This window comes from Electrona antarctica (assembly GCF_951216825.1).
Source record: "Electrona antarctica genome assembly, chromosome: 7".
Classification (NCBI taxonomy): Eukaryota; Metazoa; Chordata; class Actinopteri; order Myctophiformes; family Myctophidae; genus Electrona; species Electrona antarctica.
This window is the reverse complement of record NC_136812.1, coordinates 28,699,692-28,764,294: the sequence shown is the minus strand read 5'-3', so window position 1 is coordinate 28,764,294 and position 64,603 is coordinate 28,699,692. Positions and strand designations below refer to the sequence as shown.

At 42.7% G+C, this 64,603-nt stretch overlaps 2 protein-coding genes across 2 annotated transcripts; one reads left to right on the top strand and one right to left on the bottom strand.

Moving 5' to 3' along the window:
• The first annotated feature begins 12,142 nt into the window (after window positions 1–12,142).
• ebna1bp2 (EBNA1 binding protein 2) lies at window positions 12,143–16,843 on the top strand. Its single transcript, XM_079506067.1, has 9 exons — window positions 12,143–12,408; window positions 12,600–12,683; window positions 12,842–13,014; window positions 13,681–13,804; window positions 14,014–14,103; window positions 14,885–14,960; window positions 15,537–15,630; window positions 15,725–15,887; window positions 16,047–16,843. The coding sequence occupies exons 1-9, from the start codon at window positions 12,301–12,303 to the stop codon at window positions 16,092–16,094; spliced, it is 960 nt and encodes a 319-aa protein (XP_079362193.1). The 5' UTR covers window positions 12,143–12,300; the 3' UTR covers window positions 16,095–16,843.
• Window positions 16,317–29,043, bottom strand: cfap144 (cilia and flagella associated protein 144; the record flags this gene model as incomplete). Its single annotated transcript, XM_079506068.1, has 4 exons — window positions 16,317–17,246; window positions 28,347–28,450; window positions 28,669–28,728; window positions 28,911–29,043. The coding sequence occupies 4 exons, from the start codon at window positions 29,041–29,043 to the stop codon at window positions 17,133–17,135; spliced, it is 411 nt and encodes a 136-aa protein (XP_079362194.1). The 3' UTR covers window positions 16,317–17,132.
• Window positions 29,044–64,603: the final 35,560 nt, after the last annotated feature.

The window sequence follows — 64,603 nt, the reverse complement described above, 5'->3', positions numbered from 1 at the left end:
TTGTATTTTTCCATTGAAAATACTGTCTGCATGCCTTTAATGACAGCAGGTGGTCGGTCGGTCGGTTTGTGCAACATTTGTCTTCCAAGACTCTCCGGATGTATGAGATGAGTTCCCATGAAGATAAAACAACATAGCAGTGTTTGCAGGAGGATATACACCTGGCCAAGTGACTGAGTCATTACACTGCAGGGCACAGAGCGAGAGAGAGGGAACGAGATAGAGAGAGATAAAGGGATTGTAAGGAACAATGGACAGGTAGATGGATGGAAGGGGAAACGGGCAGAAAGGCAGATGGACACTGATTAAACGAGAAGGGCAGTTATTTAGGGCAGGTACATAATCAGAGACAGCGGGATGAGGTGGAGGTAAAGAGAAACCGGGATAGAGGGAACAGCATCTGGAATGGGTAGGAGGAAAAGAGATGGATGCATGATGAGGGGATGGACAGAGGGATGGATGGATGGAAAGAATGACATAACAGTGTACAGGATGAGAATGTCATCAGTGCCCCATAACTCACTGTGTCAGTGCACTTATTGCACCACATATCAGTTGTGTATTTCATTTCGGCCTTTACAACAGCATCTGGTATTCTACATCACGCTCAGACACTCTAACCACATCGCACACACAGGCTGATGCAAAGTGACGGGAACAGAAGTGATATGAAATGTAATACATTCTTGATTCTACCAAATGTGAAAGGTAAATTTGGAAACGAAAGCAGATTAGAAGTGTAGCATGTAATGCATCCGGTAGGAGTGTAATGCAATTACCTCTGAACCTGGACAAAACATGAGCACACGTGCGTGCGTGCGTGCGTGCGTGCGTGCGTGCGCACATGTGTGTGTGTGTGTGTGTGTGTATGTCTGGGTGTATAGTAGCCTATGTGTGTGAACTTGGCGAGACACATCACTCCTTGTAAATGAAACTGATCTATTGGCCTTTGAGAGAGCGCAAGAGACAGAATGAGAGAGAGATAGAGAGAGAGAGAGAGAGAGAGAGAGAGAGAGAGAGAGAGAGAGAGAGAGAGAGAGAGAGAGAGAGAGAGAGAGAGAGAGAGTTAGCAGAGCGCATAAAGCCAAACTATGGCCAGATGGACAGACTGGCTGGCTGTTAGCAGGAAGTAACAGTCTGTACACTTCTCTTTGATTGGCTCTAATTATGATCTACTGCTGTGCCTTCCAAAGAATAGCTGACTTGGGGTGTGCGTGCGTGTGTGCGTGCGTGCGTGCGTGCGTGCGTGCGAGAATATGTGTGAGAAAGAGAGAGAGAGAGAGAGAGAGAGAGAGAGAGAGAGAGAATGGGAAGGGTTTGAGTTTGAGTGTTGATAGCCCAACGACGATTTTCAAGGGAAAGGTTCTATTGTATTAATATTTCCATGTTAAAGAAACAAGACAAATTTTCAACAAGTAAACATATGCCACTGAGCAAGTCGACTATTAGACGTCGGTGTAAAAATGGCTAAAATGTCTAAAAATGTTTTAGACGGTCTAGCTTAGACGTTGATTAGCCGTTTTTTTAAAAGTCATATCTGTTGAAACGATATTGTTTCAACGTGTAAACTAAGCCTAGACCTTTAATTTTAGACCAGTTATAACTCATTTCAGACGGCCATATAGACGTATTTTAGACGTCTAATAGCCTGAAAAATGCTCAGTGGGATGTTTGCTGCTAATGAGCCACATCTATCACAGGTATCACTTTGTACCTTGCAAGCTACTACGTTTTAGTAAATGAACCCTAATGACCAATAAACGTAATTACATTTAGACTAGACTGGAACATGAGGATGTTTTTGACTGGTGCAACCACAATGCCCAGCTATGTGTGTCCTTTTGTGTGTGTACGTATGTATGTATGTAGTGTGCTCGCGTGCGTGCGTGCGTGCGTGCGTGCGTGCGTGCGTGCGTGCGTGCGTGCGTGCGTCGGGTGTGACTGTACAGTACAGTGACAGTACAGTACAGTAGAGTAGAGGGACCCCCTGGGGACCCCCACACAGTAACTCTGTCATTTCTCAACCGTTTTAGACGTTGGGCGGCTCGCTGGAACCGGGCCGGCACACTGGGTGCGTTCCTGTGGGTCTGGAACTTCCGGGGACCCCTGGGGACCCCCACACAGAGTTGCGCCACTCACTTCACACGGGTGTGATTTCCTCTCTGTCTCTGCTTCAACCCGTGACCCCCCCCCCCCCCCCCCCCCCTTCTGCAATTCTGTTCGTGTAGTAAACGCTGGACAAAGATGGATGCACCATGCACGGTAGATTGGAACCCACAAGAGTTAAGTACTCTTGTTGTTAATCCTGGTCTCTATACTGCCCCCTCCTGGTCAGCTGGGGCGCCTGATGGAGGGGAAAGGAACTAGTTGGAATAATGTGTTCCTTCCACAGAATCCACATGCTACGTCATTCTGGGAAAAGTCCCCCCTGTCAGTTGATAAGAAGCGGCCTGCTCACTCCTTATGCATTGAAGGAAGCTCTCTGGTTATCAGAGGGAGAGTAGCGCCCAGAATTACAGCTTAAGGCAATTGACACCGGGTGAAAAATGGGTTACAAAATTGTGGGATAAAAAAAGCTTGTTGTTGTCTTTATTTTCTCTGACCAATTCTTTGCTGCACAAGATAAGGGTGAAGATGACTCTCCAAGTACACACAGATTCTTAACACTCCCATCGCCCAGGACGAAGTACTTTGTCCTTTCTATTAGTAACGCAATCCTCTGTGACGTGCAAGAGTGAGACGTCATCGAAAAACTCCCTCCTCTGTTTAGCTGATGAAAACGAAAATCTTAAAACGTTCATAACTCGCGATCTAAATCATCCCGTCTTTTTCTGAAAAAAGATCCTGTGTTAGACGGCGCTCCGCGGTCCAGTCGCTAGTCTCGATAGATTTATTCTTGTCTCCCGTTGTTGTCGAACGACTCTAGGGTGGTGTGGCTATTGTTAGCTGCTACACGCACAGCAACAACTTCCGCCGGTCCGTCCGGAAAAGGGGTCCGTGTTTATAAATCGAATGGGCGCATTAATGTAATGGATTAAATAACCCCGGGCAATTAAAGTGTTAATGAAGGGCATCCTTGCTAGTTTTCCAGACATAGAGCTCAATTGCACATGAGTGTACGCATGCATGCAGTCGCACGCGCAAACACACGCACGCACGCGCAAACACACGCACGCACGCGCAAACACACGCAAGCACGCACGCACGCACGCACGCACGCACGCACGCACGCACGCACGCACGCACGCACGCACGCACACACGCACGCACGCGTGCGTGCTCTCCGTCTCTCCCTCCGTCCTCTCCGTCTCTCCCTCCTGTGAGCCTCGTCTTTCAGTGTGAACTGCGATACATGCCAGCGCTTCCCTCACATCCCATAGCCATCCAAACCCTAATCAGATCAATTCACTATTCCATTCACAGGGATGTAATAAGGTGATTATGCATGGTCCCTGTTCCACTCCTCTTTCTCTCTGTCTCTGTCTCTCGCACGCACACACGCACGCACGTACGCCACACACACACACACACACACACACACACACACACACACACACACACACACACACACACACACACACACACACACACACACACACACACACACACACACACACACACACACACACACACACACACACACACACACACATCTATGCCATGCCCCTTTAGCATTGATGAGAGTTGACGTTGCATTTCCCTTAAACAATTCTGTGAATGTCCTCTGCAGGAGAAACCTGGCAACTTGACGCTCCCTCCCGCTTCATTTGTCTCATCACTTCCAATCAGTGTCAGGGGGAGGATTGGATGGACAGGTGGTGTAAAGGGGGAAAGAGGAGTAAGGGAAGGAGGAGGATCAAAGGGTGGGGAGAAAGGGACACAACTAGAGGAGAAAGGGGTGCATGGTGATCAAGGATATCAGAGGAAGTTAGGATGGAGGTATATTATAACAGGCTGAGAAAGAGAGGATGGAGGGAGGGCGAGGAGGTTGGAGGGGTACAGAAGGATGATTAATAGGTGTGGGGGGTTCATGAGGTTGTGGAGGTATATGGGCAAATTGGGCACCAGTAAATATCTAATTAAACCACGCCAAGGGGCCTCTTTGGCTCAGGTCCCACCAGCTCTACACACACAGCTGAATTCTGATGGTGAGGTTTGTCCACTTGGTGGTCTCTGTATTACCCATTTCCCATTATAGGAGACCTGTGTGGTCAGCTATCTACTTAAGCCCTATATACTTTTTCATATGATGAAGAGCAAAAATCTACAAGCTCATCAAAAAGGGAGACATATACCGTATAAATACTGTTACACAGTATATAGCAGCAAAATACATTTATAAACATGACAACAAACGTGGCAAAAGGAGGGATGAACAACATAGGGTTTATTAAAATGTTTCATGTCTGCACACATTCAGCTCAGTCTGAGCTGTCAGAGAGAGTCAGAGAGAATGATTAGTGATGCAGAGATGTTGACAAAGGACGATGGAAGAGACCATGAAAAAACGTTAATCACATATCACGCTAATCATCCAGTCTTAATGTCTTATACACATTCAACTCAGTCAAAGCTCTCTTAAGTCAGAGAGAAAGATGGATAGACGATTAGACATATTATGGCATGCCCCTGTCCTGGTTGAGATTTTTTCTACTGAGTGCATCTTTCTATAATTGTTTGTATTGAACTGATTAGAACTGGTAAGGATTAACACATATTGTTTTGTTCGTATGCCTACCTGATTATGTTGAGGTAAATGGTGCATTTATATAGCGGCTTTATCCAAGGCGCTTTATATAGATTGTGCATTACATTCACCCATTCAGACACACATTCATACACTGATGGCAGCGGAAACCATGCAAGGCACCAACCAGCACATCAGGAGCAATTAGGGGTTCAGTGTCTTGCTCAAGGACACTTCGACACTAACTCTGGAGGAGCCCGGGTTCGAACTGGCAACCTTGCGGTTACCATCCAGCCACTTTACCCCTGAGCCACCGCCCGAAGAACTGTTAGGTTGAAACGCGTCTGTTGTTTCACGCACGCACGCACGCACGCACGCACGCACGCACGCACGCACGCACGCACGCACGCACGCACGCACACACACACACACACACACACATACACACACACACACACACACACACACACAGGTCAGGAATGAGGGGTCATTACAACCCCCCAAAGCCACTGCTCATTGTACAGCAGAGTACCTTCTCTTTCAGGTCTGCCTTGGTGAAGAGGATCTCATCTCTAGTTGATCTCCTTTTAAGGTCCTGCGGCTCCTTGTCAATAAGTCTTCCATCTACAATTGAATTAATTAAAAAAAATGCGAAATCAGTATTAGTGGGCACTGTATATAGACTACCTGACCAACATGAGTTCTATGATATACTTGAGGGGTGCTTAGCTGGAGAGGAATGTGTAGAGAAAATCCTGATTGGCGACTAAAATTCTACTCAAACTGTCATTGATCTCATTCTGACCTCGGACAAATCCAGAATCTCAAAGAAAGGTGTTATAGAGGGTATGCACATGCTTAAAGTGAATGGCACTGTCACGGGGCAACCCGTGCCCTATATACAAAGACACATGAAACTGCTTTCTATAACATGCAAGGACAAATGTTTTAAACTGGTTTATTGAAAACTGTGTGTTCACTGATTGTTTGCTAATTGTCTCTCCTGCACTGCTGGTGGCATTCCCTTGATTTAGGAAGTGCTATGCAGGGGAGGGGTGTTGTCTATGCTTTGAGGTTAATTGTCATTGAGTTTTTAACCCAAGTTATATTTGTTTAATTATAACGCATTATTTAGGAATGTTTAGGTTACTTTTATTCAAGGTGTTATTTATGGAAGTATTTATATTGAAAGTATTTATTGAGAAATGTTGCTAATTGATTCTGTGTCCTGTGGTAGGATCCACTTCTATTTAAGGGAGGCTGCAGGGACAGACTAGTCAGTTGGTGGTGGGTTTAACACAGGTAACAGTCCTGAGGGAGAGCTACAGGGCCTTGTGTGACCAAGGTTTAACCTGAAGAGAGTTCTCATCCTATTTGGTCTTGTTCAGTTGTGTATGCCTAAGTTTCATTGGTCTAATTTTGGCCAGTCTGTAGCTTTGAACTTGAATGTGAATTATTGTCGTTGCACTGAAGAAAACTGTCTGGAGGTTGGGGGAGGAGTTTTGGGAAGAATAAAAACCCTTAACCTACATTTGCTGACTGTTCTTGGAGCCTTGGCCGTTCGGGCAACTTTACAGGCACATTGAGTGGCAAATCGAGTGGCAAAGCAACAGGCAAAGTGAGGTTAACATTGTTTAATGTTGTTTAATGCAATCAGATATGACTTTTCTGTTTGGATGTATGGGCTGTCGAGGCCAGAAAGTCGTTTTTTGCCACTCAGTAGTCATTCCTGCATAACTTCCGGGTTTGATGATGTCACGCGCATACCCTCTATTGTATGCAGGCTTAGCGATCATTTTATGATTTTCTGTACCCGCAAAAAACAAAAACTAAAGTCCGGCTGTCACAAAACAGTCATATCTAGGGACCTCAAAACCTACTCTAGCGAGGCCTTTAACATTGAACTGGAGAGTCTGGATTGGTCTGATGAGCTCCAGGACTCACTGAAAAATAGCAGATCTACAAGCTCGTAGCGTGGCACTCGGTGCCGCACTACGAGCTTGTAGATCTGCCCAAAGTTGAAGGGCTTCAACCTTGGGTACTGGGTAGCTGAAGTTGAAGCTCTGCCCTTCAACTTTGGGCACTTTTACATGTAGGCTGACCCAAAGTTGAAACAGTTGCCACGGGGACATCTTTGGGCCTGGGGTCCTCATCGTTGGATATGTTGTTCCCACAACCGAGAAGAGTATTTTACCCTTTACTGGAGGTCCTATAGGCCCTAAAATTACCCCATGAGGAAGTGTTGACCTTTACTGAATTGCTTCAGTTTCAGGTCATTTGACCACCTAACTTCAGATTTGGGCACCCTAACATGTGGTCTTTAAGTGGTGGGCCTGTGGTCATCTTAGTGGCTAGGAGGTCCAGTGAAAGGCCTACATACTCTCCCAAGATGGAGGAACAACATTTTACAATCTGGGAACCCTAGGCCTTTGTATGGCTACAGTGCGACTGGTTCAATCCTACCCTAAATCTAGGCCTAAGACGTGACACCTCAAAGTGGGGTACATTGCATCCACTGGTCAATCCAAGGGCCTACCACCACGTACTCCACTCTCTTGATATGTTCTTTCCCAACTCTTGGAGAGTATGTAGGCCTTTCCCTGGACCTTCCAGGGAAAGTCCTACATTGTAGGACTAGTAGCATGCCAAAGTTTGTGCTATTGCCATTGAGAATGCATTGGGCGTTTAAGTTAAATAACTCAGAAACTACAAATCATTTCAAAGTAAAAAGTTCCAGCATTTGTCTTCACAGTAAGCTGAATTATAAAATGTGTGAATGGAGTTTCTAGGTGAAAGTGATTTTTTACGTGCCATAGAGCTGCCATTGAGCCCCATTATAAATGTATCAAATTTGAAAGCACTATATTTCTAAAACTATGAAACATTTCAAAGATTCCATTTCAGGCAAACATGTCCACCATAAGATGAACCTAAATAGGTTTGAATGGGGTTTCTATAGGTGTAAGTATGTAGGACTAGTAGCATGCCAAAGTTTGTGCTATTGCCATTGAGAATGCATTTGGCGTTTAAGTTAAATAACTCAGAAACTACAAATCATTTCAAAGTAAAAAGTTCCAGCATGTGTCTCCACAGTAAGTTGAATTATAAAATGTGTGAATAGAGTTTCTAGGTGAAAGAATTTTTTGACGTGCCATAGAGTTGCCATTGAGCCCCATTATACATTTCTCAAATTTGAAAGCACTATATTTCTAAAACTATGAAACATTTCAAAGATTTCTTTTCAGGCAAACATGTCCACCGTAAGATGAACCTAAATAGGTTTGAATGGGGTTTCTAGGTGTAAGTATGTAGGACTAGTAGCATGCCAAAGTTTGTGCTATTGCCATTGAGAATGCATTGGGCGTTTAAGTTAAATACGGGGAGGAAATATGACAGCAAACTGCCTGTCATATTTTCTCCCTATTCCAAAGCCCCCCAGGTACATTATATATTTAAACTATTTTCAGCAATGGTACACTTATTTTTTCAGTGGGTAGATCTTGTTGAGCTGGTCATTTTGAAAGTAGATCTCACGTCATAAATGTGTGGGCACCCCTGTTCTAGCCCCTAGGATGACCCGAGGCCCACCACTTAAAAACCACATGCTACGGTGCCCAAATCTGAATTTAGGTGCTCAAATGAACTCAAACTGAAGCAATTCAGTAAAGGCCAACACTTCCTCCTGGGGTCATTTTAGGGGCTGGGACCTCCAGTAAAAGGCCTAAATACTCTCCAAGAGTTGGGGAACAACATATCAAGAGAGTGGAGTGGTAGGCCCTTGGATTGACCCAGGACCAGTGATTAAATGTACCCACTGAAAAATAGCAGATCTACAAGCTCGTAGCGTGGCACTCGGTGCCGCACTACGAGCTTGTAGATCTGCCCAAAGTTGAAGGGCTTCAACCTTGGGTACTGGGTAGCTGAAGTTGAAGCTCTGCCCTTCAACTTTGGGCACTTTTACATGTAGGCTGACCCAAAGTTGAAACAGTTGCAAGGGGGACATCTTTGGGCATGGGGTCCTCATCGTTGGATATGGTGTTCCCACAACCAAGAAGAGTATTTTACCCTTTACTGGAGGTCCTAGGCCCTAAAATGACCCCATGAGGAAGCGTTGACCTTTACTAAATTGCTTCGGTTTCAGTTCATTTGACCACCTAACTTCAGATTTGGGCATAATTACACCATTGCTTCAGTTTCAGTTCATTTGACAACCTTCTTTCAACTTTGGGCACTTTTACATGTAGGCTGACCCAAAGTTTAAACAGTTGCCAGGGGGACATCTTTGGGCCTGGGCTCCTCATCATTGGATATGTTGTTCCCACAACCGAGAAGAGTATTTTACCCTTTACTGGAGGTCCTAGGCCCTAAAAGGACCCCATGAGGAAGCATTGACCTTTACTGAATTGCTTAAGTTTCAGGTAATTTGACCACCTAACTTCAGATTTGGGCACCCTAACATGTGGTCATCTTAGTGGCTAGGAGGTCCAGTGAAAGGCCTACATACTCTCCCAAGATGGAGGAACAACATTTTACAATCTGGGAACCCTAGGCCTTTGTATGCAGGCTACAGTGCGACTGGTTCAATCTTTCCCTAGATCTAGGCCTAAAACGTGACACCTCAAAGTGGGGTACATTGCATCCACTGGTCAATCCAAGGGCCTACCACTCCACTCTCTTGATATGTTCTTTCCCAACTATTGGAGAGTATGTAGGCCTTTCCCTGGACCTTCTAGCGGCTAGAAGGTCCAGGGAAAGTCCTACATTGTAGGACTAGTAGCATCAGAAGCTCACTAGACCAATCCAATATGGCTTCAGAACATCCCACTTCACTGACACATGGCTCCTCTATTTGAGCGACCACATCAAACACGAGGTGGATGCTGGCAAATACTGCGGCATGGTCAAGCTGGACCTCCAAAAGGCTTTTGACACCGTGAACCACTCCATACTGGTTAACAAGCTAAAAGCAATTGGTTTTGATAGCACATCAGTGAGCTGGATGCAATCCTACCTGGAGGGGAGAGAACAGATGGTGGAGGTGAACGGAGCACTGTCCCCCCCCTCCCAGTGAGCTGTGGAAGCATACTAGGACCTTTACTGTTCCTAATATATGTAAACGACATGACATCAGCTTGTGACTGTGATTTGTTCCTGTTCACAGATGACTCAGCACTGCTGGTCTCGGACAGGAACAAACTGCAGGTTGAAAAGGCCCTCAGCTCTGAACTCGGTAGAATCTGCACCTGGCTCGCTGATAAAAAACTATCTTTACACCTGGGAAAAACATAATCCATTCTATTTGGATCAAATAGTAATCTCAGCAAGGCAAATGGCTTCTTGGTTAGAGTGGGTGACAATATTATCACACGGAAAGATGAAATTACCTACCTAGGTTCCATCCTGGAGGCAAATCTTTCCGGTGATAAAATGGCCACCGACGTAATCCAAAAGGTCAACCAAAGAACAAGATTCCTATACAGGATCTCCTCACTGGTCAACAAAAACACCTTGAAGACCCTAACAGGAGACCTCGTACAAGATTTCTTCGACTATGCTTGCACCTCCTGGTACAACCTAAGGCCCTTAAAACAAGGCTCCAGACTTCCCAAAACAAACTGGTCAGGCTACTACTTGGCCTCACTCCCCGAACCCACCTCACCCCTGCCCGATTTGACAGGCTGGAATGGCTTAGGGTTGACGACAGAGTACAACACCTTGCAATGGGTCTGGTCCACAAGATTCGCTACACCACCAAGATACCCATGTACCTAAATACTTCCTTAATGTCAACGAAGTCCACACCCACAACACCAGAGGTAGTTCAACTAACCATGTGCAACCCAGATTCGGCACAAACGAGGGACTAAATTATTTTCGCTCCTATGCCACCAAAATGTGGAACGCCCTACCAACAGTCATTAAGACATGCGAATCCCTTGACTTGAAATGGCTGCAATTCGAAACTGGCCCCCGTAAAATCTGAATCCCCACCCACCCCTGTTCCCCCTCACTGTGTTTCTTTTCCCTTTTTACCTCCTATCGATGATTTCCTGTTTTGACTATATAGTTGTGTATATTCGTACGTCTCTAAATGTTTTGATGAATTGAAAATGGTGGGCCCTATTGTAAACAAGTGTAATGCTTTATGGTGTTGTCCACTCACAGTTAACAGTTTTTCGAGTTGTACTTGAAATGTACTGTAAATAAATAAATCAATCAATCAATCAAAATGGATAAAGTGGACACTCTTTTGTGTATTGTATTTACGTAGTACTCTAGTAAATCCAAAAGTACAGCTAAGACTACTGCCATGGGATTTTTGATCCTCCATTTTTGATCATCTATATTATCTATATTATTAGTGTAGATTTTCGTCTTACAGAAACATTAAATTCCCATTGACAATTAATGGAGAATGTACGTGTGTCTGAGAGCAAATGAATCGTCTATTTTCATCCTACACAAACATTAAATTCCCATTGACAATGAATGGAGAATTTACATCATATGTGTCTGAGCAAATGTTACGTCATGATGATGTACGGTGAATGGTGATAAGAGCGCCCCTCACTTCACACAGGTGTGATTTTTATAATAATAATAATCCAGTCCAGTCTGTTTCGAGTATCATGAGCATGCAGAATGCTGTTAATTAGCAGAACAGAAATGAGCGAGTATAGCCCATGAGACTTAAATAGGTGCATGTTCAGCACAATTAATGGCAGCTGTTATAGGTCCGAGACAAAACAAGTCTAAACAAGCCCAATGGCCATTCCATAAGGTTGATTTGTATAGAAAAGCCCTCTCTAGCTATTGTAATTGTAAATGTAACCCAAGCACTGGGTACATTATCCTCATAATCTAAAATCAATATTTAAATTCAGATATAACATAGGCCTACTCGCTGATCAATGCAGTCAGTTTTATGTGGGTTTTATGCCTGCAGCCTCAGAGCCTCAGAATAGGAAGGATGTGTTTTGCTATGTTGTATTGCATTGTACAAGTGAGACATTTCATAATTATTGACAAAAAGGAGGTGTGTGTGTGTGTGTGTGTGCGCGTGTGTGTTTGCGTGTGCGTGTGTGTGTGGCACAGTGCGTGCGTGCGTGTATGTGAGTGTGTGAGAGACATACGTGAGGCGTCTATGTAGTCTGGTGTGAAACAGCACCACCCAGAGGATCCTAGGGGTGGTCATTTTGTTCTCAGATTTACCGCCGGTATTATAATTGTTTTTATTATTTATTTGTACCTTTTTTCTCCCCCCTTCATTCCCTCCTCTTTTGTACAGTTCCCTCCCTTCATCTGCGTTGTATTTTCTGCGAGAGAAACCTTTATCGCCGTAGTACTAGTACTACTAGTAACCAGAGTAATATAGTAAGAGAGTGGCGACACTAGCGTTGACTGGCGTCCAGAATTGGGGGGTTTGGTCCGACTAGTCATTGCCTCCCCGTATGTAGACCTTAGATTTCGTCGGTAGACATTGTGGGTAGCACCACCACATTGATTACATCACTTCCTCCCCACGTGAAAAACACCAGTGCATGTGCATGCGTGTAATACATGATCGCACATTCCCCTGGATTTGATTCATTCTAGTTATATATTTGGATCGTATGATTGTCGACAACAACATTATGGAGGCAGTGGAAGAGGATGATCATTTAGACCTGGGGTCAGAGGAGGAAGAAAGTGAGGAAGGAAGTGAATTATCAGATAATGCGGTGAGTGCTAATGTTGACTAGCGTTAGCAACGTTAGCCTGCTGTCTGTGTAAGGAGTTTTTGAGTTAAACATAATTGTGTCTTTATAGTAAATACCGACCCTGACAACCCCCAGCTGTTCAAATGTATACAAATATATAAAGTACAGCCAATACTTATTTTAATTTTTTACTTTACCTTCCTTCATTTTAGCTTCAAGATGCGTTCGCAAAAGGATTACTTAAACCTGGACTTAATTTTGTGGCAGATGAGCCTAAAAGGTTCCCCAATAATGTGGTAAGTATAATCCATTGAAAAACATAATGTTTAGTGTTATGCATGCCCATGACGCTGGGGTAACTATGCACCTGAAAGGTTATGTTCAGACATCAACACTGTTCAGTCAATCTTAGATGGCATACCATTTAATAATTCACTTATTTGTTGAAATCCAGGAGGGTTTGAAACAGTGCCTTGCAGACTTCCGTAAAAGCCTTCCATGGGTGGAGAGGTTGGACCTGACTAACGAACCTACTGAAGACATAGTTGCCAAGGCAGAGGGGAAGGTCCCCAACGCAAGCAGTGCAGAAGTTAATCATGAGGATGATTTTCAGAGGGAGATGTTCTTGTGAGTAACCATAAGCTAGTGTATAGTGTGGTTAAACTTAAAGCACACATTTTCCTACTCAAATGACTGGCCATGGGGTCTATTTGTAGAATTGCCCATGTCCAAATTCCCCATCTGTCCCCATAGAGCAGAGCCCATAAGCATATCGCTACTTAATCTATTTTTGCGTTCAAAATGTGCTTTGGTTATCCCACCATAGTCTGCTAAACAGGTGCTATGCTGTTATGTGTATTGCCAAGTTCCTGAAAAGGCCGGGTACAGTCACTTTGATTGGCAGTTGTGCCAACGCTCACCCCAAAACATGATTTACAAAACTGTAGCGGCTCATGTGGGACAACCACGGCATGGATGCGTGTGTAATGACAACTAATAACGGATTCATGATACAAAATAATCACTTGACTTTTCACTTGACCACAGAAGCGAACTAAATATGCTTATGGTTTCCGCTCTCTGCTATGAGGGCTTAACTGATGGGGAAACTGGACGACAGGGGCAATTCTGCAAATTTGGGATAAATACAAGTAGGAAAATTAGCCTATATGTTATTTAGTCTGGAGTCTCTGGACATGTCTAGTTCACATTGCGAGCTTGTAGATCAGCTATTTTTGTAGAATGTTTTAGTGGGACTCAGATTCATGTGGTTAATGCATATATATTCCATAGCTACCGCCAGGCCCAGGCTTCCGTTCTACAGGCATTGCCCCTTCTAAATAAGCTGAAAATAGCCACAAAGAGGCCAGAGGATTACTTTGCAGAGATGGCAAAGACAGACCAGCACATGCAAAAGGTATCATGCATGCCTCTGTATTTTCAAATCACTAGTCATGGTTAAACTGAATTTATTGGTTGGTTTGTATGATTTTGTGTTGCAATATTTTTTTAAACTTGAATACAGCACTCTTCATTACCATTCTAGGATCTATTAATCCATATTCTACACAAATAGAGGACACATGAATGTATTATGAATATAATGTATTTTGTTCGTCTGTCCAGATCAGGAAAAAGCTGATTGCAAAACAGGCAATATTGGAGAAGTCTGAGAAGGCCAAGAAGATACGAGAGCAAAGAAAGTACGGCAAGAAGGTTAGTGTCTCGTTTACTTCTGTCTTTTGTTTTTATTGTGTATACACTGTAGACAATAAAGTCACAAGAAATATCGATAGAGCTATCTATCTATATATCACATATAGACCATTAGCCAAATTCTAACTGGCTGAACAGCCAGTACATCGTGTCCAGGGACCACAGTCTCTCCATGACTGTAGACTAGTACCTGGGGTTAACTGTTCGTGCCCCTCTTGGTGGCGCGTTAAAGATCACTGGGACACCTGAGGCCATGTCTGTTTGGAGATGGTCCAGAATTGTAAACATGCTGCACAAAGTTCTAACTTATTTATCCACTTTCAATGCGATAATATCTTGACAAAAATTGTCAAAGATATAAAAAAAACAATTTAGCTAGACCACACTCTTGCATCGCATTCAATATGTTTGAAATATAAATAATGAAAATAGCCGATCTACAGCTTGTAGATTTTCACTATTCATCGTACGAGAAGTTTATAGTGTGTATTTGTGCACATGTGGAGGGTCTCAAATTTGTGATGTAAGAAAGGGGCTCACAGGAAAAAAAGATGTTGGAACCACTGTACTAGAATCGAAAACTGAGCCATTATAGATAAAAAAGAAAGTACTTGCTTCCCTGGAGATGTGCCATGTGATTTCTCTTCTTATACATTATGCATAACCAGATATAACTAGGGTTCTCTTAAAAAAATAATTACGAAGGAATTAATGCAAGACAGTTGTACAGTAAAGTTGTCTTTGATGCATGTGAGTAAATGGAATGTTTACTTTACAATAGGTACAAGTGGAAGTGATCCAGAAGAGACATAAGGAGAAGAGGGCAATGATGAATGCTGTAAAGAAGTACCAGAAAGGTGGGTTATTGCGCTTTACTTATGTCTTCACTAATAATCAGCATAGGCAGCCGTAATAGTGCCACAAACTTTGTCCAAAGTGCTTTTTAGATGGCGAGCATCAGATCTTTGTCATGTTGTGAGTGCAGATCTTTATTTTCATTATGAGCAAGACCATTATTTTGTCCTTGTTTGGAACAGGCCCACAACTTATTAATGGTCGACTCATTCAGTATGTCAAAAGTTCTGGCATGTGTAGTCTGTACACCAGTTACATCAGTCTCTATATCCCACTGAAATTGTTGACTTAACCACTTGAACCCTCGTGTCACTATTCTGTGGCTAACATTTGTCAAATCGCAGATCTACAAGTTAATGTTTGTAGATCTCAAAAAAAGGAGGGGGCCTAATATAGAGCCCATGGAAATCCGGTCAACTAAGACAAGTGTGGGGGTTAAGTGGTTAACCTCCCACAGAATCGAATTGAAAATGTGGAATAGTACAACAGCTGTTTTCCAGAAATACCTTGCAGGATTGTTTACACCATTTGTTAATTGAAATATGAAAATGTACACTTATGATTTCTGTTCCTCCTAGGGATGACTGATAAACTAGATTTCTTGGATGGAGATGGGAAGGCAGCAACAGGATCTAAACAGGGCCCCAAGAAAGACAAGTTGAACAAGAAGGGGTATGTTATTGCGCTGTAGCTGTGCAGTGTTCTCAACATTAAGCTGTGTATTTTTCACTGTATTACTTATGTTTAATTACAATAAAATCAACAGAGCCAACTCTAAGAGAAAATTCAAGGATCAGAAGTTTGGCTTCGGCGGCAAGAAGAGTGGAAAGAAGTGGAACACCAAGGAAAGCTACAATGATGTGTCTCGGTTCCGTGCCAAGGTGGCTCATGGGAGGGAAGGGCAGAAAGGCAAATATGCTAACAAGAATGTAAGTTTCAAACACGAATGGCCACTGCATTGTTTCATCTGACTTGAGAAAACAGTAAACTGACATATCTTGACTCCAAAAAAGAGAAAAGAAAAAGAAGAAAAACTATCCGAGTACATACGAGTATGTTATGATGACTTGTGTATTTTCTATTTTCAGAAGCGACCGGGCAAGGCTGTGCGCAACAAGACGAAAGGTGGCAAATAAAAACTGGATTTTTATGCTGCCAATAGAGGACTGGTCAATAGGATGGATATGGATCTTGCTCTATATTGCATATCTGCACCCCTTCATTAAAATTCAAGAGACATCGGAGGGATTGGGAGTTTACAGTATGTCTTCTGTTTGGGTCTTTGTGGTGTGTTCAGGATGACCGTAATATGCCCTAAATGTGTGTTTTTTTTTGTGGAGCTCTTTTTCCCATGGCTGTGCATCCATGGACTAAGAGTATAAAACCCATTAATGAAAAGACCTGAGGCTGATTCTACAAATGCCTTCTAAATCTGTTGAGTAGTTTAATTAATTTTTTTCCTTCAAAATACCAGATGTACAAGCTTGCAGCGTGGCATGAAGTGATGCAGTGTCAGATTGTATATCTGCTATTTTTGAATAGCCAATGCAAAATCTAAAATGACAGATGCTTTCCCGGTTTTAATGGGTTAAATAGATTTTCTTTTTTTTATTCAAAATATTAATCTTGAGTCCATATACATTGTTTATTGTTGGAATAGCTGTATGACAAGGTTGGTTTAAAATCACTTTGTGAGCAAACATTAATGTTTGCTTTCGAACGTGATTTTATATCCCAGCGATCTCCTTGACAAATTCTTTCTAGTGTGATTTGTAAAATATAACAGCTGCCAGTTTTGCCCTTTCAGTGTCATTATTTGTTATGGGCAAGTGTCTTATAAACCTAAGAATATGTCTCCTCTGCAAAACATTTTAAAGTGAAGTGAAGTTATCTTGTGTTGATACTACATACTCTATCTTCTTTTGATAAATAAATATGAAAAAAGATATTTGTTGTGCCTATATTCAGATAAACATGAACTTGATTTCTGTAGGCCTATATCAAAGAAGGAACATTGCACATCTTATTACAATAGAATACATGAAATTACACTGGGAATGAAATATGCCTATGGCTAAGTTAGAATGGACTGATTTAGCTGTTGTATGAGGTATCACACGTTCATCATCATTCCTTTTCATTATGCTCTGTCACAACTTTTGTTATTTCTGGGTTCAGCTGAGGTTCTGTGTCTGTTCTTTGAGGCGCCAGGCTGCATCCATGTATTTGGTGACCTCCGAGTTGTGTCTGGGGAAGTTCAGTCTCCCGTCACTGCGGTCTGACACGATCTGCATGGGTGGAAATGGACAATCAACATTGGAAAATGACAATAGTATCCTACATGGAAGGAGCTGGGCCCGCACAACCTTCTTTTGGTAAATAATTACTTTATTGAACAAACGACAACGTTTCAATCGTATCGTACCAAAATAATGATTGCCTTATTGGCCCTGCACCCACTGTCGAGGTGTGTAAATAGGTATGCTCTGAAATAGTAGCCTAGTAGTACATAACATAATTGTGAGGCCACTAGTGTGATTACACTCAAAGTAATTTATGTATGTTCTTGTTATTCTACGTTGCTTTGTTAATATTTAGCACTATTCCTTTACACATGGATTGATTGATTGAATAATTTATTGAAAATATTCAATTAATTAATTTTGGTAGCATACATTTGCAGTGCTCCCTAGTACTACAAAATTAGATGTATTAGAATTTATTATAAATATTATTTAATGCAAATTATACTAGCTAGTATCATTTGAAACAGAAATTAGAATGTTGTCCATGTAAATCTTGTGGAAAAGTGGAGATCTTACTTTGACTAAAGGTATCTATCCAGAACTTTAGCCGAAGTTAGCCGAATCTGTCGGACCTCTTGGTACACCCACCCACCCACAGCACCTCAAAGGCCCTTAAAACAAGGCTTCAGACCTCCCAAAACAAACTGCACCCGGGGTGAGGGGGGTGCATACTTAGTTTAGACTAGTCATTGGTTAGACATGGGTTGTAGTTGTAGGACTAATGACTGGTCTAACCAATGACTAGTTTTCGGGGGGTGAGGGCCAAGTAGGAGCCTGGGGTGCAGTACGTAGTTCAGACAAGTCATTGGTCCGACAAATGACAACTTCACCCCTGCCCACTTTGACAGGCTGGAATGGCTTAGGGTCGACGACAGAGTACAGCATCTTGCAATGGGTCTGGTCCACAAGATTCGATACACCACCAAGATACCCATATGTTATGATATGTAGTTTTATGTACCTGTCTAAATACTTCCTTAATGTTAACGAAGTCCACAACACCAGAGGGAGTGCAACAAACCATGTAGGCCTACAACCAAGATTCGGCACAAACAAGGGACTAAATTATTTTTGCTCCTATGCCACCAAAATGTGGAACGCCCAACCAACAGTCATTAAGACATGCAAATCCCTTGACTCCTTCAAAACTGCTCTCAAAGGGCACCCACGGACGGCTGCAATTCGAAACTGGCCCCCATAAAATCGTAATCCCCCCCCCCTCACCCCTTTTTCCCTTCACTGTATATGTTTCTTTTCCCTTTTTACCTCCTTTATGATGAATTCCTGTTCTGTTCTTTGGCTATATAGAAGTGTCTATTTGTCTCTAAATGTTTTGATGAATTGAACAAGATGGACCCTCTTGTAAACAAGTAATGCTTTATTGGGTCGTCCACTCACAGTTAACAGTCTTTGTATTCAGTTGTGCTTGAAATGTACTGTAATTCTGCAAACTGTTAATAAATATTTCAATCAATCAATCAATCAATCAGGGGGCGCCTCCGGTGAAAACCGGAATTAGGCCTACTCTCCACGTAAACAGGAAGTAAATGAGGGGGGGAAACTGTCTTTCAGTCACAAACGGGATTAAAATACTTCTAAATTACGGACTAAGACATTGCACAAGCACCCCGTACTAGGCCTCGATAACAGTTGGGACATCAGGGTAAGCACCTTATATTTAGCATTTGTACATGTTCGGAGCTCTAAGGGGGCAGCTGGTGTCGTTCTCCCCCTCAGGGAAATGAACACTAGACTCGTAGATTGAAACGGTAAAATAAAACTAGATGTTGGCAGCCAGTAGGAGGCTAGGAGATGCTATGTGCACATTATATTTTGATGCTGATGTAACCCCTATGGAGTTAACTATAGCTATAGGAATGTTGTGCCTGTCACTTTAAGAATGTTGCGACACTGCTGCATTCAGTAACCCTTGTCGTCAGTACACCCACTTTACGGTAGTGTGTTGCACAGCGCGGGCACTCTGTATTAGACTGGCTGCAATAGTAGTTGCAGCACAGCCACGTTACCGTTTGTTTACACATACACTGCTATTTGTCAGGTGAGCTGCATAAGGGAGATATTTTACATGATGTATATAATTATTCAGCTGGTTAATATTCAGAATAGGTGTTTGATTTAACTTAAGCTTGTGTGATACTGTTTAGCCACTAACAGCAAGTGAAAATATGTCAAGTATTCTCAGGGAATGTTATAGTTAATGAACTGTAACTTTGAGTATTGTTTACTGTGTTTAGTAAATGTAATGGGAAATACTTGAATTATAATGTTCTATTGTAAATGCACAGCGCGGGCACTCTGTATTAGACTGGCTGCAATAGTAGTTGCAGCACAGCCACGTTACCGTTTGTTTACACATACACTGCTATTTGTCAGGTTTACTGCTATTGTGGACCGCATGGATCGTCCCACTGTGAGGACTTTCTACTGAACTCTGTGTATCCAGTACTACAAGACCGGCCAGCTTACAGTGGTCTGCTGCCATAGGGGCTACAGAGGAGCTGCAGTGCTCACCCCATGGTGAAGACAGTTCTGCACCATAAGGAGTCAAGGACAGTTACGGTGGTAAAGCCAGCTTCTAGTTGTATTATCTGACAGCAGGAGGACCAGACAGCTGTATTGAAACCGGGTGTGCTATGCCTGGTGTCGGAGGATAAAAGCATGCACTGAGGCCAGACTAAAGTGTGTGTGTGTGAGAGCACATCCAGAGTTGGAGGAACCAAAGTTCTTTCACATCCAGGGTCGGAGGAACCAAAGACCTTCATTGACATAGGACAATAGACCAGTGAAGTATTTTGTTTAAGTTTGGATTTTCTCCATTTTCTCCATTTTCTACATTTATTTTTGTACTTTTTGAGAGGGAGCTATTTTTGTTTGATTTCCCATTCAGGAAGGACGGAACTGCAAAACACTAATTTAGAATTAGGTATTGCGTGTGGGGTTCAGGGTATATATCTGTTTTGATAAGTTTCCTTTTCTTTGACATGATTGTTGAAATGCTGTGGTTATATTGATTTTTATTTGTTTTGTGAAGTACGCTCCAGTTCGAACTTATATTTAAACTTCATTTGATCAATTCAATTGAAACCGGATAGTAATACGCTATCTAAAATAAAATACAATTCCTTCAAGGTGATCCATGTTTGTGTTTATTTAATTATAAACTGACACTGGGTTACATATAGGAAAATTGGCGCCCGAACAGGGACTGGAGCGTACTTATTAACAATTCTCAATTTCTCAGGATAATTGTAGGGTTATTGGTTAGGGCCAAAGGAAATCAATAATGGATCTGTGTAACAAGTTTAGATTTGACCCTGACAACACAGTTATTTTGAAGAGGGTTGATGAGCAGGTTACCATAGAAGAAGTGCAAAGTGCATTCCGTGTCATTGACAAGGTGGTACAGATTCAGCGTTTAGATGATGATTCACATGCCATTCTGTGTGAGTTTAGCGAAAGTCTAACTCCAATGTTGTTACATGCTGAACAATCTCATGATGGTGCTGGTCCTTGTTGGGAAGTAGTGCAACTTGACGAGTACTCTCCTAGGGTTTCAATCTGTAGTAGTGAGCCCAGGTATCTTGCAGACATGATGGGTGATATCACGGGCATCTTTAAAAGGCAAATAGAGGAGTTGGCTACGGCATACAATGTAAACCCAATGGCTCTGAGTCAACAAGCTGCACAGCAGATATGTAGTCAGAAGGAAAGTGACAAGTCCCCTTTAACTTCAACACCTGTCCATTCGAGATCCCGGGTGTCATTCAGTGCTACAACAGGCAGGCCCAGTGAGGCTAGCAGTCATTCAGGAAAAGCACAGGGGCATAGTGCTAGTACCATACCAGATTTGTCCATACCAGCCGATGTACAACGGGTGATTGTCGAGCACATTGTCAAACAGGACTCGGAGTCACAGAGCTTCACCAGATGGAAACTAAGGCCATTTTCTGGCAATTTCCCTAAATCTCCTACTGAAGTAGATTACAGTTTATGGCGGTTGCATGCTAAGCAAGTCCTCAATGATTCGAGCCTTTCAGAAGGTCGGCAGCGTAGGATATTACTTGATAGTCTGCTTTCACCAGCACTGAACATAGCTTTGAATGTAGGTACACAGGCAAATCCAAGTGATTTATTGCATGAGCTAGACAATGCATATGGAAATGTGACAGCTGGTGATGAGTTGTACATCCAATTCTTAGAGACTAATCAAGATGGTGGGGAGAGTTCCTCAGATTACCTCAGAAGACTCCAAACGCTTCTACAGGAAGTAGTCGCTAGAAATGGTGTAGCAGGGGGAAATGCTGATTCCCACTTGCTTAAGCAGTTCATTAGAGGCTGCTGGGATGATAAATTGATCGATACTTTACACCTAAAAGATTATGTGACTGATCCACTACTGAGGGTTTTGACATTTTCTGAGCTCTTGTTGAAAATCAGATCTCAAGAGAAAGAGAGTCAGATGAAAGAGATGAGGAGGAGACGTCATGTTGGGTCTGCTGCAACGAAAGTCCACTCTAAAACCCATGTGGCAGGTGAGGAGCAGGATGTGAGCAGCTGCACATCAGTAAGCTTAGATTCTAATACCAGAGCTCAACTAGAGGAGAGAATTGCTCAGTTGGAGTTAGAGATGAAATTGGTGTCGGCTCAGAGGTACCAATCAGGAGATGATACAGTTAGGCAGAAGCCCAGGCAGAGTGTCAGGACCACCAGTGTTAGTCAGCAGCATCCCACCAAGTCAGCAGAAAAGCAGTCAAAAGCTACAAAGTTCTGCTACAACTGTGGAGAAGAGTCTCATGTCCTTCAGCAATGCCCTAACCCAGCAAATGCTAATCTTGTACAACAGAAATTACTGGAGAGATACCAAAACAGGGCAGGTCAGCAGCAAACCGCTTCTTCACAGGGTTCACCTTTAAACTAGTGAGAGCTCCTGCTGTGGAACAAGCAGGAGCTCGCCATCAAACTGGTTCCCCCTTATCACAGGGATGTATGTCTAAACTACAGCATAGTGAAGCGACTGATACTCAGTTACCTGATGGTCTGGTTGGAGAGTCATGTGAAGGAGTAGCGTGGCTTGATGGAGTGCAATGTAATTGTCTTCCAGATTCAGGGTCACAAGTGACTATTGTATCACAGTCCTTTTACTCTGAACATCTCTCCCACAGAGAGTTATGTTCTGTGGGAACACTGCTTGATATCGAGGGCGCGGCTGGGCAGAAGGTGCCTTATTTGGGATATATAGAGGTGGATGTGCAATTTCCTAAGAAAGCCTGTGGGACAGGGCAACGCTTTGCAACACTAGTCTTAGTGAGCCCTGATCAGCCCTACAATGCAAAGGCTCAGTTGATAGTCGGTACAAATGTTCTCCGCAAGCTCATAAAGTACTGCATACAGGAAGGTGGAAAGCAGTTTCTGAAAAATGTGCCCATTCAGGGCAACTGGGTGATGGCATACAGTGCTTGCAATGAAACATCAGGACCTGAAATGGTGAATGTCAAGGTACTGCAAGTGAGACTTAGCAGTAAGGTACCCGTGAAGTTAAAACAAGGGGAATTGTGTGTGCTTAAAGGGATATGTCACACCAAGCCCAGAGGCAACAAATTTCAAGCACTCATTGGCAGTTCATGTGAATGTCCAACCCCAGGTGGACTACTTGTACACGAGCAAATTGTTGACATAACACCAGAATCCCACAGCAAATTCAAGCTCAGGGTAAGAAATGTGAATAGACACGATGTCACTCTGTTTCCAAAAACTGTCCTTGCGGAATGTTCACCCATTGATTGGGTCATTCCAGTACCAATGGTGGCCCCTGATAGTTCTGAACAAACCCATACTCTGATGGTTGCACAAAATGAGAGGATTTTGCCTACAGGTAAAGAATGTGTTGATCTGGATTTTGGGGATAGCCCTATCACCACTGAGTTTAAAGAACACATGAAAGCAAGGATCCATTCAGAAGTCTCACAGGCCTTCTCAAAACATGACCTTGACATTGGTCACATTTCAGGCATCACTCATCGCATTGAGTTAGAACCTCATGTTCCCTTTAAAGAGAGGACAAGGCGAGTTTCACCATCAGATTTTGAAGATCTGAAAAGGCATTTGCATGAACTGTTGGCTTGTGGGGTTATTGAGGAGTCTAATAGTCCTTATGCATCACCAATAGTGTTAGTGCGAAAGAAAAATGGTGATCTCAGAATGGTTGTTGACTATCGCAGACTGAACAATTTGACCAAGAAGGATGCATATCCGTTGCCTCGAATTGAGGAAACCTTTGCCCTTCTCTCAGGCTCTAAGTGGTTTACAGTATTGGACCTCAAAAGTGGTTATTATCAGCTAGATGTACAACCAGTTGATCGTCCCAAAACTGCATTCACAACACCATTTGGGACGTGGCAGTTCCGGAGGATGCCTCAAGGGCTGACCAATGCACCTGCCACATTTCAACGGACAATGGAGAAGGTTATGGCAGGGATTAACCTACAAGAGGTGATTGCATTTCTTGACGATTTGATCATATTCTCCAGCACTATTGAGGAACACGAGCAGAGGCTGATGACTGTGCTAAAGAGAATTTCAGATTTTGGTCTAAAACTGTCTCCCTCAAAATGCAAGTTTTTTCAGTCCTCTGTCAAATATCTGGGGCATGTGATATCAGCTCAAGGGATTCAACCAGACCCTGATAAGGTGTCTGCCATCAAAGATTGGCCGAGGCCGCAAACCGTTAAGGAATTGCGCTCCTTTCTAGGTTTCACTGGATATTACAGACGCTTTGTGCGCGACTACTCTGGTGTGGTCAGGCCATTGAATGATTTGCTGAAAGGGGACTTTTCTCCACGGCATAAGGGTCTTAACTACAAACAAACCAAGTCACTGTCTTTAGGCACTAGGTGGACTGAGAGCTGTCAAGCCGCTTTTGAGGCCCTTGTAGAAAGGTTGACGTCGGCTCCCATTCTTGGTTTTGCTGACTGGCGTCTTCCTTATGTGTTACATACAGATGCTAGCGTCACAGGGTTAGGTGCTGTATTGTATCAAGTTCAGGAGGGCAACACTCGAGTAGTGGCATATGCTAGTCGTGGTCTATCTAAAAGTGAGAGGAACTATCCAGCACACAAGTTAGAATTCCTTGCACTTAAGTGGGCTATTTGTGAGAAATTTCACGATTTTCTCTATGGGGCCACTTTTAAGGTACTAACTGACAACAACCCTTTAACTTACGTCCTCACTAGTGCAAAGCTGGATGCCACGGGTCATAGATGGCTTGCTGCACTTTCAATCTATAACTTTGATGTTCACTACAAGTCGGGTGCACGTAATACAGATGCTGATGGGCTCTCACGTAGACCTCAGGGACCTGCAGAGGAAGATGAGGAGTCTGAGGAGTTAAATCAAAAGATTGCAAATCTAATCGGAAGGATTAGTTTTTCACCAGAAGAGTTTGGTGCTCTGAATGCAGAAGCTATAACAACATTATGCATGCGTCATGGAGCCAATGCTGCTTCTGTGACAGACTCAGGCAGTGATGAAACTGATGAGGAGGGAGAGATAGCCTCTATTGAAACCCTTCTGTGTGACCCTGATGCAGTCCCAGATGACCTGGAGGAACCTGAGCCATGGCCTGGTCAGTCCACGCTGCCAGGAATGACCAGTGAGGACTGGCAGCAACTGCAACGTGAGGATGTTAATTTGTCCCGCGTAATTTACATTTTATTGACTGAGACAGATATAGACACTCTAGACAAGAGAGGCGAGTTACCTGAAGTGGGTTTATTGCTAAGAGAGAAGTCTAAACTGCTGCTGATTAATGGGGTTCTCCATCGCAGAGTTCTCAACCAAAGTGGAAAGCCCTACCACCAGTTAGTGATTCCTACCAGTTCTCGAGAGAGAGCATTCCAAGGAATTCACGATGAAACGGGTCATCTGGGGTTTGATAGGACCATAGAGTTGGCTAGGGCTAGATTCTATTGGCCTAAAATGGCAAAGTACATTGAGGAGAAGTGTAAGTCTTGTGAAAGGTGTCTCAGAAGGAAGGGCAGAGTACAGAAGGCTGCTAAATTGGTGAACATTCAGGTCAGTGGTCCACTTGAATTAGTTTGCATGGATTTTTTGTCTTTAGAGCCTGATTCCAGTGACACCCGGAACATTTTAGTTGTAACGGATCATTTCACAAAATATGCCCAAGCATACCCTACTCGAGACCAGACAGCTAAGACGGTTGCCACAACTTTATGGGAGAATTTCATCTGTCATTATGGTTTTCCTAGGCGGCTGCATAGTGATCAGGGAGCTTGTTTTGAATCTGAAGTTGTGTCTGAATTATGTAAACTGTCAGGAATCAAATCCAGAACCACACCCTATCATCCCAGGGGAAATCCAGTAGAGAGGTTTAATAGAACACTACTGGATCTTTTGGGAACACTCAGTGACAAAAAGAAAGAGCAGTGGAGAAAGTATGTCAAGCCTCTAGTGCATGCGTACAATTGTACACGAAATGACACCACAGGTGAAGCTCCTTTTCTTCTTATGTTTGGCAGGCAGCCTCGACTGCCTATTGACCTTTGCTTTGGTATCTCTCCTCAAGGGCATGATTCCAAAACACATTCAAGCTATGTGCGAGATCTGAAGAATAGGCTTAGACATGCATATGCTTTAGCTTCTAAAAATGCTGAGAAGAGGCAGATGATGAATAAGCGGAGGTGGGATGCCAAGGTAACAGCCCAACCCATTGAGGTGGGTGATAGGGTTTTGGTGCGTAACTTAAGTCTCAGGAAAAAGCACAAGATCTCAGATAGGTGGGAATCTCAAGTGTATATAGTGGTTAAGCAACCTAATGTTGAGATTCCAGTTTACACTGTCAGGCCGGAAATCGGGGAGGGCAGAGACCGGGTGCTACACCGTGATTTGCTACTTCCTTGTGGCTTTCTGCCAGTGGATTTGTCCGTAGATGAGGAGGTCACTATGGTTAAACGTCCAAATACTCGAGCCTCTCCAGCCCAAACAGAGGAACTGTCAGAACTTGTGTCAGAGGAGGAGGCATATGATTGTCATGATGAATTATCATTGTTATCTCAAACAGCTCTCCCTGTTGATCAAAGAGAAGAGCAGTCAAGTAGTCTGTTAAACCCAGAAGCTCCAGAATTCTCAGCAACCATGGATGGTGCTACTCATGTAAATCTAGAAACACAGCAGCCTGACAACTCAAATAGCCCACTGGTTGATGATCAGGTAGATCAGGGATCTGAATCTAACTTATCCATTGTGCTTACTAGGCCTAGGAGAAAGATAGCTCCACCAGTATATCTTGCTGATTATGAGGTTGGCCCAAGAAGGTCTCGTAGGAAGCATAAGGTTAATTCTTTAGCTCATCGGGCTGTGTTTTGTGATGGTATTGTAGAATTTCAGCAACATGATATACAGATGTGGTATCCAAGGTACCTGGGATTGAACGGGACGTTCTCGTCTAAGCAGGGGAGGATGTAACCCCTATGGAGTTAACTATAGCTATAGGAATGTTGTGCCTGTCACTTTAAGAATGTTGCGACACTGCTGCATTCAGTAACCCTTGTCGTCAGTACACCCACTTTACGGTAGTGTGTTGCACAGCGCGGGCACTCTGTATTAGACTGGCTGCAATAGTAGTTGCAGCACAGCCACGTTACCGTTTGTTTACACATACACTGCTATTTGTCAGGTGAGCTGCATAAGGGAGATATTTTACATGATGTATATAATTATTCAGCTGGTTAATATTCAGAATAGGTGTTTGATTTAACTTAAGCTTGTGTGATACTGTTTAGCCACTAACAGCAAGTGAAAATATGTCAAGTATTCTCAGGGAATGTTATAGTTAATGAACTGTAACTTTGAGTATTGTTTACTGTGTTTAGTAAATGTAATGGGAAATACTTGAATTATAATGTTCTATTGTAAATGCACAGCGCGGGCACTCTGTATTAGACTGGCTGCAATAGTAGTTGCAGCACAGCCACGTTACCGTTTGTTTACACATACACTGCTATTTGTCAGGTTTACTGCTATTGTGGACCGCATGGATCGTCCCACTGTGAGGACTTTCTACTGAACTCTGTGTATCCAGTACTACAAGACCGGCCAGCTTACAGTGGTCTGCTGCCATAGGGGCTACAGAGGAGCTGCAGTGCTCACCCCATGGTGAAGACAGTTCTGCACCATAAGGAGTCAAGGACAGTTACGGTGGTAAAGCCAGCTTCTAGTTGTATTATCTGACAGCAGGAGGACCAGACAGCTGTATTGAAACCGGGTGTGCTATGCCTGGTGTCGGAGGATAAAAGCATGCACTGAGGCCAGACTAAAGTGTGTGTGTGTGAGAGCACATCCAGAGTTGGAGGAACCAAAGTTCTTTCACATCCAGGGTCGGAGGAACCAAAGACCTTCATTGACATAGGACAATAGACCAGTGAAGTATTTTGTTTAAGTTTGGATTTTCTCCATTTTCTCCATTTTCTACATTTATTTTTGTACTTTTTGAGAGAGAGCTATTTTTGTTTGATTTCCCATTCAGGAAGGACGGAACTGCAAAACACTAATTTAGAATTAGGTATTGCGTGTGGGGTTCAGGGTATATATCTGTTTTGATAAGTTTCCTTTTCTTTGACATGATTGTTGAAATGCTGTGGTTATATTGATTTTTATTTGTTTTGTGAAGTACGCTCCAGTTCGAACTTATATTTAAACTTCATTTGATCAATTCAATTGAAACCGGATAGTAATACGCTATCTAAAATAAAATACAATTCCTTCAAGGTGATCCATGTTTGTGTTTATTTAATTATAAACTGACACTGGGTTACACTTCCTATTCTAATAATGTAATACTGATTGTGCTTTCATGTAGGCCTATGGCAGACACAACATGATGATGAGGAGAGAAGAGGCACAGTGAAAGGCTACAGAATTGTAAAGGTAGGATCAGGTTAATTTTCTGAAACATTTGACAATGTGTTAGCACTTAGATCCTTTTAGTCCTTGTATGTAGACATTGTTCAATGAATAAATGTTTTGTTATGCTACCGACATTCTTACCAGTGGTGTAGATATCCATCCTATCTCCTGACTCTCTGTCTGTGGGTGGGTGTATTTCTTAGTAGGCTCCAGGTAAGCCCTATGGATGGCTTCAATGAAGGCCGCTGGAAATCAGAGATGTTTTTATAATCAGTTACTCCTAGCTTTCCCAGAACACAGATTTTATTTGGGTTACTGATACAATTTAGTATCATTTTGTAACCTAACCTTGGCTATTACATTTAAAATTGTCATCAACATAATGTGATAAATAGAATATCTTTCATTAGGCTAACTAACTTTCCCTGACCTGGAGGAAAATATAGCATGAATGATAACTTACGGTCTTCCTCTGTGAGTTCTTGTGTTTTTCTTGACATGGGCTTGTCTGTAATGGCATGCACTGAAACACAGACATACACACACCACAACATTGAGAATCTCCTTGAAAACAATGTTCATTCCTGAATATAGTAGAAGATTAGATGGGATAGCTCCCACAAAGAAATTATTGTACAAACCTATTAGGCTGTTATTGAAGTAATATGAATCATCTTTTGACACTTCTGGAGTGCAATCACTTACATTTCTTGTACGGATTGATGCTAAACTGTGTGTAGAGCTTCTGACATCTTTGCTCTTTCCGGATCGTTTCGGCATGAATTGCATTTTGGTGGACAATATCCAGCGCAGCTTTTCCTCCCTTAGCCCCTGCCATTCTAGTATAGGCTTAATTTGAATTTAAGACTGACAACTAGCTATTTTGATAAAAGCAAAGTGGCAATCTTGAAGGGCTCAACTCTTACTCACATATCTGTTACTTAGCAACAGTAAACATGGCCAAGCCCTGCAATTATATGAGTCATCCACAAGATGGCAGAGTACACTTACATTTGGTCATGTAGTTCTGATTGCAGATTGTTTAACAAAGGTAAGACTTTGTACTGCAAAGTGGATAGAATTCAGTTAAGTAATGGTAAATGGTGTATTTATATAGTGCCTTTATCCATGGCACTTTACATAGATTGTGCATTACATTCACACACACATCCATATCCATACACCGATGGCGGAAGAAACCATGCAAGAAACCAACCATGCAAGAAACCAACCTGCTCTTCGGGAGCAATTAGGAGTTCAGCGTCTTGCTCAAGGACACTTTACACTAACTCTGGGGGAGCCCGGGATCGAACTGGGAACCTCGTGTTTCCCTTACAGCCACTGCCGCCCCTGTAATAAATGCTTAAATAAGTGTTGGCCCGTTTTAAATGATTATTATTTTATATCATAAGTTAAGCATGATGGCAACAGCTTAGAATGTTTTTATTTTATATTATAAACCTAATAAAAATGTATACCAGCGCATTCAATTTACATTCAGAGTACAAAGTTGCCTGCAGCTGAATGGCCTTTGCCAGCAGAGACTAAAAATCATAAAATATCTACAGTATACCCTTTAACCTCAGTATTTGCTAACTCTGCAAATTACATAGCTGGATACTTTTGTCAAAACTGTACATAATCACCTTCTCTCCGGCCAAGGGCATAGCCTACCAAACCATATGAGAATACTTGGAATAACTATAGTGTTCTTGGGCAGTGGGTCAGAACCCAATAATTATTCATGCTTCTTTCTCACAGTTTGTCCTCATAAGTGTAAAGAGCCCTATAATTTCAAAAAATAATAACCCAGCAATGGCTCACTGACATTGCTTTATTTTCATTAATAGAATCTCACTGGCACTGCTACATTTTATTTCAAATAAATGATCCTTGTATATATGTTGCCAATGTTTAACCAGATAGGTCAATAAATAATTTCAGCTTGCCCCAACTGCATAAAAGTGGTGATCCCTAGAATATGGTGTTGACTTTTATTGTTGGTTGCATATGTCTGTTCAAGCTTTTTTTCCTCTCTCCACTTAGCATAAGTGTTGTTTTTATTGTCTGAGGTTATAGCAAAAATGTCTCCCCCTCTTTTTGTCACGGTTTGCAAACATATTATGTGTGTGCGTAAGTTTTCAAGTATACATTTGCTTGATTTATGAAGTTAGTGGCTATGAACCTGTGACAGTAATGGGAGAGACATAGTGAGTGGTGACAGCCCAGGGTGTGGAAACCATTCATGTTGTTCCACAACTTCCACAGTGAGCTTGAATAGCCCTGCTATCTGTGGAAACCTCTGACCTGTGCTTTGTCTGCCTCTCAGCCACTCAGACTGACACAGAGACGGTAGCACTCATATCATAGACTCAGGCATGTGCCAAAGTGTGAGCACACTGCACACTTACACACAGGCATGTTGGACATATAGACACAACATTATACACACACGCACGCACGCACGCACACTAGTACTTTCACATCTTGTAAATAGCAGGTTAGGCTGGGTGACTCCTGTGGGAGTGATGATATATTTTCAAGGCTGCGATGACAATCTCAACCGGCCTCCTGACTCCCAGCCATTTGTCTCCTCACATCAGATTCTCTTATTCCATTTGCCTCTCATCCCCCCCACCCCCTCCCCGGCGCCCCTTCTACATGCTGTCCCATCTGGTCTTTCTGGAAGTAATCATCTTGTTTCCACTTTTTTGTAGGATTGTGGTGGGTGTGAATGTACGGTCCTTGTGTGTTTATTGTGTGTCTGTGCCTGCGTGTGTCACTGAAGCAGACGGCTTAATAGAGGTTGATATCTTTGGCTCATTAAGGTGCTGCCTCATAACCTGATTCAAGCTTTATTGGCCCAGTATGAAAGATTGAATGGAAACAAAGATAAAGATAAATGTAGGCCTACTGGGGCTGTTCTCTTCTGTTAGAGGGTGACAAGTTATTCCGTGTGTGTGTGTGTGTGTGTGTGTGTGTGTGTGTGTGTGTGTGTGTGTGTGTGTGTGTGTGTGTGTGTGTGTGTGTGTGTGTGTGTGTGTGTGTGTGTGTGTGTGTGTGTGTGTGTGTGTGTGTGTGTGTGTGTGTGTGTGTGTGTGTGTGTGTGTGTGTGTGTGTGTGTGTGTGTGTGTGTGTGTGTGTGTGTGTGCGCGTGTGTGTGCGCGCGTTTTCTGCATGATTTGCAAGTGTGTTTTTACGCGATGCGCCACGTGCACACATTTATGTATTCATGTGTTTGTGTAAAAGAAAGTGGACTGTATGTGCAGGATGGATGCAGGGCTTGTCACACTGCACATGTCACAGTGTCTAACCATGTTAACATCAGGAGGAAAGCCGTTATGTTCCTCTGGCTGTAAATCCTCACAGGGCAGTTTGTGGGTTTTATACGAACGAATTCGGGTTATCCACATGTCACAGAAAGTGTTGTAAGCCGTGGACAATTTGATCAAGCACAACGCAGGGGGAATAACCTTTTGCATTCTCTGCTTTCTCCTACAAAAATAACTAACTAGGAAGGGGGATTGTACTAAAACCCAAAGTGTTTTTTTATCTTAGAAAATTACAAGATTAACCCGTAAAGAGTTAATTTTCAGACTTCCAGTGTTCAAAGAACCGCCACGGATTATTCGGTGTATTTAATGTGTAACTGCAAAAAGTCGGATACTTGTATGATCGCATGGGAGTCTTTTGTGTTGCCTTTGTAAGCGTTATTATCAATAGGTCAAAGGTCTAATCATGTGACCCCAGAAGATGACTTTATAAGATTTCCTTTTATTTTACCATAAATATCTGCACGGCAACTGTTTTCTTTTGTAGAAATTATAAATGATTTGATATGAATATTATAACATGTACACATATTCTCCTTTTGTGTTAAACACCCATGCTGATATTGAAGTTCCTTCCTGCTGCACGGTTTGTCAAAGTGGGCTGCTTGTGTGGACAATTCCAACTCGTCATTCCTCTTACATGTCACTCATTTCCTTTTCATTGGAGTGTGCAGGCCAACTGCAGCATGTCACAGCAATGGCCACCTTTTAATTAATGAGTTCCTTCAAAGCCTGCTAATGAATGCGCAATGTAATGAATAATTCAGCATTTCTTTCCCCCTATTGCGCCACATTAAACAAACAAGAGATGGAATTCTTTCCGCATGTCCAGTCCACCTAATTCATTAACATTATGTATTATGTATAATGACACACATTGTAATATCAACTGAGTCTTAAACCGCTTAAGAAGTGAAGGATGGATGGAGTTGTATTGCATTCTGGAATGGCAAGTCATGAAATGTATGTTTATACTATTACTGTAGCCTCTCTACTGTACTTATTATATTTAGATTAAAGCTGAGCCTATATGGCTTGTTGCTATCTTCCAACTCATCAAATCTAACCAAATTACACAATTAAATAATGTTATATTGATATGATATTGAGTGAATGTAAAACATTATTTCAATTATTACTTTAAATATTAGCTCAGTCTAAAGTACTGTCATCTCAAGACATCTCACCGTGAGAAAGTGGTTTAGTGGTTTGGCATTGGAGCCCCCCCCGTATCTGTTCTGTCTGAGATTAGCGCTCAACCAGAACACCAATCTGGAGGCAGATAGTACATGAGTCCGCCCCTCTCAGCCCTTTGTCTCCACACATACTGTGATAATATTTTATCTCACACCCCCCCTTCGCCCCTGCAAAACAGAGGGAACTGTGAGTGTTTACCAATCTGATTAGGCTTTTTCATTCTCCTCACTGTACAGCCCAATGCTTAGAGAAGCAAGACACATTAACACAGGTATACACAAATACAGTAAGGATGTGCATGGATGGACACTCAGTCACTCACTCTGCTCTACGGTACTTTTTTAGATATTCACATAGTACTGAAGACAACAGGTGATGTACAGTAGAGAGAGAGACACGCACGCGTGCACACACACACACACACACACACACACACACACACACACACACACACACACACACACACACACACACACACACTGTACATCTTACACTGTTCCCCAGCCACACACACACACACACACACTGTACACACCTTAGTTTGTTTTGATGGTGCCATACATGTCATGGGAAAGATGTTTTCCCATCAGATGGTTGCATCGTGTCACCATCGCTCTTCTACCTAATCTCCCTGTTTTGTCTCAGTGAAGGAGACTTTCTAACTGTATGTAGAACACTGCACAGATTAGGACAGACGTAGCTGTAGATGGTTATGCCACCATGTGAAGTAGGCCTACTAAAACATACTGTATCTAAACAGAAAACTCTACATTGTGTCCACTGTCCAGGGTTAGTGTAGCATTTAAGCTGTCATGCATGCACAAAGATCAGGGAAGGACTTTCTACACTGGACATGATAGAAGAAACAAACAGCAACATAGGCTTTGTACAAAAGGCTGGCCATTGCTCCAACAGTTATGCTGAAGTTTATTCTCAGATTTCTCTGTTTTGTGTCCATTCACTGATAGATAATTTTGAGTTAGTTTGGTGGATGGAATTGTCTAAATGTCCCTTTGGCCCAGACCGTGTTCCTTATAGGTCATATTTTGTCATCTTGCCCTTTTATCATCAGTACTCATAGCCTACTGCCTGTTTACTCCGGGTTGTTCTCCTTATCCTATTTATGTCATGTCACCATCCACGTGCCTAATCATCTCAGCCCTATATTATCCTTTATATTATTTTATCATACTTATATTATGGATTTCCTGACGCCACATTCAGATTTAATATCTTATTCAGTCTCCATACTGTCTGCCTGTAGCCACAAAAGTCACCATACTGTAGTGTGCTGTTTTGATTTTAGTTTACATGCAGCTGCTTCGATATCAGTGTGGCCTTGGGGCCTAGTGAGAAGGAGCATTTCTCTCTGTCGAAAGTTTACAGCGAGCAGGGAAAGAATGTTATCTTCAGGTTGCCATAGCAACGCCAGCCTCTGAGCTTTCCCGGTGTATGGCCCTCAATGACGGAACCAAGGAAGCTGACAATACCAGTCTCATCATCCATGTGCTGGTCCAATGAGCGCTTGACAACCAGTACCAGTGTGGCCTAGAGTGGAAATTAACTGTCTATTCAGCCAATGAATGTGTATCAACAACTGACGTATTCTACAGTATTAATGCCTGTGAAATGAATTGTTCGAGAGAGACTACCCTGTGCATTTTGGTTGCACAGGGGAGAGATTTTGTAATTTGGCTGTATGTGAGTATCTGTTCTGTCTCTCAGATCTGGAAAATGAATTGACTAAGGCTGAGCTCACACCTTTCATGCAATTCTCGTGCTCGTTGGATGCTCGTTGGGTAGTGTCATGGCTGCCCAATGTATTTCCAATGGAGGTCACATGGTTTGACCCAACATTGTGTTGTGTGAGGGGGAGGGGCGCAGTCGTGCGCCCCATTGGAAATGCATTGGGCCGCTGGGCGGCCATGACACAACACCCAACGAGCACAGAGAATTGCATGAAAGGTGTGAGCTCAGCCTTAACCATAATGTTCTGACTCGACAATCATTCTTCTGGTGGACTCATCTTTTTAATTGGGTACTTAAGGTATTTTTCTAAAAGAGTATTTCCTGCTCAGATTAACATTTGGATGTTGATCTTTCTGCTTAAAGTAATCCTGTTAAAGCTAGTTGTTAACTTGGTCATCTAAAAGGTTTTGGAAACCATTTACCATTGTCAGAGGCTCTCTGCCTAGTGTTATGGTGCTGAGTATTTATCAGTACTTTAAAAATACTTTCTTAAAAGTATTTTTATAGTTTTAGCTCTGTGCAGCTCAGTAATTCAGTTATACAGTCCTTTTTATCATTGGTGAATCATTAATTGTCCCTTCTGCATTTTATATGCAACTAATTGGCCTTCCCTTATCTGTTATCTACATTATTTATGTATCATTCACCACACACACCCAAAGTGGTACTATACTGTCCTCATTCAAGTCTATTGTAAAAAGAAGTTGTGTGTCCTGTGCTCTAATCTAATCAACACCACTGAGTGAAGTGGCGAAGTCAGACCAGCCAGTCAGTATAGACCAGTCAGTATAGACCAGTCAGTATAGACCAGTCAGTATAGACCATTCAGTATAGACCAGTCCATATACAGTCCTTTCTTTTAACTCTCACTAACAGGCTTTGTTCAGACTGCAGGCAGATCTGATTTGTTTCTCAAATCTGATGTTTTTGACTGACTGACTGACACTAAAAACAAGTGGTCAAATCAGATTTCTCAACATATCTGCAGTGGTTGCTGTGTAATGACTAGCTATGAGTCAGTGATGGAAAGTAACTAAGTACTTTTACTTAAGTACTGTAATTTCCAATTTCCAATACTTTTACTTCTACTCCACTACATCTCAGAGCCAAAATGTTTACTTTTATTTACTCCACTACAATTATTTTAAAACTTTAGTTACTAGTTACTTTGGAGATTTTCATTTTGATTAGAAAACATACATTAACCACTACAACCCTATATACACGGCCATTTGAAAATAGCAGATCTACAAGCTTGGCTATTTTCAAAAAAAATTGTACACATTTTGAACTTGTGAAATGGGACATTCTGCAATATGAGTATAGCCTACTTTTATGTGTAGTACTTTAAATACATTTTGATGACGATACTTTTGTACTTTTACTTGAGTACATTTTTAATACGGGACTTCTACTTGTAACGGAGTACATCTACATTGCAGTGTTTATACTTTTACTTAAGTAAAACATTTGAGTACTTTTTCCACCACTGGTATGAGTAATGATCTATCATACGATTCAGACAGTGTCACTTGATGAAAATATCCTAGAAGCTCATAGATAAGCTTCTAGATTGCCAAATTTGTCCTGCCAGTCTGAACATAGCCTAGGTCGGTGGTTCCCAGGGGTCCTTGAGGGAGTTCCAGGGGGTCCCCAGCTAAATAATAGTTTGGAACCAAATGGACCCTTATGGGTCTGTAACTCTGAGAAAATGGAACCAAATGGTTAAATTAATGTTGATTTTACAATATAAATTGGGGGTCCCAGAGATAGAAATGCCATTAAATGGGGGTCTGTATACTAATGCATGTCAAACTGGGGGTCCTTGAAATGAAAATGGTTGAGAATCACTGCTAGAGCCGTAAAAATCTTCTCTTCATGGGGTCCCTGGCGTATATTTTCAAATGGGGGTCCGCGGGCTAATTTATGTCAATTTGGGGGTCCCTGACATGAAAACGTTTGGGAACCACTGGCCTATAGGTATTGACTAGTTTTGAGCTTGAAGACTATAGATGGATCGCTGATGGTGAGAGCCCAAAGTCGAATTGATTTCAAATGGATTGTTCACTGGATGGCTGTGTGACACATTGTCTCCATCTATCATTGCTGGTAAGGTGTCCATGAAAGTTCTCCTATTAAGATTTATTCTCATCTTCCCATTTTCATGAGAAAAAATAGGAAATGCAGTTGCCAATGCTGGGAGCAAATCATGATTTTCTCACAATTTGAAGCAACTGAGAAAGAATGATCTGAAATGAGAATAATGATGTGTCAAATCATGAGTGAAGAACACTTCTAAGACTATTGCCTCCATTCCATCAGTGTTTGGTGTTCTCAGAATTCTGGGCACCAGCCCATTTCACCCTATTAGCCCACATCCATATTCCCTTATATCTCTGAAAGGATCTTGACACTGCGCTCCCATGGAGTTTAGATAATCTTGTCAAACCAGGATGCAGCCGTCATGCACCAGTCCAGTGAAAACTCTGTTTCATAATGCTGTATACAGGGATAGCATTTTTCTTTAGGTCTGATAATCTAATTTGTCCTCCGCTAGCCTGTCTTCATTTGCATGTGTAGCCTAGAGTGAGCCTGTCTCGCTCAAGAGTTTTTCTCCGCTTCATGCTGCTAGCATGAGCAAATTATTAGCTCAACTTCAGCCAAGTAAAGCTGGCGAGACAGGACACCCCCAGGTGTACGTGTGTGTGTGTGTGTGTGTGTGTGTGTGTGTGTGTGTGTGTGTGTGTGTGTGTGTGTGTGTGTGTGTGTGTGTGTGTGTGTGTGTGTGTGTGTGTGTGTGTGTGTGTGTGTGTGTGTGTGTGTGTGTGTGTGTGTGTGTGTGTGCATGCTTGCGTGTGTGCATAATATTGTGCAAAGCATAATGTGTGTGAAACTGTATATGTGCAAGCATGTGCCTGGTGTGTGTGTCTGCATATTGATGATAAACACTTCAAACATTTGCAGAATAAATAATGGTGGCACTCTCCTGTGCTTCAGTTATAACACGGTTAAGTTGTAGTTGTAGTTGTGTGTGTGTGTGTGTGTGTGTGTGTGTGTGTGTGTGTGTTTGTGTGTTTGTGTGTGTGTGTGTGTGTGTGTGTGTGTGTGTGTGTGTGCACGCGTATTTGCGCACATTTGTGTGTGCGCTTGCGTGTCTGTGTGAAAGGGGGGACTCGAGGCTAGGCAAACACAACACCATCCACAATCTGTACATTTACACTAGAACTCATTAATGCTGCCCTAGAATAATGATTCTTCCATTCTTATCCCAACTCCAGATGTGCCCCCTCTTTCACATTGTGTGTGTGTGTGTGTGTGTGTGTGTGTGTGTGTGTGTGTGTGTGTGTGTGTGAGTGTGTGAGCGTGCGTGCGTGCGTGCGTGCGTGCGTGCGTGTGGGCGGGGAGGAGATGCTTTGTGCACCCACACTCAACAAGATTTAAGATTTTCTTCCTTTAGGAACCTGCAACCAGGGACTTTGTAATTATGTGGTCGACCCATTGTCCGGTTATCTAGTTGCAGGCACACCCGTCAGCGAGTGAAAATTAGTTTATGCATAATATCTGTCCTTTAATGTGTTTGGAAAACCCTACCCGAGTTCAGATTTTTTACAATGTTCTTTTGGTTTGTATAAAACTGCAGCATCCAGCCACTCATTGAAGGCTTTGTGCAGCATGATACAATTATTCTTTCTTATGGTTGTGCATAATCCCTTTATGTGTCAGTTTTTCACAACTGAAATGCAAATGAAGCACAATAAATCATTAAAACATTTCCCCCCAAAAAATATGTTGCAAAAAAGCAATGACTGAGAGATTTGTTTAGGAAACATTGCTAAACGTTACTGACAACTGACATTAATCTGGAGTCCTTGTCCAGGTAAATAGCAGATATACAAGCTCACTGTCACAGCGCAATTAAGTATTAAGTATAGGCTTAACCGGGTGGGCAAAGCATTCACAACTTGCAATTTTCTCAAATTTTCTTATCGACAAATAAGTGATTTGCTTCCTCTTAATTCTTTCTGTGCTATCTACAATTATAATCGTACCCCCTAGGCTAGGGTACGGCATGTGCCACCTACGTACATGTTCGTACCCCCCCTCGTATACTCCATATATGAAAGCGTCGACCGTCAATTTACCTTTTAGTATTGCTCCAGTTGCTATGGAGAGCTAACCTGACTCCGCCAGATGGGGCAGCAGAGAGTACTGCTGCCCCATCTGGCGGAGTCAGGTTAATGGAGAGCCTCCGTCCCCATCAGCTATGGGACTTTTAAATCCAGCTCCATTGAGCCTCCATTATCCCATTTTGGACTGAAGACTCTAAAAAGCCTTCTAAATCCTGACCTTACTTACTCTTACTCATCCCATGGCCTAGGGGGCCGTAGGGGTGTCATGGTGGATGCTTGGGCATTCAGGGACAGGGATCTCCAGTGCTCTCAGTCCTCAGCTGTGCGTAGCAGGGTCTGGAAGCTGCAGCCAATCCATTCCTTGATGTTGTCCATACAGGACTTTCTCTGTCTGCCTCTTCTGCGCTTCCCCTCTACTGTCCCCTGTAGGATGGTCTTTGACAGCGAGGTATGCCTTGTGACATGACCATACCAGGCCAGTTTGCGACGCTTTACTGTTGAGAGTAGAGGCTCCTGTTCTCCAGCATGGGTGGTGACTGTCGTTTGTCCGGTGTTCTTTATATGATATGTGTAGCATCCTTCTGTAGCACTTGTTCTCGAAGGGTTGTATTCTGCGCTCAGTGTCCGCTGTGTCCAGCTCTCACAACCATACAGTAGGGTGGAGAGTACAAGTGACGTACAGCCTAACCTTCACTGGGAAGCTGATGGTGTTGCTTCTCCAGACTCTGGTCAATCTTGTTATGGCTGATGTCGCTATGCAGATTCTTGTTTTAATCTCTTTGTGGAGCTGCCATCCTCACTCACAAAAGACCCAATAAGGTATTTGAAGTCCTTTACAACTTCCAGGGTTTGCCCGTGCCTGACCTAAGTTTTCTGAAAAACTTCAAATATTTATATAGCAGCATCAATTTTTGGTAATTTTTGAATACTGTACATACTGTACAGAACCCCAAGAGGGGATCCCGTCCAGAAGGGTTAGAACACCAAAAGGGGTTCCCGCCCAGAATGGGTTAAAACAGGATTTTCAAAGCCTTGTATCTCTAAAGCTTTGAGCGCTGTCCATGGTGAGCTGTCGCGCATCCCGACGATCATAAATCATTTGTGACTTTGTCTCGCATCGCTCCGGACATGTAACCGTTTCTGACGAGAGCTAAGGGGTATGAGCTTACGGATAACGATCAACGTCCTCACAACCACAGCCCCCACCTCACTGAATAACCCGGAAATGAAACAAGGATCGTAGAGTGAGAGCGGACGGCTGGCACAGGTTAGGTGTGCTTATGCTGCCACCTAGTGGGCATCGAAAGATGAGGAAGAGGAGAATCTTTGCTCGTCCCACATTTTCCCACCAAGTGCATGGATTCAAACTCGCAACCTTGTGGTCACAAGTACAACTCTGTTCAGGTTGCCGCTGTTCTCGCCCAGTGAACTTCATACGTCACTGGTTAGCATCATTAACCCTTGTTGACTGTGGCTTAATGACACTAACACTACACAAGTGTCCGTGGCTCATGTCTCCTGAATGGGAGATCATTGGTTGAGAGACGGGGTTATCGCTCATGTCAAATTCCTGGCCAAAGTGGCCACTTTGTTTGGAAAAGGGATCTGGCTTTTTCATGGCTTGACATTCAAGACATTCCTCCCTCAGGTGAGTGGAGGTCATGAAAGTGGAACAAGACAGAGAAGTTAGCGTTACTATCATTTTATAAACATTGTTTAGTTTTACTTGCCACCTTGTTCTAATTGAGTTACATGGAAGTTTTATTTAATCTGAAAATCTGGCTTTCATGCTCTGGCTGGAGATGAGAGGTTTTCATCTGACAGCAGTGTGATATGTGACAGAAAGTGAAGAGGGCCACTTCATCAATCCTGCCATGGACTCGGTGAAAGATGCTTGACCAGCCATGACAAGCAGACATGATCTATGTCTGTGTGTCAACCCATCATTTAGGAAATTTAAAACGAGTACTGCACACTGCACAGTTTGGCAAGTGTTTGTTAAGCCCTGGGGTCTATTGATCATCAATGAATGCTTGTCAGTACATTTGTCTACTACTGACATATAAGTGCACTCATATAATTCATAACATTACATATAGAGGCCTAGTGGAAGTGTGCATGCAATTTTTCCACAGCATTTGGACGCTGCGTTCATGATTTGAAGCATTTTGTTTGAAATGAGCCACAGCAGATCTGTCTTGATCACATGATATTAACTATAAATTGCAGTGAATCTATATTCTGAAATCAAATGTAAGTGAAAAGTCATCCATATCAGAATATAATGAATGTTGTGCTTCTGTAAACCGTTAGAATCAGAGGAGATCTGGAAAGTGCAGGAAGGAGAGGACGAGTAGATGCAGGTGCATCCAAGCCATGTATTTTCGTTCTGTTACAATGATGATTAGTATTGATGTTGTTACAGTTAGTGTACTGTAGATTCAACCACACCACTCTATATTTATGACTTGTGTATACAATGTCCCATAATTGTGTGGTGAAAGAGGATTTTGCCTTGTTAAACTGTTCTGCTTGGCATAGTTGTCGTCTCTTAAACATTGTCTTCCCATTGAGTAGTCTAATCACTAATCTTCTTCAAGTTATCTGGAAGACGGAAGTCCTCTCTCTCTCTCTTTCTGTCTGTCTCTCCTGTAGACGAGCCAGCTATATGTCAAATCTGTCAACAGCTACCACTTTACCCCAAAGCGACAAAAGAGGGATCAGGTTTCCACCATGGTGTTGTGTTGACTAGCAGTCAGTCGATGCCTGTGACCTGAAGGGGCTGAGATGGTGGAGAGCGGGGATTCGGGAACAGGCATTTTAAATTATGTTTTACTATGGTACAATGTTTGTCAACTTGATATTAGGCTGGCTAACAACAAAGTATTTATACTCTGTTTGGTTTGTCCCAAAAAGTTGTCCCAAGTTACATTACAGTCATGTTGGATTAGAGGCAATCTGCACATATTATACTGTAGGAGTGTAGGTATAATATGTGTGGTTCCCAAACATATTTTGTTTTGTTTTGTTCCCAAACTTTCTTTCAGTGGACCTATTTTTTTAAGATGAAAAACCAGGTGGCCCAATTCCCAATATTACACACACAAGGCATATATATGGGAAATATGCAAAAAAGGGGAAAAAAGTTGGTAAATCCAATGCATTACATTGCATGCTTCCAAATTGCATTTACTTTAAAGTTTGCATTTGTATGAAAAGAAAAAGAAGACAATACTGGATTTGTGTAAGAGAAATAACTAGAAAGATAGAAAGCCCCTCCGACTAACTACGGAAGCCGATTTCGGCCTGAACGATACGCACTCTCACAATTCTGCCTGTGGTAATTTAATCGGATAGGTCCGGAGATAATGTGTACTGATTTCTGTGAGATTTGGACAAAATATGTAGGAGGAGGAGCAAAAAGTGTGTTTTGAAGAAGTGTGTTTTGGCGGAAAATCTATCCTGACGGAAATTGGGCGTGGCCTATATGGGGAGATAAGTCATATGACCCAAGGAATCAGAAAAATGTGATTGTATGACCTACGGTTCAAGAGTTATAAGCCAAAACGTAAAGTGGACTTTTATAGCGCCACCATAAGACCGACATAATTATATGTTAATTAATTTTCGTATTTATTATGAACCTCCCCTCCAAGTTCTGTAACTATAGCACCTACAGTCTCCGAGGAAAAAAATACTTGAATGTGAGTTTTCACATTTTCCCATTCATGTCAATGGGGAAATGTAATGCACGAATAAATTGACTGGCCACTAGGGACATGTGGCCACCTTGACAACTGGGCACCTGGACGAGTGGACACCTGAACAACTGGGCACCTGAACGAGTGGACACCTGAACAACTGGGCACCTGGACAGGTGCGAACAAAAAACAACTGAGCACTAGAGACATGTGGGCACCAGGACAACTGGGCACCTGGATGAGTGGGCACATGGATGAGTGGGGACCTGGATGAGTGGGCACATGGACAACTGGGCACCTGGACACAACTGGGCATCTGGACAACCGGGCACCTGGACGAGTGGGGACCTGGACAAATGGGCACCTGGATGAGTGGGGACCTGGACAAATGGGCACCTGGATGAGTGGGGACCTGGACAAATGGGCACCTGGATGAGTGGGGACCTGGACAAATGGGCACCTGGATGAGTGGCAACCTAGACAACTGAGCACCTGGATGAGTGGGCACTTTGGACAACTGGGCACCTGGATGAGTGGGCACTTTGGACAACTGGGCACCTGGATGAGTGGGCACTTTGGACAACTGGGCACCTGGACGAGTGGCAACCTAGACATCTGGGCGAGTGTGCACCTGAACAACTGGGCACGTGGACAAGTGGGCACCTGGACGAGTGGGCACAGTTGGATCAGTGAGCTCTCTTAGATGTGAGGGCAGCTCCTGAACGTCTAGTTTTGATTATTGGTATCAGTCATTGTCAGTCACTGCATCTGCCTTGTATAAAGCCTAATCCTAAAATAAGTTGTATTCATATGTTCCAATGTTCAATGCCAAAAACACAATTAAATCATTAATCACAGTTATTGCGGCCAAAGGTCGCAGTTATCTATGGAATAGTGCATTTCCCGTCAGTGTGTTGGTCAGGAACGTGACATCATCAAGGATGGAGCATGCGGCATCACGTGAGATCCCTGATGCGTGCATGCGACCTCGCCCTAAGCCTTAAGCTTCTCACCCTCAGGCGTCTTACTGGTTTGTATGGCAATTAATCGTAAAAGTATCGTGATCGTGAACTCAATTTCAGAAATATCAAGCAAAAATAGCGAAAGCAAATAAGAAAAAACAATTTGTGGATTTCAATCGGACTGTTTATTGATAAAAGTGTCTGATTGTTAAGTGAAGGATGGGAACCATATTACGTCTTTGATTTTGTTTTGTCTGGGGAAGATCAAATAGAGATCAATGTTCTTATTAAGTCCAAACAGACAGGCAGAGAGAGAATTCTTAAAACATCAGCATTCTGAGTCCTTTGACTTTCAGGCCAAGGGTACCGGTATATAGCCTATTGGTCGTAAGGAATCTGTAGAATCATTTAAACTTGGATGTATCACTCTAAAAAGACCAGCTTAATAGAAGGATTTATCAAATGTTTTATTCTTTGAAGACATTGCTATTTTTAAACTGGATGAAAAACAACTACAACTGTATTGACTTTAGGGGGGGGGGGGGGTGATATTCTAGAGGGCAGTGGTATTTAGTGCCCTGGAGTTCTGAATATATTTAGGTTTTCAGTCAACACAACACAACAGCAGGTAAAGTAATTAACTGGAGAAATCACTTGCAGTGTGAGTTTGGAGTCAAAAGTGGAATATACACCTTGAATACCATGGCCATATACCATAAAATGTAATTACTCTTTTTCAACAAGCTTTGGAAGGTGAAGTAATTCAGATGAAACGGAAAATAAACTGATTGGAATGCTGAGCAAGAGCAACAAAGTAAACTGATTGCACAAGCTTTTAGTCCAATTATGTCATTCACTGTTCCCAGTTTTAAGCAGCCAATCGATACAAGTAAACAGATTGCATTTTCAATGTGTGGAGTGTATTCAAACTGGTCATGTTCCATCTCTTTTGAGGAAAACAAGATGCATTGAAGGAAAGTCTTGCTTGACTTTCAGTCGCCATGTGGGTCAAACATCTCTCTCCTCCTGTCATCTTCACACCAGGTGGCCAGATTGATCTCTCATAGTGACACTCGCAGGCACTGTGCACCTCAAGATGTCAGAACAGCTTAGGAAAAGCAAACAACACTCACATCTACAATTATAATCATCCCCTAAAGACAATGTTTGAAAGTGTTGTCTGAGACTGAAGTAATTAGGCTCATGTTTGTTGTTATGCTTGACTGTGTGTGTGTGTGTGTGTGTGTGTGTGTGTGTGTGTGTGTGTGTGTGTGTGTGTGTGTGTGTGTGTGTGTGTGTGTGTGTGTGTGTGTGTGTGTGTGTGTGTGTGTGTGTGTGTGTGTGTGTGTGTGTGTGTGTGTGTGTGTGTGTGTGTGTGTGTGTGTGTGTGTGTGTGTGAAATCAGGATAGAAGAGTGGCATTATGTTGGTTAAGCTTTCCTAATGCTCTCCCACAGCGGGTGAAAAGCTGACTGGCATTTTCCAGCGCAGCATGGGAAAGCATGTATGCAGCCACACACACACACACACACACACACACACACACACACACACCTGGGGGCCTTCATATAGGCTTTACAGCCAACAGTTGTTGCCAACAACCCATCATCACACCTTTTACCTGGCTCGACAGTCCATCCTTTTACAGCACTACCATTAAATTGTGTATGGTAGCACGCACGTCCATGTGCTTGTACTTGTTTGTTGGTGTTTCTTTGTTAATGTGTCATAAAATGACGACGTGGCGGAGTACTATAGGTAAAGTGGGCCATGTATGTAGCCAACACATACAGCACACAGTGCGCACGTACGTACGCACGCACACGCACACACACGCACACAATGATGGAAAGAGTCAGATCATGGCAACAAGCCATATAATACGAGTGGCAGCAGTTTATGAAGCTCCATAAAGTGGTGTTATATGCTTGTCATTAAGTCCCCCTGATCAACAGGTGTACTTTACGATGTCTCAGTGAGAGGAGGATATAGGGAGAAAACAGGAGCAAGTGAGAGTGAGGAGAAAAAGAACAGGAAAAATAGTATAATGATGTTTGAGAGAGAGAGAGAGAGAGAGAGAGGCCTGACAGTTTGGGTTAAAGCCAGCTGACATAAAGACGAATAGAAAGATGAATGCATGTGTTCTCTCTTTTTCTATCACTACATACCAGCCATTTGGTGATCTTGTTACTCCTACAATGCACACACACACGCACACGCACAGTCGCACACACACACACACACACACGCACACACACACACACGCACGCACACACACACACACACACACACACACACACACACACACACACACACACACACACACACAGAGATTTAGTGGCCTCTTTTGTCCAGGTATGTATTCTGCTTGTTGGCCTCTTAAGACAGATAAGCGTAAGAAACAAGTTGAGTGTGTGCGTAAGTGTTGATGTGTGTGTGTGGTATGTCAGAGACAGCACTTGTCAGAATGCAGTCACTGTGGGGTCTTGAAGAGGATTGTGTTCAGACTGGCTTACCAAATCCTGAATTAAACTTAGTTGTGTGCTGGTGTCAGGCACCAGATACGGCTTTGTGCGACCCGCCGTGCAACCAAGTATAAATCAGACATAGAATTACAGCTGGGAAGCGCCGACACAACACAGAAGCATCAGAAGCTCTGTTCTATTCTGCACAACCAGATTATCACACATACTTATACACACATCTCACTCACTGTGTTACCCTTGGTTTATATTTGGTTGCGTGCAGCGTTGTGCAACAAAAATAACAGCTCTACAAGCTCAACATGCAGAGTTGCACTATTTTCTGTGTGCACAGTGACACACAACTGACTATAAATCAGGCTTCATATACACCATGTACCATTACTTCCATCCATCCATTCCCATTCCAGGTCTCAAAAATACATCTTTATTAAAATGATTTCAAATAGTCAAAGTAGTAAAGATGATTTAGCTTTCCAGAAAACTGCAACAGTAGACATATTCACATAGGCAAGAGAAATGAACGACTGCTTGCATTCTTTTCGCCAATTCAAAATGTATTCAGCTACATTTGAGGTCTATTCCAAAACAATATGTATCAATTTAAAGGAAGAAAAATTGGCGTTTAGTTTAGTTTACCAAATGCACAGTACATGTTTTCAGTTGGTGGCTGTCTCATTTTGGAATAACACTGCTTTTTCTATTTTTTACCTCGTATTCCCACAGGTGGAATGAACTATTCTAGTTTGTAGACAAATTGTTGAGCTCTTTTGCAGTTTACAGAGTCCCCAAAGACAGACAAATAAATGTTACCCCAGCAGCTGAGAAAACGCTTCAGTGCTTTGGCGGACTCCACAGAAGAGGTCCCAATATTAACAGGAAGTGTTGGCTACAGAAATAAAAACAACAAGGATTGGCTAACTCCTGGTACCTGGCATAACGTAGAGGAACGTAAACAACTGAAGGCAAAGATGTTGAGGACCAAATCACCCAGGCTCCTAGAGCGGGTTCAAAAGGCCTACAAAGAGAAGGGCATACAAGTGAAGAAGAGTGCCAGAAGTGACAAGAGAGGCCCTCTTGTCACTTCTGGCACTCTTCTTCACTCACTAGGACCTAGCAGATAAAGCAGAGCAAGCTGCTGCAAGGGGAGAAATTAGTACGATCTATAGCATCACGAAGAAACTCAGCGGCAAGTACACCAACCAGTCGACCCCTGTCAAAGACAAGGATGGCAACATCCTCAGGACGGAGCACGAACAGGCTGCAAGATGGGTACAACATTTCAGTGAAGTACTCAACTGTCCAGGATGTCCCCAACATCGACACCAGTCTTGTGAGAGAAATAAGCCAACCCACCTCCAAAAACAAGCCCAAAACAAGCCAACTCTTGGCGAGAGAAATAAGCCAAATCTTCCCTCGAAAAACAAGCCAAAACAAGCCCAATAATATCGCCATATAATACTAATAAATAAATATTTGATGCATTTATCATTATAAATTCTATGTATGTCTATAATTATGAATGTTTTGTCATTATACTATTCCACACATAGTTGAGACACCAGACCGATTCTGTCACTCAATGTGATTCATACTCCCCCCAAACCTATGGGCATTTATAAGAAATGTTGGCTTGTTTGATATTCAAAACAAGCCACCAAATCTTTAAAACAAGCCCAAAAAAACCGCAACCAGCGACACAGGAAAACGCAACTCTGGAAAAAAACAAGCCAACTTTGGCAGGAAACAAGCGGACTTGGCAACCCTGCCCCCAACCCATGAAGAAGTGAAACGTGCCATCCAAGCCATGAAGGGTGAGAAAGCTGCCGGCCTAGCTTCCATCCATGCCGAGATGCTGAAAGCTACCTTACCACTTCAGCCAAAAAAGGTAACCTTCAAAATTGTGACAACTGGCGAACACGATATGCAAAAGATCAATGCCTTCCATAATGGATGCCTCCGTAAAATCTGCCTCATCTTTTTGGCCTGAGAAGATCTCAAATAAAGAGCTGCACAGGATGACCAGGTGCTCCAGTGGAAATCAAACACCGGTGTCTACGATGGCTGGGTCATGTGCTCCAAATGGCCCAGGATCGAATCCCAAAGGTTGCACTGAGATGGTCCCCAGTAGGGTGACCCAAAACCACCTGGCGACGAACCGTGACAACTGAGCTAAGGGAGATGAACCTTACATGGGGCGAGGCACAACATGCAGCACAAGACGGGTCCCGATGAAGGCAGATCATGATCGAAGCCTTATGTCGAAGCCTTATGTCCCACTTGGGACGAAGAGGATTAAGTAAGTAAGTAAAGAAGCTGTAGAACCGTGTGTATTAACATAAATATCACAGTATATAAACTCACTGCGGCAAAGACAAACACACCCACAGTACAGCACTTTGACGTGACGGCACAGTGAAACTGAAGTCTATTCAGTATTTTTGATTGATTGATACTTTATTAACAGTTTGCAAAGACAGACACAGGAGAGTACAGTTCAATACAAGGTCTGTTTTAGGATTCAGACCAAAGAAAGCATGGCTTGTTTCCATTGGGGTCCTTTGTACTCAATGCGTTGAATTTGACTTATGAACCTACCGTATCAGTTTTCCTAAAACTCAACTCAACATCAGAACTGAACATGTTTTACAATTCCACTGATTATCGCAGAGCTGAGCTAAAGACAGGATATGTGGTTGGGTGACATTGAATGGGAATGGGGTGAGCATTAAGGCTTAAGCAAACAGAAAAGCCACCGTACAATGGTGACGTGTGCTGAGAATAGACAGTCTACCAGTATACATTAAGCAAACCCTGTTTCTGCCCAGTAACAGCTCTGCGGACAGTGAGTTCAGCTATGCGACAGCTTGCCTTGCTGGGCTTGTGTCCCTAGACAAAATGTTCCTGGGAATCTCTCTGGAGAGAGTATTGCAGCATGTTCATCTCAACCTCTCTCTCTCTCTCTCTGTCTCTGTGCGCGCACACCTAACATATTCAACATGAACAAGGAAGGACAATAGCTTAGTTAATTGATAATAAGTACGGTAGGTCCTTTGCCTATGCATACAGTAAGCACCAACAACCTTTATTAAAGGACAACTTTAGTTTTTTTTCAACCAAGGTTCATGTTTTAGGTTGTTATTAGTAGAATTTGCTGCTTTCTTTTGTTTTAAAGATTTTTGCTATTTTTGACAGGGGGGCGGTGGCCTTCAAAAAGTGGCATTGAAAAAGTGGCTATGTATTATTTATTTTTTACAAAACTTTACAGCGATTTCTTTATTATTATTTACTATTATATAGTCCTACTAGACCCCAGGAAATTACATCTGGCCACAAAAGATCACAGGATCTATGAATGTGAAGGGGGAGGTGACAAACTGACATTGAGCCTATGACACACCGTATGGCAGTCCCCTAGTAGTCAGTTGTTCGTTCAGACACATGGAAAACAACTACTGTGGCCAGATGTAATTTCCTGGAGTCTAGTAGGACTACATAATAGTAAATAATAATAAAGAAATCGCTGTAAAGTTTTGTAAAAAAATACATAGCCACTCCTTTAAACCAGGGGTTCTCAACCCGTGGGTCGCGACCCCTCGGGGGGTCGCCAAATTATTTTAGGGGGGGGGGGGGTTAATTTTATTTTCACGATTTTTCAAAAATAGCAGACCTACAAGCTCGTAGCGCGCCACTCGGTGGCGCGCTATGAGCTTGTAGATCTGCTATTTTTCAATAGCTAAATTATAACAATGCTTAAAACACCAAAAGGGGTTCCCGCCCAAAATGGTTTAAGGTTATTGTAGCAGTCAATTTATATTGGGGGTCGGGAGGGGGCGGGGCGGGGGTCCCGAGACATTGCCAAAGCATTTCCGGGGGTCCCCGGCCAAAAACGTTGAGAACCCCTGCTTTAAACAATAAACATAGCATAGGTCTCCCTGTCTCTCCAGTACTTCAGTAAATACATTTTCAGGTCATCATACCAATTTCATGTAATCAGGAGAGAGAACTCCTGCAGCATAAACAAGTGAAATTGGAAGTGTTGGGAAAAGCAGGTACAATTGGAACTGGAACACATGCAACACGTGATTTAATCCTGTTGGCGTGTGGTGTGGTCTGTGACAACCCGGTCATTTATGACCCGCCGAGGAATCGTTGCCACCCACAACCATGAGAAGTTTATATTTACGTTATTTCAGCTAAGCTGTGTGTGCTAATAACAACCTGGTGTCGAACATTGCACAAGTCAATGTGTGTGCTAGTGCTATGGATATTATATCCAAAGTGCCCTCCCGCTCACAAAACAGTCCTTTATAAGTTTGCAGGTGTGTGTAAAAGGCAAAGTCAAAAGTCTAGGCAGCGGATAGAGTAATCATGAGAACAATTTTGAAGTTTTATTTTATTTTATACACAAGAAACGCATTTTGGGAAAGTGAAAAAATGGCTTCTACAGTGTCTGCATATGCTAATGGTGGTCAATGCCCGTGTGCAATTTCAGCTCAATTGCTCAACCCACTGAGGAGAAAAATGAGAACAGACTGACTGACAGAGGTTTCCAGGATTATTGTATCTCTCTCTCTCTCTCTCTCTCTCTCTCTCTCTCATTCTCTCTCCTCTTCCCTCTTTCCATTTTCCACAATCGCTCTTTCTCGCTCTCTAGTAAGTAGTTCTCATTATTCTTGAGTATTGTAAGGTCGAACAGAAATACAAACGCATATCTACTATATTTGTTGTGAATACAATTCAATTCAATTCAACTTTATTAGCAGACTCAGGTCCATAGGGATACATACACGGGGTAACATACAAGAGATACAACAGGCAATAAAAATCATAAAAGCATGTAAAACAAATACAAAACTTACATAACTTAACCCACAGGTAGAACATACAGGCATTTTAGCCAGTGTACCCTTAAACTAGATGTATAACGTGAACAGCTCACTGAGGGGCTTGAAAGCGCTACAATGATACTGTTTGTTGACACATCCAGCCTTTTCATAAATTTAAACATTAGATTTCTTAGGAGTGCTTTAAAAGTCCTCACTCCAGCAGTGACAAACATCTGGCTAGCACTGCCCCCTCTGGGTTGTTTAAGAAGTATTCTCATGGCATCATTATATGCAACTTGCAACCTGTGCATGCTAGACTTTTTATAACATGACCACAGGTGTGCAGTATAAAGCGGTGTGCAATATGCCTTGAACAAGGACACTTTCACTTTAGTGGAACAATGACAGAACTTTCGGGCAATAGTGTTTGCTTGAGCATACAGCTTCCAACATTGTCTGTAAATATCATCGTCATCTGTCATTTGATCCGTAATAAAATGGCCAAGATATTTATACTTATTCCAGACCTCAAGACTATTGTCTGATAGTTTAAAGGTAGGAAAGTTAAGGCGTTTGTCCTCTTTAGTTCTACATATTAGAACAGCGCTTTTGCTAGCATTATATTTTATATCATGTACCATGTATCATGTATCAATACAGTCTTGTCATGGCTTTGTTCCTCATGGACAAATAGACTAATAAAACAGTCTTCTCTGGGGTGTCTGTGAGCGAGGTTACCCCAGGAGATCAAATCCCCTGTAATGAGAGTAGCCCAGGAGGAGCATTACACATCTCCACAAAACCACATCGCACAAGATAAGGGAGCCACGTTTGTGTCCGTGGTGCACAGGGAACTTTCATTATCGCACATTACGGTATACATCTTTTGACAACCCATAGTTCCAATTTACAGTTATAGATGTTAATGTTGTGTACTGCTGTGGGTGCTTGTGCCCAAGGTGAAAAAGTTTAATCATGAATTTGTCTACAACTTTCATTGAGTTGTAGACAATTAGAAATGAAGAAATAAACTATATTAACATGCCTCATTGCCATAAATACAGACAGAAATGCTGTCACCAGGGAACCATTTCTCCTGCTCACCCTCTGTGTCCTAATTTGTCCCAGATGGATCACCATTCATTCCCTGCCGAATAGTGTGATCCACTCCAACATGACAGCTGTTTGACATGGGAGACACTCCTCAGTATAGCCAGTCACACATACGCACATTACGCACGCACAAATGCACACACAAATCTATCTGTTTGTGTGTAAGAAAAAAATGACTTACACTGTAAGTCATTTTTTTGTGGAATGTAAAATGCGTGTGTGATTGTTCATATGCGCTTGGTTATATGTATGTATACAGTATGTGTGTGTACACACTAGTCACACACGCACACACACACACACACACACGTGCACACACACGCGCACACACACACACGCACACACACACGCACACACACACACACACACACACACGCGCAGGCATAGAAAATTTGTGAATAATCACACACATACATTTTACATTCCATTAGAAATCACACCCAAACAGACACCCTCTATAAAGAGTGGCGACAGCTCTCTCAATCACCCTCCATCACTCCCTCACTCGCTCACACACCCATACATACACAAACATACAGCACACAGATTCACACACACACACACACACACACACACACACACACACACACACACACACACACACACACACACACACACACGGCACACTGTGCTCTGATGTGTTTCCTTTCCCAGTGCAGTGTGATTAGTTGTTTGGGTTATATTTGGACTAAATGGCAGTAGGTGGTGAAACAACATGACGCATCGTTAATGTACCAGCTTCATTAATTACAGTCATTATACCTGCACCCTCACCAGTCAGACAGACACACACACACACACACACACACACACACACACACACACACACACACACACACACACACACACACACATACACACACACACACACACACACACACCCTCTGCATCCAGCTGTGTCAACAGGTGCATTCATTTAGTTGTGCTGAAACATTAGTGTCATGCAGGAGGGAGGCTACACATATAGTAATGATTGTGTGTTCACGTGGTGTCGTGTGTGTGTGTGTGTGTGTGTGTGTGTGTGTGTGCGTGTGCGTGTGTGACTGTGTGTGTGTGACTGTGCGTGTGTGTGTAGTGTGTAGGAACACATTCTACCTTTGTAGGATATAGTCTCAGATACGCAACCAACAACTGTGCCCTCATGAATCATTGCCACTGACACATGGTACTTTCTTCAGACATTTTTCTTTTCAGTAGCGTCCAAAACATTCTCTTCCCCAGTGTTTGGCTCCTGTTCAGCAGAGCCATGCATGTACACGGTGTCATGGTGTGAATAAGGATTGTTCTGTGCTACAGAAAGATGATCCTTGTTAAATAACAAATATAATGGAAGACGACTGTTTCTCTGTTGCTCATCCCCATCTGTGCATCTGGACAGAGATCTATAGCTTTGCCTACAGGGGAGGGATAACATCAGACTCATCCACTACACGCAGATAGGCACCGTGTAACCATCATGCATCTTATTGTTTGTTTTTGCCAACAGATAGACATACACTTTGTGCAGCGATCCGGGATTGTATAATCTAATCTTGTGTACGTCTCAGTCAGCAGATGCCAATCATTTTTTTCCCATGTCTCGCCTGCAAACCTAATCCTATAACTCTGATGTTGAGTCAAGCTGTTCATCCATCGAGCTACAGCCACACATTGTAGTTTACTGTACGTCTGAGAACTCTGAGAAAGTATAGATTCTGCAATGCAGACAGACATGCTGAAGATACTGAACAGTTCTTCTAATTTATTACAGTTTTTCCATTAACGTTAAACAAGTTAGTTTAAGTTAGTTCCGGTGCTTCCGGATCCTGGCCTTTATTGCTTAATGATAACATTTCTGTTCCATCAGGGAGGTTTTAACAAAGAAAGCAGCAGAAGGAATCATTTACCATTTATCTTTCCAGACATTGACTTAATACTGCTAATACTGATTTAAATATAATGTGCAAACACTCAGTGGACAATTGAATTGAAACTTTAAACACATGGTGCTAAATAAAACTGCATGAATGTGGTACAGATGCCAGAAGGCCTGGTCCTTGCTTTACAATCATTTTCGGTTACAAAATGTTTTTCCAGCTGTACAGTATGTGTCACTCTGGTGTGTGACCGTAGACCATGTGTGGTGTAGAGTGTAGATCAGTCTCACAGTGACATAGTTGGTTTCCATATGCAACATAGGGATAGCATCTATTAAAGGGAGTGGGAGATTGGCACCAGCCAGTGATGATGTGTCTGAGACCGAGATGAGGAGGAGTGATGGTGATGGTGGGACGAAGATGGGAGAAGAGTAGGTGTGGGGGGGGGCAGGAGGGACCAAGGCGTCAGACCGGACACGCAGTCTGACAATCTGCAGCCTTGCTGTCTCCATTCCACTCTCCCTGTTTCTCTTTTCTCACTTTTTATCTCTCTATCCTCTCATTCCCTTAAGGCACATTACCTCTACTTGTCCACTTTTGGCCTGTCTCTCTCAGGCAGGCATGCAAGCGCACGCACGCACGCACGCACGCACGCACGCACGCACGCACGCACGCACGCACGCACGCACGCACACACACCTACACAGAGAAGTGAAAAGGTTGCCATCTGTCTTTCAGAATAGGATAGTGGAGTGGTAGTGGTGGAGTGGTAGTGACACTCATGGCCAAATAGTTACTGAAAACACCTGTAAAAAAGGCTTCAGTTGATTCATCACTCTCTGAAGAATGTTATTATTTCCCCCCCCTAATAAATTATATCTGATAAAGTAGTACAGTATGTTCTCACCCAGATTTCTGACTGGAACATTATTCACATCCTCTTTGTCATATGTATGATTTTCATCTATTGAAAGCATACCACGTTTCCTCTCTCTGTGGCTACCAGGCAGAACATCCACTCACACAACATAACCCCCCACCCCCTTTAGACACCCCCCTTAGGACGTGTTAATGTCAAGCCTGTGTTTGTCACTCATCCATCCACAGGCTGTAATGCTCCCTCATTTGCTCAGAGAGACCAGTCTCCGTTTGTCAGCACCACCGACTCAGTGTTTTCTCATATACATCTGTCTATGATTCGGCCTGGGTGAGTTAACAGCAGCCTAATTCCTGCCGTTCGTCCATTCATCCCTGCCGTCGTTCTTCCTCCGTTGTCGGAGTCTTGCAGTGATTGAGTGGTGGAGAACTTAACTACGCTGAGTGGAAACTCGCACCGGGAAGGAAGGGTTTTCCCTTCTGATGTGATGATTGATAAATGATTGTCTGAAGGCCTCCAGGCCTCATCCCTTTCCCCACTGTAATGACTGGTTACATACTGTAGCAAGAGGAGAGCTTGGAGACACGTAAATCCTTCCACTGCTCACTCTCTCTCTCTCTCTCTCTCTCTCTCTCTCTCTCTCTCTCTCTCTCTCTGTTTCTTTCCCTCTCTCTCCAACAGTATAGCCACTGTCTGCGGATAGGCTTCTAATCTGTGACGACTGAGCTCCCAGTTTAAACGTGGGTCTTTTTCTGCCCAACACATTAGTTTGATGGATCGTTAGAAAACACTGGTGACCACACAAGGAAATTTCAGCCCAATTTAGGCCACTTTTAAATTCACATCAGTTTTGATCACTTATGCACCAGTTCCATTCTGCACTACACTCCTGGTTTAAAGTGATATTTCACTTAAATGGATCATTAGTAGTTTCTGTGATGCATATCGTAAATGGATTCTTAAACAACTCACCAATATCGAAAGGGATGTTTGAGCTATTTGTTAATGCATTGTTAATTGTTTTGTATGTTTATAATCAATAAGGAGAGCTACAGCGGGGAGGGGGTCCAATTAACAGTGGTGAGCTGCTGAGCAACCATTCCAGGACCACCTGATGATTTTAGTTTTGAAGTAGCTGGTGAGTGTCATGACAACGACTGGGAAGTGCTGGGATAAATGCTACTACTTAAATCCTGCTCTTTCCGTTCCGTTTCCCCTACACCAAATCTCTTCACCATAAATAGCAGAGCGACAAGCTCCCAATGTGTCACAATGCTACTTGTTGTGAGCTTGGAGATCTGGTATTTTCACAGTGTGAAAATGTCTGTCATGTCCTTTATAGTCTCGCGTTACCAGACTGTGCCTCCGCGATTTCAAAACGCTCCGTACAGTCTGGGCCAACGGAAAAGGTCTCATGAGTATCCGGACACAGCGGAAGTGGAGCCTCCTCGCCACTTCCGTTTCATCTTTACAGTCGCGCATATTTATCCTAATATAAATAGAAAACATCTAAGGCTATAGCTTTTTGCTTAGCAGAAAAGGAAATAAAAATATATATTTTCGTGAACGGAAATGGCAGCTTCCGTTACTCAGCTCATGGGGGCTATAGTCCCAGACTCTATATAGCATTCGGAGATTGTGGCATAGTTGTCTGTTAACGCGAGACTATGTCCTTTATGACATGCCCAGGACAGGGATGCTATAGTGTTCATATAGTTAAAGACAATTGAGATGCAAAGTCACAGCTACATGGCCTTTGTGTGAATAATGCAAACAAATGTCCTGTTAGACTCTCCCTGCTGCTCTGCTACAGCAGTTGGGGTTAAGTGCTACAAAGGCACTTGCAACTTCCTTGTTGAGGAAAGAGATTGTGCTTTTCATTTATTTCCCCTGTGTGCTTCCCTAAGGAACCATGCCAGCACTGCAGTGCCCCCCCCCCCCCCCCCCCCCCCCCCCCCACACACACACACACACACACACACACACACACACACACAAACACACAGCAACAACAACAAAGGCATTGTGGAGATCTTGGGGGATATCAACTGCATCTAGTTTCAATTGACCTTAGCATTAACGAGCGCCCATGGGAGCTTGAAGTGTGGATGTAGGGTCTCACTCCCCTGCCCTGGTTCAAAGATAGCCTACTGTTAGGGCCATGAACTTATGGCTAAATCCCCACAACACATGTCTAACCATTAGGACCACATCATTAGACCACAGAGAGGCTCCACGTTTAAGACCACAGAGAGGTTCCACATTTATTTGTATGTTGAATATAGAGATGCAACAGTTCAAACTAATATATGTTATCGATTAATAGAATAAGCCTTATTATTATTATTATTATCACAGTGCAGTGCGATGAATTGAGAACTTGTAGATCGGCAATTTTTTCTTTTTTTTTGCATGGTTGGCTACAACAAAGTATAAAACGTGTTGTGTCAGTTTGTTGACGCACTTCTCAATTGAGGTGATGCTCTAGTTGAATATCCAAGCTGGGAGGGTTATCAAACACAAATATATAATTGTATTCTTATAAATGTCATGTTTATTGTATAGGTTGTAGTATAGAGTGACATTCTCTGTTCTTCCCACTGTCAGACCGGCTTTATGTTCATTACAAGATCCCAGTAGTGATGACAAACCTCTTTGTAAACTCTCCCTGGAGCCATACCAACGTTAATCCGGAGGCAGATCTTTCAATGCTCATACATTGGTTGATATGGATGAAGCCATCTGTCACCACAGCCTCTCTACTAGGCTTGTTGCCATAGCAAAACCATTGGATGGGTTGGACTACAGTGTCAAGCACTTTCTCAAGAGTCAATCAGGAGAATCAAGAGGGAGTTATTTGTCTCTCGCTTATACAGACAGGTAGATACAAGCAGCGAACTATTGGCTTGTTCCACTAAACTCTGCTAACAACAGCAATACATATACAACATAATAATAATAATAATAAAGATAATACTGGACTGTAATGAAATGAAATAAAGATTAAAATAAACAAGATAATATGAGATTAAAAAGGTGTAGGTAATAGTACAGGTAAGAAACTAACCCTCTTTAACTCTAACACAGAAACAATGGAGAATATGAAATCTGCTTTGCAGAATTAGGAGTATAATAGAATGCATGGTGAGGTAAAGTATATGCATACAGTATACGTTAAGTACACCTATCTAATCTATACATTACTCCAAGTAACAGTTTGAGCAAAACAAGCATGGTTATTTATATTTACAGATGAATTCCTCACACAGATATTCCTTTTTATAAAAACTGTTGATATATTTACTGCTGACAGTGGCTGTTATAACAAAAGGGCTTACAACTGAAACGTATTGATTGAAACCTTTATTTATTCTCGAAAGAGCAATTGAGGTTCTCCCTCATTTTCAATGCTGACGAGATTACATACATTATATGAAACAGTTTAAGACATGTAGGTATAAAACACAAATCACATTATTATACAGACATTGAGACAAAACATAAGTTAAAAACAGTTACATATTGAGGTAGGGAGGTTCAAAAGCAGGTTATTAAATTGACCATAAGATATTGGGGTATTAATTTTCAATGTTTGTTAGAGTGTTCCATGTGGTGGGGGCATCGAAGCAAAAAGCTGATTTTCCTAGTTCAGATTGTACGGATAGGACCTCTAGTTTAAGCCATTCACTTGAATGGGTATAGGCTAGTAGCCTGTGTTGGTTCAATTCTCTACTGAGCTCCACAATATCACAATGCTCCACTTGAGCTGAGAGCCCAGCGATTCAAACATTGTGGTTGGTTGCATTGGGAAGTTCCCATGTCTAAAAATACGAGCATGTTCACAGGCAACGTGCATGTTAGATAAGGATTAAAAGAGCATGAGCGAGCCACTGAAGTAAGGCCATACATTTGAATCAGACGTGCGACCTGTCATCTCCTTTCTCCGCCTGACCTTTTACAGTCTCAAGTGTCTTGGGGAAGTAGAAGAACTGACTTACAAGATCTAAGTGATTTTACTTGTATTATTTCAATGATTAGTGAAATATGATCTCAATGAGTAATTTATATTGGAATAGCATGTGATAGTTATCAGGTGACATTGCTATTCATTTAGCCTGATATTCCCAAATCGACACTGATTGCCTACTATCAGTGTCAGTTTTAAAAACGTCATGCTACTTCCCTCCTCATGCACTACATTGATTGTAATCTTGAGTTACCATCTCTGAAACAGCAAAATAAGACACCAATTACTGTTTTGTTTCAGGCAATACCACTTGTCAACCAGTAGTGTGGTCCTACCCCACCATGGGATGTAAATTTCTCAATGGAAGACCACAACTGCTTTGCGTTTTGTGATAATGTATTAACACATACATAATAAAAACAATTCTGGATTGCAGCTTTAAGCAAACCCGGTATCCTCTGGCCCTGTTTAAACTTTTCCAGGGCTGTAACAGGAGAGGGCCCCCAGTACAGAAGTGTTCAAAGCACAGCATACTTTAATCTTCTATATCAAACATTTGGCAAAGCTTCCTTGTGAGTAACCCAATCTACGGTTGTAACACTGCTAAACGACAGAAGAAGAATAAACGTAGTTGTTTGCACATTCCTTGTTGGTTCAAATTGGTGAACCATTTGACTTTTTTCCCCGTTTTCCATTTAGAAGAGAAGAGTCTTTAGTGTGGCCTTTGAAACTTATAGTTGTTTCAAATTGAGCCAGCAACAGTACTAATTGGTTTTGGACTGAGGATGATTCTAAAAAGCCCTCTAAATCCTGACTTAAGCTTTCTGAAAAACTTCAAATATTTATATAGCAGCATCAAAGTTTATTTTTATTTTTGAATACTGTACATACTGTACAGAACCCCAAGAGGGATTCCCGTCCAGAAGGGTTAGAACACCAAAAGGGGTTCCCGCCCAGAATGGGTTAAGAAAGAAAAGCAGGTGTGCTTCCTCTGGAAACTGGTGGGTGCTCAGCTTTAAATATAACTTAACTCATAAACCAACAAAGTGGTGAAAGCGGCACTCCAAGATAAAAGATGCAAGACTGGCTCAGACGCAATTTCTCAGCTGACGCGTTTCGGCAAACAGCCTTCAGATTCAAAAGTGACTTTTTAATCTGCTCTGAAGAAGGCTGTTTGCCGAAACGTTTCAGTACTAATTGGTTCTCTGATTCATGTGTTGGTTCTACTATATTTATTCCCTCTACACTGACATTTCCTGAGTGGTCTTTCCTGCATGTTTCAATGGGCCTTGGGCCTTGTCCAGCGATCCCCTAGCTAGCTGCTCCCTGAATAGAGGGAATTAACATTAAAACCCCCAAACCGAGATGCATGGCCTCCCACACCTGCATCCCCACCCAGCCCTTTTTCAACACACGCACACGCACGGCTTTGGGCTCACACCATTATGTTGCAAGCTTCCCTGGTTTCCATTGGCCTCCCTGTGGCTGCTTCCTCTGTTTCCCTGTGGCTAATGTTTTGTCATCCGGGTCCGTGATATTATGTGAATTATCCTGCGGCGGAGATTGCCTTGCGGTGGTGATTTATCACCTGTTTGGCGGAGGCGGCCGCACGAGTGACTGAGCCAACGGCTACAGGCATGACGTGCGGAGCAAGCATCTGGTGAGGGAGGGGGTTAATTGAGGGCGATTAAGGTGATTAATAGGTTTGTTTGAAGTGAAAACATAAGACAGAATGGCTTGTGTTACAGAGCAAATATTACAGGGAAAAAAGCCATCAGTGGTTTTTGGGTGCAGAAGTGTGTGTGTGTGTGTGTGTGTGTGTGTGTGTGTGTGTGTGTGTGTGTGTGTGTGTGTGTGTGTGTGTGTGTGTGTGTGTGTGTGTGTGTGTGTGTGTGTGTGTGTGTGTGTGTGTGTGTGTGTGTGTGTGTGTGTGTGTGTGTGTGTGTGTGTGTGTGTGTGTGTGTGTGTGTGTGTGTGTGTGTGTGTGTGTGTGTGTGTGTGCGTGCGTGTGTCTAACAGAGCAGGTTATCCAGATACAGGTGTGTGGGGGGTTCCTAGCGTAATGGGTGCAAAATGATGTGTGCAGTATGTGTGTGTGGTTCTTGGTTAGAGAGAAATAGAGGAACAGAGAACTGCATGAACACTGAATTAGGGGAACGAGTATAGGCCTACTTTCATGCACAGTAAAGTCCTCAGTGTTAACTCTGAGGGTAACTCCGATTTAGAAATAAATAAATGGATGCTGATCTTACTGTGTGCTTGCTTGTCCTGTCTTTACAATATAGCTTATAGCTCAACATCCGATCCATGTCTTTTAATTTAATCAATGGTATGTCAGCACAAAACCTTCAGATGTATTGCACCTCTTTTCTTGTTTCAATTGCTTTGCCCTACATTGAACTCTGTTTAGAAATCTGTAGGTGTTTATGCAACATCATTGCAGCCTGCTATATGACTGGCTTGATGAATTATAGTGTCATGTGATTGAATTGAGCAGTTAACTGAAGCACAGGGATAAGATCAGATTGTCGTAGACCGCTGTCAAAATATAGATTTCGTGACTTATCGTGCCATGTCAATTTCATGTGGCGAGTCACCTGGAGCATGGAAAAGCGCAATAAACCTTCTTGATTGTAATCGTGCTGCGCGCAGGTAGTTTGCTTTTGTGTGAGAGGATTTCTGAACCGAACCATATTCAAGTAAGAGAGAGAGAGATCTGTCAGGGTCATCTATCAAAGCAGGACTCATCCCTGAATTTGAGGAAGTGTTTTATTTCAAAGAGAAAACATTTAATAACTGGCAGAGAGAGGGAGGTGATTTGGGAAAGAGAGACAGTGGCAGTCCTCGCCTCATCTCCCAACGCTTCCACTGCCAGTCAAAACAGCAGTCTGAAATAGAAAAGCCCCTTTGATCCCTGTCAATGGCTATACCATGTGCAGTTCCACCGAAACTCAAGATGGATAATAGCAGCATATATTATCCACACACACATATACTGTCTCTAGCACAAAGTAAGTCAGAGTAAATACAGTTCTAAACGTTTTGCCGATGTCAGCTGGTTACATACATCCAGCCTACTGTAGATATCATGATGGCTAGCAAGCCACTCTGCTTTATCCTATCACTGATTGCTAATGACCTCTGGCCAAATAACATTTTGGGTGGCGGTGACTCAGGAGGTAGAGAGGCCATTTTTGTAAGGTTTCCTGTTCAAACCTCGGCTCCTATTGAGCAAGACACTGAACACCTAACTGCTCCTGATGAGCAGGTGGTGCCTTCATTGCATGGCTTCCTCCGCAATCGGTGTGTGTGAATGAAAGCGCTTTTGAGAAAGGTGCTAAATGGACCATTTACCTTTTATTTTAACTTTGCCCCTGCTGGCTGTTATTCTTGAAAGTGTCCCATCTCAACAGCAAAACGCAGTTTGATATGTCAATAATCCCACCACCCCCTCCCTTTACGAGCTAGGCTTCAGAGATAATCAATCACTCTTAGAGGGTGCCAATAAGTGGCACACAGGGTTTATAGATGAGGGTGCGAATAACACTGTGGCAGATTGGATTACCAGAAGTGGGAATGTGGTTAGTGGGGTCGTTGGTTTAGGTTTCCAAAATATTCTACAGAACAGAATCCGAACCAAGCTGCGTAAATATTGCACTAATGGTTCAGAGGACAGAGGCTCTGGGCTATTTTTTTCATTGATGTTATTGCTGCCACCCTTGGTGTATTAAGTTCTTGGACATGCATGGCATGTGCTGGTGTAAGCTTATGAAGTGAAAGGGCTGAGGACTGAGCTGGTGTACAAAGCTGTGAAGGTTATGCTAAGGTTATGTGTAGCTGACCACAAAAGGGATCATTCTATGTTTGGCCTGGAGAGACGCTGCAATCACACTAATTAACATCAGTTACCCCATGTTAACTCTCTGTCTTAATGTTTCAATGCTTAACGTTTTGTTTAAAGCATACATTTGCCTTGCCTATTTGAAAAGATGAAATCATATTACCTTCTGTCTTCACATTTGTTTTTGAAAACAATTAAGAAACTGATGAGAAAGGGACAGATACGTTTTTTCTGGTTGAAAAGACAGCAAATGCTGTAAAGGAAAGTTTAAGTAAGGGAGAGAATGCGTGAGAGAGGTACGAAGCAAGAGACTGAGGAGAGCGAGTGAAAGAGAGGTGAGAAAAGGAGTTGACTTGTGGTCTGCTTTGCTTTCTAATATTGCAAAGGTGGTTCTGCAGCAGCCAAGTGGCACCATGTGACGGTAACTGGATCGCTACACAGCTGCAGCCACGGGCATGAGGGCTATTCACTCGGTCTGCCCCAAGGCTACTGGAATACAGGCAGGGGAGCTCCACAGACACACACACACACACATACAACACACACTCTCTAGTGTGTGGAAAATCCCAAACAGTACAGGTCAGGGTGGTTGGGTTGGAGGGGTACAGGCAGCAGGGGGGAAGAGAACTCTACCCTGCCTGTTTCAAAGATGTTTTTAAAGCTGTGAAATTTCTACTCCAACCACGGCAGACTTGGTTACACACAGGGCTGTCTTTGAAACCGAGGGCTCGTGTGTTTGGGCTTCTGTTAAGTGAAGGGTGGCTTGTGGTGAGACTGAAACCCAAATACAGTCAATTAGGAATGTCTCTGTCAAAGGGCAGCCCAGATGCTTGTTCTCTATTAGGCCCTGGTTGTATTCGTTCTGATGGCCTGACTGTGTGAACTTGGTATTGAAGAGTGAGTGTTGGTTAAAAAGTCACACCCGTGTGAACTGAGTGGTGTAAGGTCTTATATAGACTGATCAGCTGTGGTCTGACATAATGTCTGACGTAATGAAATCACACCCGTGTGAACTGGGTGACCATATTTTTTGGTACGAACAGACAGACAGACAAACAGACAGACACGTAAACTAACAAAGCCAGTTGTAGGAGTGGTTTACACCACTCAAAAAGAAGGAGATCCGGGCACAAAGTGAGAGTTGGTGCTTGAACAACCAGAGCAGATGATGTACATTACCACCAAATAATAAGTCAACTACCGGTAGTCGTACTCCTGGCGCTACACTCCCTCTGCCAACCTGGGGAGAACAATGGACTGACCTCATGCTTCCTTCTATGCATGAGCTGCTTCTTTTCACCTGACAGGGGAGATTGGATTGTAACACGTGGAAGGAACACGTTATACCAAGCAGTTCCTTTCCCCTCCATCAGCGGCCCTGGCTGGGCAGGGGGAGGCAGTATAGAGACCAGGACTAGTAGTACTGCATACCGTATAGGGACACGGGGGGAACATGCAACCACCACCCAGGGTATGGGCACTGATGATGCAGAGGAGAGAACACGCCACCAGCACCCACAGCATCCCCAGCGGGAATCGAACACAGGACCTTCTAGCTGTGAGGCGACAGTGCTACTGACTGCACCACTGTGCCCCTGTCAAACGCTTTCAATTACATTTTGTTTTATATGAATGAGGCAGATGTGACAGATGTAAAGATGGAGGAACAACTCATTATTAGATGATGTTCATATCATCTTCTGATGTGACATGAATGAGTGACATCAATTAGTTTTGAGCTCATGCAACCAACCTATCTTTAACCATTATGAACCCTAGCATTCCTATTGCTGGAGAAATGTTTGCCGAAATCTTCTGTGAAGAGATTTGGTGTAGAGGAAGATGGTAGGGGACATTACAATCAGAACTGCAGCCTTACTCCCAATCTTCCGCCGTAGTCTGAAAACCCACTTGTTCAGACTCCATCATGGCCTGTAGCACTTGCCCTAGCCCCTTAGATAGCACTTTATGTATAGTATAGTATAGTATAGTATACTAGTATAGTATAGTATAGTATAGTATAGTATAGTATAGTATAGTATAGTATAGTATAGTATAGTATAGTACAGTATAGTTTATATGTAGTTTCATTATATAGATATTCCACTGTTACGTTCTTACCTTACGCATGTTTCATGATAACTACTTTTTATGTATGTGATGTATTGCCATGCTTTTTGTTCTTGCTTACTGTAAATCGTTCTGGATTAAGAGCGTCTGCTAAATGCCTAATTGTAAATTGTGGACCAAGTATAGATCCCTGGGGGACCCCGGTCAACTAAGTATAAGGTTTAAGTGGTAAAGTAGCTGCTGCACACTCGATTCTTCTCATTTGATACTTGCCTGAGGCTCAGGCCTGGCG

Excerpts from the sequence above, each read along its gene's own strand:
- ebna1bp2 (XM_079506067.1), top strand. The coding sequence starts at position 12,301 with ATGATTGTCGACAACAACATTATGGAGGCAGTGGAAGAGGATGATCAT. Across the intron at positions 14,104-14,884 it reads AAAGAAAGTACGGCAAGAAG|GTACAAGTGGAAGTGATCCA; the intron begins GTTAGTGTCTCG and ends ACTTTACAATAG. Across the intron at positions 15,888-16,046 it reads GCAAATATGCTAACAAGAAT|AAGCGACCGGGCAAGGCTGT; the intron begins GTAAGTTTCAAA and ends TTCTATTTTCAG.